This window comes from Cryptomeria japonica, chromosome 4 (assembly GCF_030272615.1).
Source record: "Cryptomeria japonica chromosome 4, Sugi_1.0, whole genome shotgun sequence".
NCBI lineage: Eukaryota > Viridiplantae > Streptophyta > Pinopsida > Cupressales > Cupressaceae > Cryptomeria > Cryptomeria japonica.
In genome coordinates, this window is record NC_081408.1 from 407,592,412 (window position 1) to 407,664,500 (window position 72,089).

At 35.0% G+C, this 72,089-nt stretch overlaps 1 protein-coding gene across 2 annotated transcripts; it reads left to right on the forward strand.

Moving 5' to 3' along the window:
• The first annotated feature begins 31,134 nt into the window (after positions 1-31,134).
• Positions 31,135-34,269, forward strand: LOC131050574 (uncharacterized). 2 transcript variants are annotated; one of them, XM_057984770.2, is made up of 5 exons: positions 31,135-31,496; positions 31,583-31,635; positions 31,719-31,811; positions 31,897-32,719; positions 32,942-34,269. In XM_057984770.2, exons 1-5 carry the CDS (start codon positions 31,353-31,355, stop codon positions 34,016-34,018), a joined length of 2,190 nt encoding a protein of 729 aa, XP_057840753.2. In that variant the 5' UTR covers positions 31,135-31,352; the 3' UTR covers positions 34,019-34,269. The 2 variants fall into 2 exon arrangements, with proteins under 2 accessions (XP_057840753.2, XP_057840754.2); XM_057984771.2 differs by having other exon boundaries at positions 31,725-31,811.
• The last annotated feature ends 37,820 nt before the right edge of the window (positions 34,270-72,089 follow it).

A 72,089-nucleotide genomic window follows, 5' to 3' on the forward strand; every position in this document is an offset into this window, starting at 1 on the left:
ACCCAATCATTCCTCAAGCAGAGTATGCATATAATGACAGTGTGAATAGGACCACTGGGAAGAGTCCTTTTGAGGTTGTCTATGGTAGACATCCAAGAGGAGTGTGTGAACTTAGGGAACTTGGTTCCATGGAGATGAAGAGTGGCCAAGCAGAGGACTTCACTCAAACCATCAAGCAAATCCAAGGGCAGGTCAAGAAAGCCATCCTTGAATCCACTCAAAAATTGAAGGCCAAAATGGATGAGAAGAGGAGAGAGGTTCAGTTCAAGGTGGGTGACTATGTGATGGTCCATTTGAGCAAAGCTAGGATGCAAAGTGGTAAGCCTACCAAACTGCAAATGAAGAGGGTAGGACCTTGTAGAATTCTGGCAAAATATAGTAAGAACGCCTATAAGGTTGAACTTCCTTCAGACTTAGCCATTTCACCAGTCTTCAAGGTTGTTGATCTGATCATGTACAAGGGTGAGATAGAAGGGCAAACTGAGAACCAAGCCAAGGTACTCCAAGACTTAGATGTGAATGCCTTACCTCAAGTGAAGTAGCCTATAGCAGAGGAGATTTTGGAGACAAGGGTGAAGAATTCTACTAGACAGCAGGTCTACATGGAGCACTTAGTGAAGTGGGCAGGTCAACCTGTGTTTGAAGCTACTTGGGTGGAGGAGAGCAAGTTCAAGAAGTTTGGCATTGATCCGGCTCTTCTCACTCCCCTAATTCCTTAGTTTGTTGTAGAGGGGGAGTATGGTGTAGGAGCACCCTTCAAAAGGCTCCCACCATTTGCTTTTGATTATGTTCTTGCTTCTTTATGAAGCCATTGTATATAAAATAAAGAGCCATGTGCTCATTGGTCCTAGTTAGGGTCCTAGTTGAGGTCTTAGGGTCATGAGTCAAATTTGAGGATTTCTTGGAAATAGAGGGTATGTCTGCATTTGAGGTGTTTAGGGGTCCTTCATAGCATGGTGGTGTCCTTAGGTTATCCCAATGTGGGCCTAGGAGTCAAGAAAAGCAACATTGAGAAAGTTGCTCAAAAGTTGCAAAAGTTGCATGACAACTTTTAAAAGTTGTCAAGCAACTTTTCCACCATGAGGTCAAAATATTTAATGTAGCATGGACAACCCTAATATGGGCACACAAACCAAGGAAAAGGTGCTATAAGTAATTGAAAACCCTAAGTTAATGGGTTGGATGTTAGATGTTGTACGACCCAAGCAAAGTGACTTGACTGTGACTGCAATTTTGTTGCCAGTCGGCACAAATGGAGTAAAGGAAGATTGTTAATGGATTGATTCTCTTGCAAAACTATGTGGAGTGTCTTGTATGGTGTATTCACTTTCATTTTAAGCATTTAGATAGGGTTTTGATTTGTAAGTGAGGTGTGTTTGTAAATACTTTGTAAATTGCCTTCTCACTGTCCAGTTTTGGACTGGTTTGAATAAATGGGCTCGTAACTCCATTCCCCATTGTGGAATCACCATGAAACCATGGGGAATGAGAGTAAAGACCCTATACTATACTTCATAGCAAGCAGGGCCCTTGAAAATGCAAGGAGGCCATTTGAAGACCCATTCCTAGGCGAGACTGGACAGTGCCCAACTAAGAAGGGTTAAGTTGCAGAGGTCTTAGAGAGCAAGGAAGGTCAGAGGAGGAGGCACCCTTTGGAGAAGTTGTAGAGGGGTGAGTGAAGCACCATTGGTGTGAAGGAGGAGCTTCCACCAATCCAAAAAAGGTGGTAAGAGCACCAAACCTACACTATGACCCTAGCAGGCCTAAAAACCCTTAAAAACCTTAAAATCCACCTAGGGCAGTGTACGGACACTTGGAGGCCTAAAACCTAAAAAATCCTTGAGTCCTTACCAAATGAATAGTAGATCATTTGGGAGGTTTCACAAGTAAGTGCATCATTTGCAAGAGGGATCCCTAAAGGACTGGGTAGGAGGCCTAATTGGTCACAATCCTTGTAGCCCTATTTTGTAGGCAAAACACAAAATAGTGAAATCGGTAAGGGGTTGAAAGCTTGAAACCTCTTGGGGGAACATGAATGGGTGGAAAAAACATGTTTTAGACCTAACCTATCCTTGCTAAGACCTAGGAAGGTGTGGAGCAAGCCAAACCCTTATTAGCCTAAGTAAGGGTTCTTGAATCTCATGAGTAGGTGAGACCTTAGGAGTAGTTTTTCAACTTGTTGGTGGGTGGATTGGGCAAGGTCAGGGGATTCCACAAGTAGGGGAAGTCCTAGAGACCCTAGGGTGCGGTTGGAACACCTGGTGATCCAAGGAAGGGATCCAAGAGCATAGACTAGGCTAGTCTATCCCATGCCATCCCATCAGTATGACAACTGAGTATGACCAATACTGAGATGGACTGATTTTGGACCAGGATAGACTAGTTTTGAATAGAATTTTCACTTAGGATGGACAAGTTCTGACACAGATAGAGTTTCAACTTAGGATGGACTAGTTCTGACACAGACAAAGTTTCAACTTAGGATGAACTAGTTCTGACACAGACAAAGTTTCAACTCAGGATGGACTATTTCTGACATAGATAGAGTTTTGACTTAGGATGGACTAGTTCTAACACGGACATAGTTTCTAATCACTGAGTTTATTTCTTGTCTTCTCTAATGTGGGTATTTCAGTTTGTTTGTTTCAAGGATGAAAACATAGAAAACACCTAGTATGAATAGTAACTCCAATCACAACATGCAAACCCTAAGGAATTTGGTGAGGAAAGAAAACCTTTGCTTGTAGACTCAGGTACACACCCAATAGACAACCAGAATATGGCCACTAAGTCTCACGCAATGGATTCTCAATGTCGTATTATCCAACTCCAAATACTAATGGGGGCACGAAATGACAAGTATCTTGGGAGAGTTACTATCTCTCTTGCACAAAGATTATCCCCCTTTCGGAGATGAACTGGGTAGCTTCTAATTTTAATTGGAACTAGTAAGGGATCCATTCAGCGCGTCGAGGTATAAACTCAATTAAGAGGTCTCCCAGCCTTGAAAACCAATGTTTAATATACCCGAAGGTACGGAGGAGAGATTTTTTCGAGCACTATCATTGACTTGATTTTCATCAAATCACGTTTATTTTATAGTGGGTTGGAGTACTTGGTGTTTATCCATTCCCACTTAGGTCATTCCCCTCACACTAGTCGTAACGGCTTTAAGAGTTTTTCAACCCCTCAGGAGGGCAAGCCTGCTAAAGATGTACAAATCTCAAACAAAGAAAAAGCCTCAAGGGTCTGGATTTCTGATTGTCTAGAAAAAGACAAGAGAATACTTTCCTACCTCTCAAAATCTTCTAAAAACATGAAAGACAGATTTGTTCATTAACCAGATAGCAAGTTAGGTGCCTAAAAATGAATTTAAAGAATACACGATGTTTGGTCGATTCTTTTAGGTAACCTGCAAAGAAAACGAATCAATAGTCATATTGTCTTTGTGCGACAAGCATATTCTTTGACAAGCATTCTGCAAAAAACTAATTAGGCTGTTAAAAGTTCTGAGATAGACAGATAAACAGTCAGGGTCAGTCGTCAGAATAATCAATTTGAATCAGAAAACCAAAATTATGAAATTTGCCTTTTAACCAGAAAATACAGAGTCATACGACAGAGGTTTAGCTTGTATGATACATGATTCCCTCTCGTATGATACCTGCAGTTTTTCATTTCAGCCTATAAATATTATCGTACGAGATGACACAGAGGTTGTACAACTGAAAATCTGAAAAGTTGAAAAACCTGAAAAAAAAATAAAAATAAAGAATCAATCTTGGAGTCCGAAAAAAATGTAGTCTTCGGCCCCACGGTGGGCCCAGAGATGTGTGTGTGAAAAAGGGTCTGTATCTATAAGCACAACACTTCAATTAAGTCATTACATGTATGGTTAGTAAATAAATAATCAATAAATAATAAACCATAACAAAGCGACTAAATGCCTTCTAAAAGATGCGAGTATAAGATTGCTCTTAGATTTTTATAAGCAATACCAGTGACTAGACTACACCAAGACGAAGGATTTAATCTATATGATATTAACTATATGGATGCAAAATGGATGAATAATTCAAGCAAATAAAGAATTCAAGCAATATGGATTCAAGCAATATGGATGAGTAAAACTAAATATGGATGCAAATAATCTAAAAAGCACAATGATCTTCAATGACTCCAGAGCGAAATTAGTGTGATAATAATCTCCAAGCATGTTCTCAAAAATCTCTGGGGTAAATTGGAATGAGAGTTTAAGGCTGAATTTATAGAGAATTACAAGAGAAAAGCTCAATTTAGGATTAATTGAAAATAATTGAGAAATCAGGTTCAGTTAACCTTGAGATAGATTCCAATTATAGTTTAATTGACATGCATTTAAATTAGAAGTCCAAGTTGCATTAGAAATAAGGTTAATTAATTCCATGCATTTGTGATAAAAATGGATAATTCCATGCATATATTTGATTTATTCAAGAAAAAGATCTTTTCAATGCAACTGAACTTTTTTTTCTGAAAAGCTTTGAGTTCTAATTTTAGAGAATAATTCAATAATTCAATTTAATTGCTTTTCTGATTTCAAGTTCTAAATTTAGAAAAAGAAATAATATCTCAAGTTTGATTTCTAATTCAATTCTTTTTGTTTAATTTCAATTCAACTCTTGCTTTGTGATTAATTCCTCTTTTGTAATAAATTAATTCCTTTTGCATGATTAAATGACAAATTTATTAATTAATTAAATATGCAAAGATATTTAATAAATTAAAATAGGATAATTGATCAAAATGATATTCTTGGAAATGATTCAATTAATTAAATGAATATTTAATTAATATTGAGTAATTGATTTGCCATGTGATATTTGATGATTAAAAAATTAATAATGTGCTCAAGGTTGGTTTAATTGCCTTTGGTTAGGACCTTGGTGACGTTGTCGAGATTAGGGGCCCATGGTTTAGATGACCATTTTTAGGGTATTACAGTTCCTATGTTGCTCGATGATGTCACTAAGTGAGTTAGAGTGGCCAGGATGGCTCATGGCCTTTTGTTTTTGTATTTTGTTTGTGTGATGTTTCATAACATTTCTAGGGCAAGCATGTCTTGGATGTTTGTGTTGGCACGTTCATGTTGTGGTTGTTGCACAAACCTTGACCTTTGACACACACAATTTCTTAGGATGATTGAACCATTCCTTGTCTACAACATGTATGTTTTACGCAAAATAGGTAGCATTATCACCCTATCTTTCCATACCATGGTGCACCACCTCCACTTTTACCATATCAAATAAAGGATCTCTACACTGAAGTGCATTTTTGAAAGCAAGGCTTCTTCACCACTAATTATTCTTCATCTAATTTTCTCTTACTAACATTTCTTTCGTCAATCCGTGCAGTCATCTTGGTCTAGTCCTGGCATTATTTTTGACAAATTGACCTAATTTCTAAATTTTTCACCCAATTTCTTGAGAGGGCACCCTTGTAACCCATCATTGTAGGGGTAATGCAATTTTTCTTTACTATTCCTTGAAACAACACTTAAAATTGCATTGTCTCAAAGAGGGGCAAAATGTAGACACTAAAAAATGGCCAACGCCTACGTCATTACATGTTAACATGTCTGTGTTATGTTCTTTTAGGTTTTCATGCTTACGAACACTTCCTCTATGTTGCACGTTTGGTCTTTATCATTTGTCAACATCGTGTCATTCTTCTGCTTTCTCTCCCTATTTGATCTTATTCGGTCGTTTCAATTTGGACCTTATCGATGTCAATCTCAATTATCATTTCATGATCATGGTTAGCTATCAATATCATTTAATCATCATTTTAACCCTAATCAATATTGATTAGCATCAACCTCAATCAATTTCAATCATTTCTCAATGTCTTGTCATCAATCATTATCAATCAATTGTCCTTTATCAATCATTTATCAATTTTCCATCAATCATTTATCTTTATCAATTGTCCTCGTCATTTCAATCATTATGATCGATCTTGAGTATTGATTTCAATCAATTTTAGTTAAGTTGTCAATCATTGTATCAATCAATCAATTCAATCATTAAATCCTTATCTTGATCATGTTTATTGTTTATCAATTTAATCAATTTAATGACATCATCTTGACTTATGTCTCTATCCTAGGGTTAGATAATTCTTTAATTATTAATCCTTTACTAATATTTCTCTTAAGATAAATGAATTTATTTACTTACCCTATGTCTTGTGTCACAATCAAATTATTTATTTATTTGGCTAATTGTCCTTTTGTGAGAGAAATTAATAAATTATAATTATTAATTTATCTCACCTTTTCTTTCTCCTAATGTTCCTCCCCACTTTTCTCTCCTTAAATTTTCTCCTAATTTTGTCATATTTTGTCATTCCTAATTTCATGCTTCCCTTTTCTTATAATTTTTCCCACCAATTTCTCCAATAGTTTGTCGCCACCAATTTCTCAAATCATGAAGCTATTTTTGTTCAAATTTGTCATAAATCAATAAGCTATAATTGAGGTCAATTTGTCATAAATCATGAAGCATAAATCTCTCTCCAATTTGTCATGAATTTTTCATATAAATTTGTCATATCAATTATGTCATTTTTGAATCAATTTGCTGCTTTTATTTGCCTTAATTTTCTCGTGGCATTTTGGTGACCATTTTCTCTATAAATTGACAACCACATTTTGAGCATCCTTACGCTGTCAAAATCACCTTGCTATCATTTTGTCTTGCTTTCAATACACTTGTGTTTGTAGGTGAGAGCCTCATATATTTGAAGAAGAAAGAAAAACAATGGGAGGGAATGGAAGAAGTGCTTGCATTGGTTTGCATTTTCTTTAATAATTTCATTTTCATACTTCTATTGATTGTGATTAGGGCTACTTTTCATAATATTTTGCTTTTGTGGTTGGCTTTATGATATCGTGATGTTTTTTCCTAATTCCCTGTCTATAGTAAGGAACCGATAAGCAACCTCAGAAAGAAGAGCAAACGGATTCTAAGCCAACCAAATTTACGCACTAGTGTTATTCCATTTTATCTTCCATGTCTTTATTGTGTTGGATGTTGCAAAAATATAAGAAAAGTTCTAAGTCTAGAAGTTTTTCATTATGTTCTACAATAAAAAACTTTTCTTGGACTATGAAACATTTCTTACTTATCCACTATCTATTTTTATCCTCTACTTCCACATAAAATCCGTACAAGGTTTGTTAGGCCCTTTCTCCCTTTCCACTTTATTCTATTCCCCTTATTATGAAATGCCATGGTGGTTTGGACCTCATCTACTCTATCCCATATTTGGATATCCCTTACTTTCTCATAAAATATTTTTCCTCTCCTCTTTTCCCATTTGTAGACTTTCAAAGTTTATTTGATTATTTTCCTTTTGCACTTCATCTACATCCATATCTTATTCCACATGTTTTCTCTACTCCTTCTCCCTACCTTCCTTGTATTATTTAATTATGTTTGTAGATAATTTTCTCTTTCACTTCCTCCATCCTTTGTCGAATTATTTTCCCACATTACCTTCTATCATTTTCATGCAAAATTTAAGTTAATTCTAGACCTAAACCTAAATTTCCAATTCACATATTCACTTCTACATTGAAATCGTGTAACGGTTCACTTAGCCTTTTAGGTTCATTCCCTCTTGTGTGGAGTTTAAGCTAATTTATGGACATCTTGTTGCCATTAATTGTATTAAATTATTTCCATAAACTTCATCCATTTAATAAATTCTCTCATTTCACCCCATCTGTAGAGTTTCAATTAACTTCAAGACTTTCATTGCTTCAATCTAGTTTTGATATCTAGTCTTGACCCAAAACCATACATGTATTGTTCCCACATCTTGCATCACTTCATATCTCTATATTTATAGATTTATTCATCCACTCCCTTTCACTTCCCAAGACACCACTAATTCTATATTTGACTCCTACGACTACTCCAATAAGTAATTCCCACTTAAAATGACATCGCTCATCTCTAGTGCATGGAATTAAATATAATTTCAACTATGGAGGATAAGTGTGATAATGCCAAAATTAATATAGGTGTTGAAGGTTTGGATGTTGATGGTCCTTATGCTTATTATTTATCATTATTCTCACACATTTCATTATATCACACTTGCACTACACTACATGTCCAATTCTTAATTAAATTATTGCAACTGCTTAGGCAATTGAATAAAGCACTACAAATATTAGTTTGTTCTCTAAAATAATGATTATTTATTTATGCTCCCCACATGAATACAAGTGCTATCAAGCTTCTAGGATATTTGATATTTTCTATATAATTCTAATTCATTACAAGCTTTGTAATCATCATCACCTTATTACATATGGAGTTATATTATTTGGGATGGATAACTAATTTTTTTTCAATTATTTGATAATATTATTATGGTGTATAGTTATGTATAACTCATATTTCTTTGTGATTTTAATATCTCATATTTCATAGTACAAGGTGACTCTAAAACCCAATGATATGCATTGGTCCTAGAGTCAATGATCTTCCATATACTCAAATGAAAATATCATTCACTAGTATCTTAGGAGAAGGCTAGTAGTTTGTGTGCATTTCATAAGTCGATACTATACCTACGTAAAATATTTTTAATGATCCTTAAAAGTTATCATATTTAGAGAGTCATATTTTCCATACCCACATATTTTTTTTATACAATGATGTTCTTATCAACTTAATAAGAAGTCTTATGATTCATAGGTTGGTCACAACTTTTGGCACCAAATGTACATTGTGTACTACTACAACCTTTCAAATTGTTCATCTTGAGTTGTAAGTAATCACATTAATGATACCTGTAGGGAAGCCACCCTAGTGTATAGTTGAGCACAAAGGAAAGGATAAATCACCCTCTCAGCAATTGGCTTATTTCTTTCCTACTTGATCATAAGTTAGAGGTTTATTGCTTTGGTTTTGATATCATTGACACTTGAACAAGATTTAGGGATTTGGAAACCTGCAACTTTGATCACCAATAAATTCATGACCAGGTGACTTAATGAAGGATTATTTAATCATGTCATGAAACTAAAAGCACTTAATCGCACAATTAAAACTCAATGAAATAATAGAATAAAGATATGAATTTTATTAAATATTAGTCATGAATGAATTATGACCTACAATAATGAGCCTCAAACATGCTAGGCCTCAACCAGTTTATTACAACTATAGAAATGATTCAAAATGTATATATTGTTGGAATCAAGGAATGCTAAGAGGGTGGGGTGAATCAGTGTTCTGCAATTTTTAACATTCTTAATATGATTCTTGAACCACTTAATGCAACTCAACAAAAAAAAGATGCAAACACATAAAGCAAATATCCACAACACCATAACACCAAGATTTATACGTGGAAAACCCTATTAAGGGAAAAACCACGGTGGGATTGAGACCCACAATAGTAATATACTCCATTAGAAGTATAGAAATATTGCATAAGGGGAACGTACATGCATTTAGGCACACTACCTATACCTCACTGCTCAAATTACAATAAGGGCTACAACCCGGAAGGCTCACTGCCTTACAAAATGATTACAAAGACTACAAGAATGTTTGAACTATTGAATAGAATCAACAAATTCCTAAGTATAGTTCCGATTAAGCACGAAGTACACAATCTTACACTGCTCTGCTATACTTCTCTACTCTGATGTTCTACTATATTTCGAAGCACAAAACCTTCACTTGTGCACGTGAAACTGCACACAAGCTCACAACAACTTTCCACACAACCACCGATACCAAAAATGATCATATCAATCGCTCTTATATATTCACAAAATCAAATTATGTCTTCTTCATGTCGGCCCAAAAACACATAACACACAAATGAAACGCGCTCTCCAAGTCAACTCAATCCAAACTCAAATGCATGTGCGGACCAAAAATAATTGTCCACACACTTCCCACATGATGGCTAATCATCCTCAAACACAAAAACAATAACCAAAATTGCTCTACATGATCCGCACAATGAATCTTCACAGAATACTGCAGATGAACATTGTTCTAACTAAAAACTTGTACACCGGACCTTCCAACTTACTCAAGAATCATCATCAAAGGGCACAAACTTGGAATAAAGTAGATTACACATCTATAATTATTTCCAGAGATTTGCAACACAAAATATCCAACCAATACATTGTACACTATCGGATGTCCTATTCAAACTCACAAGACCTCACCATAGCTCAATTTGTCTTCCGGTATGAACAAATTAAAAATTGCGGATGGAATATCTGACTCCAATTGCCATCAATGACAACATTTGATCATCTATGCACTATCTCTTGCCAACATATATTATAATGCAATTCTCAACAATGAATCACAACTCAAATCTCCCACCCTTTATTATGAGTGAATCTTAAGTAGTAGTTCCTCACCTGGGAATAATTTTAGTTGATTACCAGCATGGAATAAAACTCAGTGTCTTATAAATAAGTAATTAGATATACATTTAGGTGAACCTCCCAAATTGATTATGGTGATGATGGATTGATGAATTTCTTTTGTTTCCATAAACTATTAAAATCTACTAAAAGCCATGAATAGTAAAACCAAGTATAAGCCTTTTAATCTTAATAATCGTTCAAAAAATAAATTATTCCTTTATGGTGATCCAATAATTCTAAATTCTAAATATGACATTGAAGAAACAAAGAAAAAATATTCTCCAAATTACAAAGTGAGATGTGCAAAATGTACTGAAATTTTTTCATAAATAACTACTAGTTTGAATGTAATGAAAACCTACAAACAAAACAATCAAATAAAAGAAAATATTGATAGTTGATACAAAATTACTCTTACAACATAGGATGCTCTTGCATTAGACATATTGGGTTATTTAAAAAGTGAGTCCCTCACTTTCCATCAACTAGAAGAAAACCCAAATGGTCTACCTCGACAGTTAAAATTTAATTTGAATCTTCTTTATATGGCTTCCTTTCCACTTCAAATAAATATTCACACCTATCTATATATGGTGATTCTTGCAATCCCACTATCCAAAATCTTTTCAATCTCCTTCTTTTGTTGTTGTGCTATCTAACTCTTCCTTTTTTATTCTCTGTAACTCCCTTCTACCCTACCTTATAGTACTATTATAGATTTATAATGTTGAAAATTAGTGATATACCTAAACCTTTTTGTAGATCCGCCTCATATGTATTTATCGTATCAAATAACTTTACAATTCTACAAGGACCAAAATCCTTCATAGATTCGACTTTGACTTCATCTTCAACCACAAACTCTTCATGTCTTCTCCTCCCATTAATTTTATTCTTATATATATAACTCATTCTTTCTAAATGAATTCTTACTTCTATATGTACTACCTTCATCTATTAAACAATTTCTTTTACTTATACAACTCTTCTCTACATTCCTTATCTCACTCAACTTTAATACATTACTTGATTTATTGCCATATGCAACTACAAATTTTCCTTGAACTCTAATTAACTTAATTATTCTACTTGAAATTTTCCTACAATAAACCATATCATTTACTCTCTTCTCTCTAACTAAACATCTCAATAAAATATCTAAAAATCTAAAATCTTATGTACAACTTCTTTGTTAATCTATTTGTAGCTGATATTTTGAACTAAATTTCAAATCTATTCTTAACTTCTTCTATAATGTATTCGAGAAATATCTAACAACCTTTATGTCTCTATTTCAAATAATACTCTATTATAAATAATGGAACCTTACAACTTCCTTTAGAAGAGAAAGTATGGGTTAAATGTTGAATTAGTAATGAATATTAAATTTGTACCTAATATTAACAAAGCAACATATGGAGCTTGAGGTAAATTATGAACCTATTGCAGGCATAATCTATTGGGAAAGAATTTGGCTATAATGCAATCATCATTGACAATAATTTAATAAATTATATATAATTATCACACATATCAAATAGGATAGGTTCTCCATGTATATTTATACACTAGGAGAAGGGTATGTAAAGATCATATATAAAAGATGAGATAACAGCTATGAGGATATTGAATGAGAATGGACAAAATATTTTAGATCCTTCAATTAGATATCTATCTCATTAAGTTTATTATAGATAGAAGTTCATTCAAGAGTGGGAGAGGAATGGATATCATATTGAGGAGTTGCTTGACATTGTGCTAAGAAGAGTATGCTAGGAAATGTGTAAGGAGATGTAATGATAAAAGAGATAGAGGGAATAATTGGTTAATAATGAGTGGAAGAAAATAAATTTTGCAAGAAATAAGCTGTATGAATCAAAGATATTAGATTAAAAATTTATTATTCTAACATATGTAAACCTTTGATAAAGTATGAAATGGATATATTCTTGATAATTTTCATATTTTTATTGCTTTCTTGAATAATATATTTTTGTTCTATTCATTTTTTTTTGGAAATGGAGGATTAAGATCTATTTTATAGAAATTTTGGAAGGAAGTTAATTTGGATCCATGATATATTTAGAGAATGGGACTGATGGAAATCGATTTGTAATATAGGTGGAGATGACTAGATAGTCAACTCATTGATTGGTGCATTGATAATTATTTAATTTGTGATTTTGAGTTAGCCAAATTGTTTGGCTTGTCAATGAAAAGTTAACTAAATTAATATTTATTTAGATATTTTGACTAGTGAATTGACTAGATTGATTACTTAGTTGACTATTTTGATTGGATAGTTAATTCATAATGTGTACTTTGAGATTTAAATTAATTTAATATAGATAATCCAAAATTAGATTCAAATTAAACTAATCAAACTATGAATACTATTTAATGAATTTAACTATTATAAACTAGGGAACTATAGTAATATTAATTATTTTAATGAAATAAAAGATGGTAAATGATAAAATGAGTGTATATGCAATTTTAGTGTTTGTATTCTACTACTCTTTGAAATGGTGTTATGTTTAGAAGAAGCAATGTCATTTTGAAGGATATATATATATATATATATATATATATATATATATATATATATATATATATATATATATATATATATATATATATATATATATATATATATATATACAAGATGCATTGACATTGAAAAGATTAAATTAGATCAAAGGTTAATGGATAATTGGTTAGATTGATTAGATCAATTAAATTGATTAATTGATTGGATTATTGGATTTGAAGGATGCATTTATGCTTAGATAGATTTTAAATTCAAAATATCAATTTGTTAATTGTGATTCTATGAAATTACGAAATGATGATATAATGTAAGCATAAAAAATTGAATAAAATTAAGAATCAAAGATAATATCTAAAACTCATTATTCTAACACATAAATATTTGATAGAGCATGAAATAGTGTTTGTATGTTTGTTGCTCACTTGAACAATATCTTACTTGCTCTATTTTTTTTATGAAAATGGAGGATTAAGATTAAATTTATAAAATATTTGGGGCGAAAATCAATGATGGAAATTTAATCCTAGATCATGAGTTAGATCCATGATTGATGAATGTGATGGGACATGTGATAATCAATTTAAAAAATAGGTGGAGATAATTCAATAGACTACTCATTTGATTGGTGAGTTGATAAATATTTAATTTGTGATCTTGAGTTAGCCAAATCAATTGGCTTGCCAATGGTGAGTTAAATAAATTGATTATTTAGGTAAATATTTTGATTGCATAGTTAACTCATGAGGTGCAATGGATTTAAATTATTTAAGTATAGATAATTTAGATGTAAATTCAAATTAAATTAACTAAATCAATATCTACATTTTACCCCTCTTTAAAATAGTGTTGCAACTAGAAGAAGCAATATTGTTTCAAAAAAATAGATATGAATGTGTAGGGTGTATCGATGTCAATGAGACATAATGCCCTAAACATCAAAGGTTAAATGTCTAATTGGTTGCATTGTTCATATCGATTGAATTGATTGATCGAGTGATTAGATTTGAAGGATGTTTCAATTCTTGAATATATTTAAGATTCAAAGTGTTGATTTGATTTTTGGGATTGAATCAAATGTGGGATGGTGATGAAATGTAAGAATTGGAATTAAAAAATACATAAAGAATCAAAGACAATATTTAAAACTCATTATACTAACATATGCAAACCTTTGATAGAGTGTGAAATAGATATGCTTTAGAAAATGTTGATATGTTTGTTTCTCACTTGCACAATATCTATATGCTTAATTTTTTATGAAAATGAAGGATAAAAATTTAATTTATAGAAAATTTGGGAGGAGAGAACGATGGGGATTTAATCCTAGATCGTGACTTGGATCTACAATTGGCAATGTGATGGGGAGGTGTGACAATCACCTTGCAATTTATGAGTGGAGATGGCTAGGTATTCAGCTCATTTAATTGATGAGTTGATAAATGTTTGACTTTTTATTTAACCTATGATTTTGGATTAGCCAAATTGATTAGTTTGCTATGGTGAGTTAACTAAATTAATTAATTATTTTACAATTTTGATTAGATAATTAACTCATGGAATATAATTTAAAATAAAATTGATTTCATTAATTGAAACTATATTAATTAAATCATAAATATTATTTAATAAATTTAAGTTTAATAAAATAATATACTTAAGATAATATTAAATATTTTAATGAATTAAAGGATACTAAAAGAAAAAAAATTGCAATACATTAATGATTTCATCTACATACATTAATTGTAAGACTAATTAGAATCTTTTCCTAACCAAAAAAAATTAGAATCTTTCCCTTAATTATAACAAGACTAAATTTTAGTTAGAATATTTGAATTGATGCATTTGGGTTGGGGGTAGAAATCACCTCACCAACTTAAAAGAAAAATTGACACTTGTCAATCATATGAAGCTTTTAAGTTCCCACCAATTAATTTTATAACTCAATTTATAAAAATTATGAAAATGAAGGATGAAAACTCATTTTATTAAAAAAAAATTAAGAAGAAATTAAATGAAGAGATTTAATCTTGGATCATGGGTTGGATCCACATTGTAGATATGATGTGATGTGATGGGTAGATGTGACAATCACTTTGCAAAATAAGTGAAGATGACGAGGCACTCAACTCATTTAATTGGCGAGTCTAGAATTTTTTTTTTTTAATTCAATTTATAATCTTGAATTAGCCAAATTGATTGGTTGGCTATTATGAGTTAACTAAATTAATTATTTATTTCACTATTCTGATTAGATAATTAACTCAAGAGATATAATTCAAAATTAAAATTAATTTCACTATGCATAATATAGATTTAAATTGAATTAATTCAATTAAATCATAAATGATATTTAATAAATATAATTTTGATAAAATTATACACTTAAGATAATATTAATTATTTTAATGAATTAAAAGATGGTAAATGCAAAAAAATAAGTGTCATGTAGTGGCAAGCATTTGTCGTCATAGTTTTGTAATAAAAATATTTGTTCTAATTTTTAATTATTATAATTTTAAATTATAAAAAAAAATTGTTTTATTTTTTTATTATTAAAATTTTGAATCATTGTTATAATAAAATTATATTAGTATAATTTTATTTATATAATATTAGCTATAATGCTTACTTTAATAAAATAATAATTATAATATAACACAAATTTTATATTGCAAATATATATTTTTCTTAAGAGCATAATCTTTATTTTATTTTAAAAAACCTATATACTTATAATTATAATAATACTAAAATTAATCTCAAATTTGATGAGAATGAAATATAAATAATAGAGATTGACAACAAAAATTGTTAATATAGTGCTCTGCTACATGAGCAAAAATGTGAATTACAATGTTTCCCATGAAGGAACTTCCTTCCTCCAACCCATCTGCATGGAAGGGCTGGCAAGTTGTTCACTCTAGGAAAAGCCAAAAAGCATGGAAAAGGCAAGAAAATTTTGCACTTCATGCCTCAGGGCTCCCTATGAAAAAGAAGGTAAACTCCAGGAAGGGCAAGAGACACTAGCCTTCGCAGAATTCAGGATCTACTAGGGCATCAAGGCCACATCCAGCCTCGGGCGCGAATACTATACCTATTAATAATGACTAACAATTCCATATTCAGCAAGAATGGGCTCCTCTTGACCAAAAGGAGCAATTGATTGATAAGATTCCACTGAGTTTGGACCCTGAAACCTTTAATCCTATTTGGGAGTGCTTCAATAAAATCGGGGTTCTCACGATCTAGAGTGACAGCAACTAGCCTTTATAGAGTATTGTCCAGTGGTGGGAAAGGAGGTATCCCAACTAGGTAAGAATTTCTACAATGGACTATAATTTCCTCTCAATTTTGTGTAAAGATGAAGCCACCAAACAAGATATTATTGATGAAGAAATTAAATTTTTTAAGGGTTATTGTTTTCATTGCTTTAAATGGATTCCAAATTTCTTTCCTAATGCATATTGCCCGAGCCTCTTTCCCAAATGGATTGATCTCGGCAAATTACCTATAGAATATCAATTTCCAGCGATCCTAGAAGCCATATGTAACAAGATAGGAATGTTTCTAGGCTGTGAGGGTATTGCGCTTAGGGAGTGCTCCAAATCAATCAAAATTCTCCTAAATATGGATACCCACATCAAGTATCTAGAACATATTGAAATATTATCAAAGAAAGGAACCTAGATCATCAAACCCTCATTTTATTTAGGGTTCATAGATGAGAAGGATATTATCCTTAAAACAAGGAATCGACACATTAGCAGACCTTCACCCACAGTTTTCTCAAACCCTTTCCCAATAGTTAATATCAGTCTCAATTCCTCAGGTGGGGGCTTTTCGGTGGAAACTAAGGGAGTAGATTCCCAGGACAAATTTGGAGAGAATCCTTCTATATTTCAGACCCCCTCTAGGTCAATTTCACCAAATAAACCTTCAAGTTTCCTAAGAGAGATACTACAAGAGACAAAGGTTTTAAGAGACGAAGTAGTGGAACATATAGAGGCCTTAGAACATACAATAGGTGATACTTGTCACCTTCAAATCACTGAAGGGCAGAGCAATGAGGTAAAGACAATGCCAATAGTGGTGAATGGGAATGATAGTCAAGGGATCCAGAAGAATTATGACATCTCCCCTGAATTGGAGGCAACATATAATCTGGCTGGATTCAGTGATGAGGAGGATGGAGATCAAAAGGCCATTGCTGTTGAGAAACAAAAACTAATTAAGAAAATATTGAATATTATGGAGTCAGAAGGTCAAGATGGTTATGAAGAGGAGGAGCTTGAGGAGCTTTCCCTAGAGGTACGATTAGTATCCAAGAAGGGAGCCACCCTACAAGTTTCGGGTGATGGGATTGAAACTGCTATTAGTCACACTTTAGTAGCAAATGAGGAGGCAACTAAATCGGGCATTAAACAAGATTGCCAAAGGCTGGATAGCCCAGACTGTGCCAAAGAAACCAAGAGAAGAGGAAGAAAATCTATTAATGATATGAGAATCAAGGATGGCTTGGCTGAAGATCAAGCAAAATTAACTACTTTTTTCAATGCAGGGAAGGGGAAGGTCCTTCCCAATGAATCATGAAGATCATTTCTCGGAATGTTAGGGGCATGAATGCCCCTAACAAGCAACACATAGCTAATTAGTGCAATATATCTTCTTGTAAATCATAAGTCATTTTTATTCAAGCAACTACGCTGAATACAAATGAGGTAGATCTATTCAAGAAAAAGATAGGATTCTAGAATATGGAAGTTGAACATGCAGATGGAGCCTTTGATGGACTAGGGATCATATGGAATCCTAGGAAAGTCGACTTTTCTACGCTAAGCTCTAACAATGGATATCAGGGTTTATTCAGCCATCAGAGAAATTTAAGTGGAATTCTGATTAATATTTATGGGCCAATTCCATCAGATAAAATAAGAGAGCTATGGACAAAACAAGAAACCTTTTGTCTACAACACCAGGACAAGAATATTATACTTGGAGGAGACTTTAATGCCATCCCGACCTTAAGAGAAAAATATGGAGGTGTTAGGAGAGAACCTCAATCTCTCCAAGATTTTAGAGCCTGGGTCAATAGGAATAACATATTGGAGATAAAGGCCTCCAATGGCAATTTTACCTAGAATAATAGGAGAGCAGGATTCAGTCAGATAGTGGAAAAGTTAGATAGATTTTTCTTCAAACGAGACATGTTTCACTTTCCTTTCAAATTGTGTTCTAAAATCCTTCCAGTCTCAAGGTCTGATCACTTTCCAATATCTCTTTCCATCGAAGAGGATGTAGGCCCTAAAAAATGCCCCTTCACATTTGAAAGGATGTGGATGATGAATGAAGATTTCCTTTACAATATTGAAAAATGGTGGAATGAGGAGCAGTTTTTAGGCTCCAAACTCTTTTTTTTCAACTCTAAGCTCAAATCAGTTAAGAGAAAGCTTATGCAGTGGAACAAGGAACATTTTGGCAACATTTTTGAATCTAAGGAGAAAATAGAAAAGGATCTGGTGGACCTAAACGAGGCCGTAATAAAAGATGGAATGGATCAGACTAGATATCTCAAGGAGAAAGAACTATTAGGTCAATATGCAGACATCTTAGCCAACGAGGAAATCTTCTGGAAATAAAATTCTAGAGAAGCATGGCTGGAAGCTGGAGATAAAAATACTAAATTCTTCCATAACAGTACCAAGCAGAGAAGGATTATCAATAGGATCAATAGTATCAAGAATGAGATGAGACATATAATTGAGGACCTTAAGGATATATCTCTAGAGGCTGAGTTTTTCTTTAAAAATATCTTTAACAACTGGGACTCCTCAAATCTAGTAGCTCAAGCTGATATCCTATATAATATCCCCAGACTAGTCACCCCAGACCAGAACCGTATGTTAAATAGCAAATTCTCAATTGAAAAAATTAAGACAACTCTTAATCAGATGTACCCTGATAAAGATCCTGGGCCAGATGCTTTCCCAACATGGGTAAGTGCACCAAGATGGTGAACAAAAAGAGGGGTATAAGTGGCCACTTTTTTTTTTTTTTTGAAAATAGGTAAACCTGAACTTCAAAGAGATACTTGAAGGTCATGCACAAAAACTAGGAGTTGAGAAAAAAATAAGAATTTTAGTGCTCTGAATCTAGTTGAATCTAGTTTCTAAACTACTAAATTTTTTTAAAATCGGATAAGATTAAGAGGGTCAAACCTCTCGTGCACGAAAAACTGTTCCTGACTTTTTCAGAAAAACATAACATAGTTGTTTTCGTGCTCTACACAAAATATATAGCTAGATTTAGTATTTTGCAAAACCCTTTGGTAGGATGATAGGTAAGAGTGAGATATAGAAGTGTATTTTTTTGTAATTTTCTGTTGAGTGTATTTTTTTATTTTTTTTGAAGTGACCACATCTTGAAAATTTGGTACTTGTTCGTGCATTGGGCATAACTTGCATCAAAATAATCGAAAATGCAAACTTCTTTTTTTAAAAGTGTATAGAATCTAGTGTAGAACAATAATATGTAATTTATTTTGAATTTGGTCAAGTATATCAAAAGTTATTAAAAAAATGGTAGACGTGCCTGTGAGGACTGTCAAGGCACTGGTAAAGAAAATTAAAGTTTACTATGCTAATGTTGTCCAATAATAGAAAAATTTATATGGTCAAAAAACTGAGAAGACGTGTGAGATTATGGTGGTAATTTTAGAGATACCCACTTGATCATTTGTAAACCTGATGATGATGAAATCGAGAAATCATGTTGGAAGATGAAAAAACATGTAAAGGGACAAAAATGGGGGGAAAATGGGCTTGCAAGCCTTAGGGTCATTTTCCAACCCTCTTACCAAGCCAAATAGAACTAAAACCATTATTTTGTGTTTCACAAAACCCGTACGGGTTATGAAGACATATTAATGTATGGTTGTAAACTTAGCATTTACTACACATATGTATAGACAACATATATAATATGTGTTTATGTATATATATATATACATATCTATAGTTATATATATATATATATATATATTTATATAGATATATGTATATATGTTTGTATACATGCATATCTCTCTTCTTTTCCTCTCTCTCTCTCTCATCTTCCTTCCCCCATCACCGTCTCTGTCTATTCTGAGCCCTAATTATCTTCCTTGAGTTCTATCTCATCTCTCTCCCCCTCACACTTCTCTCTCTATCAAGTCTCTCACCCTTTTCTCCTTCTCGTTCTCTCTCTACCTCATGTCTCTCCTCCTTCTTCTACTCTCTCTCTCTCTCTCTCTCTCTCTCTCTCTCTCTCTCTCTCTCTCTCTCTCTCTCTCTCTCTCTCTCTCTCTCTCTCTCTCTCTCTCTCTCTCTCTCTCTCTCTCTCTCTCTCTCTCTCCACTTCCTATTTGGTTCCTAGTTCAACATAACCTGTACGGGTTATGCAAAACTAAGGCCAAAACTTCTAGTTCTGCATTTGAGAAACTTTTTGTTTTTTCATTTTTGAATTTATAGAACATGCACGGGTTATGAAAAACTTCATTTTTTTTTTGCTTGTGGCCACTTTTTTGTTCACCATCTTGGTGCACTTACCCATAGGCTTCTTCAAGAAATGTCAGCACATACTAGGAGAAGAACTAATGGAGGCCCTGGAAGCAGTTAGAAACTCAGGTAGATTTTTGAAAGAAATTAACAATACTTTCATTTCCTTAATACCAAAGGAGAAAATGAAATCATTTGATGACTTCAAACCAACCTCTCTCTACAACACCATCTATAAGGTCCTAACAAAAGCTCTAGCTAACATGTTAAAAAAAATCCCCCCTCACATTATAACTTAAGAAAAAATAGGTTTTGTTCCTGGGAGATCTATTTTTGATGGAATCATTATAGCCCAAGAAGTTATACACTCCATCCAACATAACCGTAATCCAGGTATGCTATTCAAGTTAGATATTAAAAAATCTTATGATAAAGTGGACTGGAGGTTTCTATGCAAATGTCTTGAGGCATTCGACTTCTCCAAACAATGGATCAATCTGATTTTTGAATGCATTTCTAGCCCTTGGATCTCAATCATAGTCAATGGATCCCCTGTTGGTTTCTTTGAAATCTCTAGAGGTCTCAGACAAGGAGATCCAATATCCCCTTTCTTGTTTATCATAATGGAAAAAGCCTTGGGAAAAACCATAGATAAAGCTCGAATAGATAATCGGATATAGAGAATTAAAGTGACTAATGGTATCGAATCAATCACTAATGAACAATTTACTGATGACACCATGCTAATGGGGGTTTCCATGAAATTAAAAGCAAGAAGTTTCAAGAGAATTCTGGTAAACTACTCCAAGGCCTCTGGACAAATGGTTAACCAAGACAAATCTAAGATCTTCTTTTTCAACACCCCCATGTTCGAAATAGAGATATGCAACATTTTTGGATATAGGAAAGGCAATCTTCCCTATAAATATTTAGGATTACCATTGGATAAAGGATAAAGGAATAAAAAGTTATGGGACAACATCTTGTCCAAGATAGACAAGAAGGTGATGTCTTGGAAAAAAAAGTGGCTCTCCCTGGTAGGGAAAGCAACTATGCTTAAAACACTATTATCTGCAATACCTATTTATCAAATGCCTTGTTTGCCTCTCCCAAAAGGAGTTAATGAAAAGCTAGAAAGGAAACTTAAGCACTTCTATTGGAATGGAGTTGCAAACCAAAAGAAGCTAGCTTTGATTGCCTGGGATAAAATTTGTAGAACCTATTAAGGAAGGGGGAATTGGGATTAAAAATTTAGCCAGGCAAAATCTAGCTTTAGGAGCCAAGCTCGTTTGGAAAATGTACTCGGAACTCAATCTTAAATGGGAGAAAATCCTCAAACTTAAATATCTCTCTGCTAATGATTTGTTAAGTATCTTTAGGACTGCTTCACCTCCCAAAGGGTCTAGGGCTTGAAATTTCCTTCCAGAGAGCAGGGACATTATTCTAGAAAAATTTTCATGGGATGTTGCTAAAGGCAATAAAGCTCTCTTATGGGAAGACTCTTGGGGAGGATATCGAACCTTAGAAGGGCTGATGGACAATGCTATTATAAAAGACTGACTGGCTACTCACTGGAGTAGGTATGTTAAAGATTATGTAGAATTCCCAAAAAATGACCCCCCACTGGGATGGAGATGGAAAACTTTAGACAACTTGAATCTTCCTAGGTAGGAAAAAGACGCTTTTTTGAAACTTTTAGACAAAAGGAAGATTTCTTTTAGAAGGGATGAGGAAAGATTGGTCTGGACAGGATTCAATACAAGATCTTATAATGTTAGAAAGGGTTATCAATTACTAAACAAGAAACTCCAACACCCCAAAACCTCCCTCCCAATTCATTTTTGCTGGAACAACCTCTGCCTCCTTAAAGCAGACATTTTTTCTTTGGTAGCCCTCCAAAATAGGATCTTAACAACAGATAGATTTACTAAAATGAGTTTTGAAGGCCCATCCAAGTGTCCCTTATGTGAGAAAGCATCACAATCGGCAGATCACCTATTACTAAATTGCCAATACAGCAACAAATGTTGGAATTGGTTATGTAATAGGTTAGAATGGTCAACGACAATACTTGATAAATTACTTGGTTGGCTCAAAAGTTGGCCAAACCAAAACAAGAAAGGGATCTATAGCATCTTATGGACAGTATCCCCATCCATTCTGATATGGGAGTTATGGAAAGAGAGAAACAAAAGAATTTTCAAAGGAAAAATATTTGAAGTGGACCATCTAATTTTGAAAATGGAGGCAACCATCGTAGAAATTGTTAATAATAGACTGCTCTCTCAACAAAAAAAGGAGGTAACTCTTATTAGATGGGATGAAAGAATGAGGAGCAAATGGCAAGGCCTGAAAATCCCCCTTATATTAGAAAGGGCAACAAGGATAATTCCAACCCAAGAGCCCATATCAAATGGACCCCTCCTAAAGAAGGATGGTTTAAATTAAACTTTGATGGAGCTTCAAGGGGTAATCCTGAAAAGGAAGGAATAGGACATGTCATCCACAAATGGGATGGCTCGGTAATTGCTAGCCTTTGCAAACCTATTAGGATAGAAACTAACAATATGGTTGAAATTCTCGCTCTTATTGAAGGTCTCTTATTAAGTAGAAAGTTGAATATTAGAAAATTGGAAATTGAAGGGGACTCAACTATAATCACAAACACTTTAATAAGTGATTCTACACCTAATTAGAAATTAAATGACCATCTAGGCAGGGCTTTAGACCTTCTCAAAGCTTGGTAAAGATGACACACAAGCTAACCAAGGGGTTGATGGGTTTTGGGCGGAAAATATAATAGAAGGATAGAAATAAGGTTAGAGAGTTAGTATAATATTAGGCTCATGAGAGATAGATTTTTTCTATATTGGATGATACTTAATTAAGACCTTGCCTTTTTGGAGAGTATCTTAAAAATTACTCTCGATTCTAGACTTTAGATGAGTAGCTGGTGACCCATGATTATTTAACAAGGCGATCGATTTAACTCCAATCCCCTCCACACATTCTAAGGTACTCCTCACTTAATGTACGAATTTATAATCATCATTTCGGATTATGATAACTCTATAAAACAATGTTGGAAGCTTTTCCCGTTGCAATTTTCTTTAGAGTTTATAGAGCTAGTTAGGAAATGGAGTCGCATATTGTGTTACTCCTTGATGAGAAATATAGGATGATGGATTTTAGAGGGAAGGTTAAACCAAATAGATGGTAGAGGATTTTAAATGATCTAGACGACCTGAGTATTAGGGTGGTGCAAGAAGTTATGGGGGAGGAGTCTATCAACTATGACCATAGGTTTAGGGTTAACCCATATATTCATGTGACTTTTGCTGCAATCTTCCTGAATCTAAAATTACTAAAGCTGGAAGTTATCCAACTCTACAAATAAATTTTCAGGGAAGACCTACTAAGAGGGTGGAAATTGTGGTGCAAAATGTCGACAAAAATCTAAGAATTCCCTTCCCAAAAGACTATGAGATGGAAGGAAGTATGGCTATTGAGAGCCAAAAGGAAGGTATTGTTTGTCGACCTGTTCTAGTGATAAAAGATAGGAAGCAATTCACGGAAAGAAATTCGATTATGGAACGCAATATTGACTTCCTCCAAAAATGGCTTCATCTGAAGCTAGTGGAGGGCATCAATTAGGGGGTAGAATACATGAAAGTAGAAGGTTTTGAGCCCCCTCCAGAATTTTCTGAAATAGAGATGGGTAACTTACAGGTTTTACCATCCGTTATCATCAAAGCATCCCACTTTTAGGGCATTAAAGAGAAGTCCAGAGAGGATTCCAAAAGAAAGACGAGGGATCCCAAGGCTGAAGCACAATCATTCTCGACTGTAGTCAACAAAGCAGCCTGATTGTATGATGAAAGAATAAGTATCTGGTAGATTACTGAGAGGGGGGGGTGAATCAGTATACTGAAAAACTGATTCAAACTTCCCAAACTCAAATTCAATCACACAAAGTAAACTTATCAATAAAATATCACTGTCAAGATCAATACTCATAAGAATACCGGTTGACTGTTATAGTAACTTAATTGTAAACAACTTTAATCTTGTAAACATCCAAATGCTTAATCATATATCAACACACTCCATCTCTCAATGCTTCCAGTTATCATGCCTTACCAGAATAGTTAAGTAATTAATCAAATCAACAAATAAGATCATAATTACAAAAACATTCACCAAATGACACAACTGTTTATACGTGGAAAACCCAAATAGGTAAAAACCACGGTGAGATAAGACTTACAAGATAGCTATCTGAACTCTTCTAAAGTTTGCCTTGTTAGGAGCCAAGCTTGTTAAAGCTTTTACAATAAGTCCTGTTAAGAACTGATCTTGTTAGGAATCACCCGGTTAAGGGATTTACAAATGCCTTGATAAAAAAAAAAATACCCTGTTAGGAGTAACCTCGGTAGAGGATTTGAGAATCCAAGTTAATGGACCATCTTGTTAGAGGATTTAAGAAGTAACCAAGCCTTGTTAGAGCTTACCCAGTTAAGGGATTTCAACTATGCTATAATTGTTAGAAGACAACGGTTTTTTCTTAATCTATCTGAATAGCACTACATTTGCTTGATCAGATCCTTTTAAGCTTCAATCTGCCTTTACACAAATTGCAGATCCATTCTTCGGTTAGGCAACCACACAATCAACTCATTTATGCCAACACCTTTACAAAACAACTTCATCGACCTTAAATATAAATCAATTAGGTCGGCAACACAACAAAAAAAACCTAATTCTCTCATAGAGATTACAAACAAATTGGTTCAAGTGTGACCGTTGGATTTACATAGCAATCTATACACATTCTTCAAGAAAATTCCAACCACTCCATGATCACCGCTTCATCAGACTTGTAACTCATCACACACTATGAATTAGATGCAATCCACTTTGCTCATTCCCTAGACAATCAAACAAACACACCAAAACAATCTGAACTTATCTTCATACAATGACCACACGTGTCACCATCATTACCACTCAACATTAGATAATAAACCAACATAACCATTTCAACAAACTTAATCGGTTAGGGTTTAACAAAAATAACTGGTAGGGTTTATCGATTACATAACATAGAAAGGGTTTAACCTTATATGTCGGTTATCGGTTCAACTCACATACTTATATACCGATTTACAACATCTTCCATAAAGCTCTTTCTACCGTTTACAAGACAATATCAATAATAACAACAATATCATAAATACCATTACCGGTTCAATTGACATCAATGAGAACATAACATATCATTAATGCAATCTTCATGCAAATGCCAACACAACCATGTGAGGAGCCCAGTGCCAATATGAAAATGCACCCTATTGATCTTCTCTCCCTAGGTGGAGTAGATGAACTTTTTTGATATCTTCTGACAATTACTATAGTCTATGGTGGATTAACCACATATCCGCAATACTCTATGTTTTAGTACTTAGTAGGAGAAGCGGGTGAGGGCAATGATAGTGGAGCCTGCCTAGTTTTGTCATCTTCTTTTTAGTATTTTAAACTGGGTCAAAGTTTGCAATTATGTATATGGACTCTAATCTAGATATTATGCTTTAGCTTCAGTAACGGTTTTAATTACAAAATTATATATTTACTAGACTTGGAAATCTTACTATATTATGTTCGAAAGAATGAGTTATTAGTATATGCTTCTACTATTCGCCCCCATGAATACTCCCCTGTTAGAAACTTTGGAATATGGGTTATCTTTTCTCTCGGTTTACATGAATGACAATTTGTTTCCTTATATGTTTATGGAAATATTACTTTAGAGGGCCTGTTGTAATGGGTTTTTTGGGCATTTGTGAATTTAAAGCTCATGTAATACATACATACATACATACATACATATACATATACATATATATGTATATATATATGTATGTATGTATATATATATGTATGTATGTATATGTATATACATACATGTATATAGATATATATATATATGTATGTATATATATATATATGTATATACATATACATACATACATACATACATACATACATACATACATACATACATACATACATACATACATACATATATACATATATATGTATATGTATATTATATATATATATATGTATATATATATATATATATATGTATATATATATGTGTATATATGTATGTATATATATATACATATGTATATATATATATATACATATACATATGTATATATATATACATATACATATGTATATATATATACATATACATATGTATACATATGTATACATATATATGTATATATATGTATACATATATATATGTATCTTGTCATATATATATATAGATATACAAAATGTTTTGTAGTTTCCATAAGGCAGATTAAGGTATAGAATTGACTATCTTTATTCTGAATTGAATGCATATACATTCCTTTTTGTCCTTTTTATTTTGCAAATAAATGTCTATCTTGGGTGGATGGTGAGTTCTAACAACAATAAGAATATATCACTGAAGTGTTCATCTTTACTTCGAGAAGAATGCAAATGAATAATTATATTTGACCTCCCTAGTACTTGGTTGATAAATCTCTGCTTAGGGTGGTTAGAGAGTTCTAACTGTAGTAGTCTTCATGCATCTTGGGAGCCCTTTCATGAATGTAGATTATCAACATGTTTTAGGTTAATTGATAATTTGTTGTTGATGAAGTGTCCATGGTTTAGCTAGCTCTAAGATTGATATCTCTCATTCGTTATTTCCACATGCATCAGTTCAAGATCTTGGTTTGTTCTTTTGACTGATCATGTTTCGATGGGATGAAGTTGTTTGTATTCTATGTGGCATATATTATCAAGCATGTTATTCTTGGGTTTAAGCTTCGATGGTGAAGGATCTTTGTACAAGCATAATACTCCAATATTTATTATTTATCCAAGTGTCTATTTACTCGCCAAAATCTTATTTTCTAATTATATCTAACAAGTGTTTTTTAGATGGTGGAGCATTTTAGTGCAGGCTTAAGTGTTGCTACTGAAGAAGATGCTTCTCCAACAAAGATTCCATCTATGGATTTCCGATTTTGTAGTACTTATATCTTATCACAGTTGGGGTGTGAGAAGCTACTCATATTTTCGTTTTTCGGCTAACAAATTTGTTAGAATGTTTATATCTTTTTCTCCCAAGCGGCAGGTTTCTGGAAGCTACATAGGTCTTATAATAGGTTGTATAACAGAGGCATGATTAGTAGGAATTTTTGCATTTAGATGTCTCCCGGTAACTAACTAGTTTGTCAAGAATTTGGAGGTTGTCAATGTGAGATGTACAGGTCAGGGCTAAAATAGGAACCAAGTAGAAGTCTAGGAAGTGACCTATTGGCTTCATTGCAAGGCAGATGAAGGCGTAGAATGAATGTAGCATATATCTTCTATTTGTAAAAGAAAATGGCTTTGTAATAAGCATGTTCTTGTAACTCTTTTACAGGTTGTCTATATAACATTGTAACAATGAAAGTGGATTCTTAAACTTTTGGGCAAGACTGGAGGTTTTCTTAAATATATCGGTCAAGGCTTATTACCTATCAAAAAATAAAAAATTTAAATTAATCTCAAATTTAATTATTAATGTGTAGTGTAATATTATATTATTTTAATTATATTCATGTACTATTAATTATAATTGATTTTAATAAAATAAATATTAATAATTATAAAAGTGAAAATAGACATTTTTGGAATGCCTCAATAAAAAATATTTAAATTAATCATTAAAAGTAATTAAATTATTTTGTATATATTAAAATGATTTAAAAATTGGCTTGTTAATGGGCTTACTCAGGCTAATTCGAAATTCAAGAAGGTGAAGGTTGTGGAGTGGTCCAAGCCGAGGGAAGGATAGTATAAAATTAACTTTGATGGGGCCTCAAAGGGTAACCCAGGACCGTTGAGAGCTAGATTTGTGGCATGAGATTGGGAGGGGCAATATTGTAACAATTGTCCAGCTTCAAAACTTGCAGAGGGAACAAAAAAAGAAGCTAAAGCTCAGGTGGCTATTGAAGCATTGAAAATGAAAAAAATGGGCTTCTTGAAAATACAACTTGAAGGAGATTCCTTGATTATTATTAATGCAATAAAAAAGGGTGAAATACATGTTTGGAATTTGAATAAATATATAACCATTGCCAAGAATTTATTAAAAACTTTTGAGGAATTTTTAGTTGGGCATATGATGAGATCAAGAAACGACATGGTGGATAGGCCATCCAAATGGATAGTGACTCTTGATGATGGTCGAAAAGTATGGTGAAAGAATTTCATAATCTTGAGCTCAGTCTCCGAGTTGGAATAGAACGCCACCATTTTCAGAAGCAATTAATGAAAGGGTGTGGTGGTGGGGTGATGTGACATGGGTAGCACTTAGTGCTCACGATTGAGAACGGGTGGTGACTGCATTTTAATATGGAAGCCACCTTTTCCTTGATTACACCAAGACAACAATTAGCATTTACGGGTAAAGTCACTGATAAAAGAATAAAAAATCTTTTCAAATTTGATAAAGATATTTTCATTCAAATCATGGAAATCCTTCTGGGTGAAGAGTTTTTGACGACCAAACACAAGTATAGGATGAATATAAACATTGTGTCAATGGTGGCAGTGTAGGAGTTGGAGGTTGGATAGAAAGAAGATGTTGAATGGGTGTTGATGGATTGTGTGGAAAATGATTGGTTGTATGGTCTACATTCAATATTGAAAAGAGAAATTTTGGGGGCAGGGATTATGCTTGCAGAGATGGCCAAGGGCACAGATGGGGAGAATGCTCAACAACTGATGTTGTTTATTCATTGGGCGTAGGGGACGAACAAGGATGAGTGTCGTGCAAAAGTGTATATCCATTGGGATTTGTTGATTCCTAAACCTATGTGCGAAGGAACAAGAGCAAGCCAAAGGAAAGAGCAAGGCGGGGCCTAAGGAAGAACCAGAAACAATATTCGAGATGAAAGACTAGTGGGTTAATGGGCCTTTGAAAGCAATAAGGAAGAAATGAAAAGAAAAGCACTATTTTTTGTTTAAAGCTTGTTTATGTAGTTACTTGATTGATTGTTATATGATTTAAAATGTTAAATTGTATAAATGGGTGTATAGAGCATAATACTGGTAGGTGGGGGTTGGGGTTTTGATTGATGTTTTGTCACACTATGGACATTGTTTTGGAGAAAATTTTGGCAATGTTTCTTTGTGATGTGGGATAGATGATACGACAACTTATGTACTTTGTTTTGAATATCAATAAAATACATATAATTATCGACCCAAAAATAATATGATTAAAAAAATTATGATTTTCAAAAAGTATTTAAAACTAGAATGATTTCAAAGTGATATATAAAATACAATTATAAATAATATATATAATAATTAGGTTTATTTTTTTAATATAAATATTTGTATTTAATTTAATTTAAACTGAATCAAATCTCTATACTTGTTTATATTATCTATATTTTGAGATAAAAAATAATTATTAAAAATTATATATTTATTTAGAAAATAGTTTTATTTACAGTATTATAAATAATAAAATATGAAAAAAATTAAAATTAAAATAGACATTTCTTTTTTTAAAATACAAAGAAATCCCAAAAAAAAAAGAAAAAATATATCATTCCTAAAAATTTGGTTTAAATTTTTAAAACCAATTATAGTGTAGATAAATTTCTACAATATTTTAAATTTAAAATATAAATCTCAACTTAAAAAAATAAGTTTATTTTGAAAGCAAAAATAATAATCACTTTTGATTGGTGCAAACTAATTGATTGATTGAAGTTTACTGAATGCAATAGTATTGCCTAATACATACATACATGATTTCATTATCTACTATAAAAAAATAATAATACATACATGATTTCATTATCTACTATAAATAAATATTATAAAATAATATATATGATAAGATTATTATACTCAAAGACATATTTACCAATGATTTCATTATCTACTATAAATAAATATTATAAAATAATATATATGATAAGATTATTATGCTCCAAGACATATTTACCAATGCATACATATCTACTATAAAAAAATAATTATGCATATTAAATAATAATACATAATATGCATAATAAGTTCTCCGCTACTACATATATTATCCCTTGCCCTCCTTTGGGTTTTGAACTTGTGACCTATCTTTCAAGAGCACAAGTTCTCCACCACTAAGCCAATTTAACTAAATAGAGATAAAAATTACCACACAAGCTTAGATTTTTTTTATTTTACCACTTATCATTCATATAAATTTTATAATTATTTTATAATTATTTTCTTTATGAAATTATATATACAAAATCCCTCCATACGACCCTACCCTTAAAAGTGCTCCAAAACTTCATTGTCAAGCCTTCTCGATAGTTAACGTGAAATTTAAAAGTTCTCGGGCAATTAGCAGAATCAAAAGCCGAACGAACAGGAAGGAAACGGTAATTACGGTGAACCAAAAAATAGAGTTGTTTAAACTTGAGTTTACGTTAACTCTGAGGTTTGGTTAAGGTACGAAGACAAATAATTGGAAAAATAGACTGGATTTTGAAAAGGAAAATGAACCTCAAAAACAAATGGATTTTCTTTAAGCGGAGAAATTGGGATGCTTGGATTTTTTCTTTGAAAGGAGAAATCGACTTGGTATACCTGCCTCATCTACATTAACTTACTTGTTTATGATTTTGATGAATGTTGATGACGATGGCGATGACGATGGTGATGAAAAATAGATGAAACAAACAGTTCGATCCGAGAGAGAAGGGACAGCACGATGGAGAGGGATAATAACAAGTGGGGGACTTGGGAAGAACTGCTTCTGGGAAGTGCAGTGAAAAGGCATGGAACAAACAATTGGGATTCCGTTGCAATGGAGGTTCAGGCCAGGAAGTTGTCACCATTTGCTTTCTCTTCACAGGTGAGGATTCATTCTTAGCGCCATGCTCGCCTTTCCTTCTTCATCTGATTATCACTCACCAGTTGCAAGGTCTTGTTTTTATGTAGGATTGTAAGGCCAAGTATCATGTCCTCCAAGGCAGATTCAATAATAGTTGCAGGTGGGTGGGCTTCCATTTGGGCTTTTTCTTGTCTCACTGGGGTGGGTTTGTTGAGATTTGATTTGGGTGGTTAAAATTTGCAGCAACAGCAATGGCATGCCTTTGTTGGAGGAGCTCAGGAAGCTGAGGGTTTCTCATCTCAAGAGAGAGCTTCAACGCTATGATGATTCTATTGTGTATGCCCCCTTGTGACCACCATTGGATATTAGTTTCTGTTTAGTAGTGGGATTGGGTACCTTATGACTTTTGCTTGTGTTGCAGCTCTCTGGAGTCGAAGCTGAAAAGGCTCAAGGCCGAACGGGAGCAGGGTCGGGTGAAACAGGAAGAGGATCTGCGTTTGGGCAAGGCAGATCTGCAGTCGGGGTTGCATGAGAAACAAGATCCGCCACAACTAGGTGTTGTCCCTTGCGTTGAAGCTTCTCTCCCCACGCCCACATCCATTCCCCTTAAGTCTGGGGTTGAAGGTTGTGCGCCAGCCTCCCCTTTGGATTCCTATTATGGAAGCTCTGAGACAACAGCCAAGGACCAATCTCACAGGACGAAAGAGGACTTGCCAGAATCTACGGATGTGCAATCACAAAGACTGACAAGGCCATCAGGTGGCTTCCAAGAGGGCAGCGCTGAATCCAGAGAAATTGGAGAGGACCAACTAGAGGAGGAAGCTGGAAAAGGAATCTCCGAAAGTGGGGTTAACAGGAAAGAAGGACAGCTCGATTCGAGTGATGTTTTGAGCTCTGCAGAATATTCGACCAGAAGAAGAAGAGAGGGGGATGGTGATGGGGAAGGGGATGGGGAAGGGGATGGCAGCAGCCATGCAGATGAAGACGAAGATGAAGGTGAAGATGTTGAAGGGCGGGAGAAGGATTCTGTTGGGGGTTGCCAATGGAATCATCAGCAGCAGCAGCAACACCAAAAGTGTTCAGGCGAAAGCCAAGGTGCGGAAACAGATGAAATGTCCAGCATGAGCCAGAGAAGCCGAAGGGAGGCCAAGGTACCTGGCAAACTGCTCCCTCTCCTCGAGTGTTTGAGGACTATCAGTGCCCACAAGTTTGGCCCCATCTTCAAACATAGGCTACAATCACAGGTTTGATCACTATGCCCTCTCTTTATGACTGCTTTTTCAAACCCAAATTTCACAACTGGACATTTAGGCCTCTGCCTAAAACTTTTCGTAACTTCACCGATAGCTGCTGCTTCGTACTTTCAGGCTTTTCATGCCCGGATCCGGGCTTTGTAATTTGCTTTTTGAGTATAAATTGATCTGCTGACGAGCATCAATCGCACCATTAATTTATATTTTTTGCAGGGTGAGGTCTACCGAAGCATGATTCGAAGACACATGGACTTAGCTATGGTGAGATCAAAGCTCGAGGAAGGCTCCTACTCTGGCAGTCTGGAATTCTTCAGAGATGTGCTTCTGGTGTTTAACAATGCGCTTGTGTATTATCCAAAGTCTTCTCAGGAGTTTGGAGCCGCATATGTGCTTCGTGAACTAGCCACCAAGGAAATGGTAAATATTTTCCAAACAGAGGCTCTGTTGAAACAGGAAGGCCCATCCACCAGAAAGAGGGAGCCCAGAAAGGGTCCGGAGCTGAAACCCATTATTGTTTGCAGAAAGAGAAGTGCAAGCGGTGAAAGCCACGTGGACCGTCCTAAAAGCACACAACAATCATCAACATCTGCTCTTGCTGCCACACAGATGCAACAATCTGATAGTGGTAAACAAGTTGAGATGAAGGATGCAGAGGTCAATGAAATCAAGGCTGCAAAAGGAAAAGTGGAGGAGGGCTCAAAAATCCCTGCACAGTCACCTCTTAACAACACTCCTGACTCACAATCACAACAGAAAACTCCAGATACCATGTTGGCTGGTTCAAATTCAATCAAACGCAATGCCAACCAGCAGAGTAAGTCACAACTGTTGACAGTGGGCACGAACAAAAGTGTCATGGATACACACAATCCTGATCGTCCCATTAAAAAAAACACAAAGAAAACTTTCAACACCGACTCTAGACGGGATAGCAGCAGCAGCATCCATGATCTGGGTGAGTTTGTTGCATCGAACAAGATCTCCGAAAGTGCTATTAGACCAAAGAAGAGCGGTGGCATAAAGATTGAACCTTCTAAAACTAGTAGCCCAATTATGGAAACCAAGAACATTAGCAGCAACCATAGACAAGACAGGAAGAAAGATCAAGAGTTGAATATGCCTAACAAGCAATCAGTAACAGCCAATGCTACTAGTCACGTACATTCTCCTCTGAAGAGAGGAGTGGGAAGGCCACCAAAGCATGCTCAACAAAAACAACACCAGCAGCAGCAAGAAGCAGAAGAATCCGAACTTTTAGTTAGCAAACCAAGGAAAAAGGCTAGAAGATGATTATGTTTTTGATGCCACATATATCAACTGATCTAGGTACCTGCTTCCTCGTTGGAGCCAAAAGCTAGAAATTATGTTCATTTACCATTTGTAACTAGTAATGGTGATTGGAGTTCTAAGTATTGATGTCCTGTAATTTACTCTTGCCTTCTCAACATGGAAAAATCCTTGTTTCTGTGTATTTTTGGGAGGGTCTATCTCAAACTCACATAACTGCTGTTTAGCTACTTGATATTAGAGTGCAATTCCAATTTCATTCTTTATGGTTTTGGGGTCTTGCATTCAACAATCAACAAGATTTAATTTCTGGTGATTATTGAAAACTATTTAACTTCAACAACAAAACTCTTATTTTATAAGACAATGTAGTTCAATTAATTAATAGAATTAAAAATTCAAGCCCCGATTCTATGGGGTCAACAAATTCAATAGCTTTGTTATGAATATTTATAATTGTGCCAAATACCATTGTTTCAATATAGCAATTTATTTTTTAATTATATATGTTATTGGTTTGTGGTTTATGCTTTGTTAAATATGGCTCATTTATTGTTTTTTATAAATTTTATTTAGTATCTTTATATTTATTAACATGCATTTGATTTTATCCTATCCATATACAATTCCATGAAGAAGTTATTGTTAGTCATTTATTGCATTCATATCTTACATATCTATACATTTAATCCCTACCTTTAAGATGGATTCTTATTTCAGACCAATCTCAAAACATCCAAGTTTAATCTTGAGAGGTTTGAGATTCACTCTAAAATTTCAAAATTCAAAATTCTAGATCATAACCTTTTCTTACTAATTGTTGAGAGCCAACTTAATACACATTAGTGTGACATTATTATGTCTTCTTGCTAGTAAACTCTTGAGAATTATGTCACACTTGTATAAAAAAATGACCAACACAATCAAATTTTCAATTTGGACGACTTAACAAAGCTACATTTATATTTTAAATTTTAAAATGATGTAAAATAATGAAATATCAAAATTTTCATGCAGTTTATGTTTAGAATTTTTTTTTTATGTTTATTAGATTTTACTTTATTTTTAAATTTAAAAGAAAAAATTGAATTGGTGAAAATATTTTTTAAAAGTGAGATTGATAGATGTTGGAAAAGAAAATAAAGTATAATTCTACAATAGCAACTTAAAAAATCTAGTGACTATTCTATGCTTTATTGTTAAAGGGTTTCAGATACCTTCAAAACCTGTTATTACCTTAATAAAAAACTTTAAAAATCTTGTATATGAAAAAAATAAAAAATAAAAAAAATTGATAAATTTTTTTAATATTTTTTAAATTAAATTAATCAAAAAAATTTAGTTTTAATGTGATATCAACTTTTGTCTTAATTTTATATAATTAGAAAAAGTTCATCCTTTTGGAGAAGATTGTCATCTAATGTATCATATATTTTTAAAAAGTTTTACAAAAAGGTAATTTTAGATTTTCATGGAATTACTCTTGGTGTGAGAAATATGAAGTTGAAGTTGTGTTTTGTTGGATTTGCTCCAAAAGAGAGGTTAAGATGTTGCATAGGCTACCACATAAATAATTTAAGGGGAAAGGTTTTCGTTTAAAGTCCTTTGGCCCAAAACATTGCATTCTAACTCAATAAGTCATGCATTTTATAATTAAAAAATGTTCATTTAGTGGTTTCAAGAAAAAATGTTTCACCCAAAACTCATTTTGCCTTTGTGGCACATAGTTTTGGGCGAACTTGTATAGTTTAAAATCATTTAGGAGGAAACATCTTAGCTCAAAACTATTTTGCTAGCCAAAAGTCTAACACAAGTCTCAATTCATAAATTATTACAAGAAGGAATCACTCAAAGAACATTTCAATTTAGAGTCTAAAAATGATCAATTTGTATTGAAATCTACAAATAGATCATTTAAATGCTTAAGAATATTGTATTTGAAAATTTTTCCACGACCATAAAGTTAACCCATTCAAGGGGTGCCTTAGGAGGACTTGACCCTAGAGAATAAGCAACTTCTATAAAGGTATTTATATATCAAAGATAAGGGTAAAGCTACTTTTAGAGGTCTATTGTTTGTCAAACCAATCCTACACAACATATCATTTCCATGATGCTCCAATTTGACCCATGGATATTTTTTGGTATTGTATAGAGCTGGAGACTCATTACATTGCATGCATTCATTTAATGTATCTAGATGATTAAAATTTGCGACATTAACATTTATTCTTCAGCATTGTTCCCAAAGCCAAGTGCCATATCCCTTAGTATTTAATTTTTAATCAACATTTCAATTTATCCTTTCCCAGCTTTTATTGATTTTATTGCTTTAATATAACTCATGTAAAATAGACTTTATTCCCTTACATTTTGGTGAACCAAATGTGAATTGGACACATATCCACCTCATTCAAACAAGGCTTGATGCTCATCTATATCTCAACAATTAAATGCTAGACCATAAGTCATGACCAACCCCTTGACTCTAGCGAGATAGAAATCACATCAATCAATTATAAGTACTTACACTGATGGGATGCTTTGTTAAGAATAGGAACACTATAGGGGACATTGTCCCCCAATTGGGAGGCACATGATCCTCCATAATCCTCAAGTATAATTATAATGACGTAGTTACTAATGCTAAGGGTCTTGGTTAGGGGATACTCAATCTCACAACCCATGGACACATACCCATATTCACATACACAATTTATGGAAACAAGAAATAAAATACAATGGATAAATAATTATTTTCCTTTATAAACCTTTGGAGGATAAATTGGTTAATTGTCGGGTACCATGCCCTATTACACACACACACACACACACACACACACACACACACACACACCTATTTTATGTTCAACTTGTACATGGCCATTTGCCTCACCATTTTCTACCTACTTATCACCTTTTGAAAGTCTAAATCCTTCGACCTTCACTTTGCACCTTGTGAGGTTTCTCTTGGCTTATATCTCCTGCCAACATAGTTGTTCAACTAGGTATATGCCCTAGTAGATCAAGTCCTAGTTCACTACTTCCTCATGGAACCCTCCAATAGTTGCAACTATCTCTTTATCAACCTAAATGTCTTTTTGATTGGCCTTCTCTATTTGGCCCTTCTACATGTCTTCGCTAAAGACAATCTTTCTCCCAACATAAGGCTCTTCTTTTATCCCTTAATTCTTGTTTTCTAGTCATTGCTCATGGGATCTTAGGATATAATTTCGGCATAAAATATCTTGACCATTAAACTGATATAGCCCATGCCTTCCCTATCATAGCAACTCATTATACCTTCGATGTTATCTAGTGCCTATTAATAAATCCTTGGGTTATTCAAATCTTTGATGTTTTTAATCTATTTGTTATGATTGAGGTACTTATCCACTCGTGCATTCATCCTTGTTATATACCATTCACTTATATGCATTCCTACTTGTTGGCTTCTTCCAACACATCCATACCATGTTGCTTTCACTCATCCCCTTGGCCTCCTTTTTTTACTTCATATGCTTTTGTGCATGGCTTGTGGTATTCTTCTTTCATAACATATCTCTTTCCCTTCCTAGTGATGTCCTTTAATCTCACACTTTTACTTCATCTTGGTGCTTATGACCTTCTTACATGCTTTCCTTCTTGTGTTGCTTCTTCTCATGCCCTTTTCTCTTTGTTCAACAATCTACTTGATTAGCTTTAGTTTGGAACATCCATTTGACTACATCATGATCAACACTTCAATCAAATTGTCGTAGTTTGGTGATTTGTCAAGTTAACTTTGTGTTTGATATTTTTTATTGTTGGTCCGTACACTCAACGATTTGTGTCCCTATCCCATGCTACCTCTCACTCTTGTGTATGGCCTTCATGCACTTCTTTCTTAGCCATTTTTCTCTTTGGTTGCTTCAACGATCTACCTTAACACTTGAATCTTTTTCTAGCACCTTCTTTTCCTTACACCTTTGTTCCTGGTTGATGATTGTATACAATCTTATTTTCCTCAAAAATGTCCTTGCATAATACTCCCTAGAAAATATAGGAAATGAATCCTCTGTGTAGTGTTGTAAATTGCATCCCTATGCAATTTCTTGCTCAGCTAGGCTCCATTTTAGAATTCCTCAACCTCCATGTTTGATATGCTTGATCCAACTACAATTTTGCATCTCTTTCCGACATCTCCTTCCCAAATTGGGGTCACATTGGGGGGATTGGGTAAATCAGATTGACCTAGTCCCTAATGTTTGGCCCCAAATTCAAATCACATGATGCTTAGGATGGTTGAGCATGAAATCTTTTCCCATGTTGGTCTGCTCTGAGTTTTGCACCCTGAAATGTTTGAGAGATGTATATAAACAAGGTATGTTAGACAATTTAGATAACCGGAAGACAACTGAGAGGGGGGGGGGGGGTGAATCAGTTGTCACAGATTACCAGAAGCATTAGCAATTTAAACTTTAATACCGGAACCCAAAACAATAATACCAGAATAGCAATTAATCCAATTAAGCATAAACAATAATCATAGAATAAAAGCCACCCACACAACACCAAGATTTGTATGTGGAAAACCCGGTAAAGGGAAAAACCACAGTGGGAAGCCTACCCACAGTTAGATAATACTTCTACAGTAAGTATGTGAACTACAATGAAGGGGCTTGCACTTGAAGGGAGGCCAACAACCTAGAGCACGTCGCTCATCACAAAAGGAGCCTCACTGACTACATATAGATCCATACTACAATCCAGAGAAGTGTTGAACTGCAAAAGATAGCATCTCCTATGCCTGAGTACAGTTCCGGTTAAGCTCAATACCGGAGGACTAAATCCTCTTACAAAAACCCAATTCGATCTCCAATGATCAACCAACTCCTCTGCCTGAATGATATTACATTATTCACACATTACATTCCTTGACCATGACCTCTTACATTAACCATGATGATCTACAATGAGATCTTACATCTATTTATACAAATCCTCGACCATAAACAATCAGGTCAGCCACCAGACAATAAGTCGATTACATAATTACAAACCATGTCGGCCTTAGACCAAACAAGTAATAACAACACATAAGACATCCCAAAAATACAACAATAAGTCCTATTCACACCTTACATTAATGTCGATCCATAACCTAGATCAACTGGGACCAAGTATAGGTCCACACGCTTCAGCAATGATCTCCAAATGCCAAGTCTCGAACATGATTACCAACAACATCCTGAAACTCCATCATAAGCTACACCAACACCACTTATGTAATTCATCAAAGATCTCCACCAAAAGCTCTGTCGGTGAAACCCTCGTCAGAACCAGAAACCAAGCTTCTAAGCAAGCAGGATAGCATCCAATCTCCAGACCAAAACCAACTAATCAAGTATGAGTATAAGCATTATGAACAAACCAATTCCATTACTAGATTATACCAGAGCCTGTTGGATCATGCCAGATCCAAGTTAACTAGAAACCACTCAGCCTACTAGAACCAGAAGGGTGCTAGTAAAGCATCCAAACAGATAGTGTTGACATCAATGACAAAAAATCAATGCAACACATAATCAATTCCACCAAATGGCCAACAATCTCCCCCTTTGGCATTGATGGCAACACTAGATGTGAAAAACATCTAAGTACCAAGAAATGCCAAACAAGTCTCCCCCTATGGAAGACATCCAACAATCTCCTGCATATAGCTATAAATATCAATATCTCTCCCCCTTAACATTTGTCATTTTCTTCCTTTACCTTTTTCACATCACTATCTCTCCCCCTTTGACATCAATGCTTGAAATCTGACAGAAATATCAAAGCAAAAACATAAGCCTCTGAATCTCAAAGCTGACTACTCCCCCTGAGCAGTAGCATCCCACATCAATGCCGGAATGAATAGTATCTCTGATAATGCATGTCGGACTGATGCCAAACCGCATCAATCAAGTCTCTATCGGAGGGGCAGAAACCTATTAGGAACTGGAAGGGAAACTGAGAGGGGGGAGTGAATTAGTTGTCAATGAATTTCAACTCAATTATAACTTAATCAAACTTGATACTTAATACCGATAAACCAAAATTAATGTCGGTTAACAGATTAGCAGTTAATATCAATACCGGTGAAACTTAATGCATGAATCAGAAAGAGAAACAAAATCCACAACACATAACACAGAGATTTTGACGTGGAAACCCTGTAAGGGGAAAAACCACAATGGGAAACCTTACCCACAATCAGATGATACTACAACATATAGTATGTGTATACAAATGGGGTCTGCACATGCAGAAAGGCCAACCGCCTAGAGCACACTGCTCAAATGGGAGTCGCAATGACTATAGTAGGATGGTTAAATCCTAGAATAATGTACTGCTCAAAATAGCATCTCCAATGCTGGATTCAGTACCGGTTAAGCTCTGATAAACACCTTCAAACCTTCCTTGAACCATCTCTATGGTCTGCTCATATGATCTTCAATATTCACACATACCATGTTACAATACCATACCATAACCATATCCATGTTTGTCATCTCACAAATGAGATCTTACATATATACAAAACCTAAGACCAAATGTGTAGGTCGGCTCATTAAGAATATTACAATTAAATAAATTACAAATAAGTCTTGATGTGATGCATCATGTTGGCTCCATACATTTACAACAATATCCAATCAATAAATAATCTCCATAATGTGTCGTGCTGATTTGGAATAGATAATGCATACTGGTCCATAACCTAGACCAATCTACCGATAACAATAAATATGTCAACCCGATTAGACCAATAACCAAAACACCAAAACCAAGTATCCAAACCATGTCTTCGACATAATCAAGTGATTTCCAGATGATAACAAGTCATCATCAGTGTCAATGAACAATATAACCTGCCAGTGAACATATACCAGTGACTGTGCATAAGTCATTGACCTTGCTAGTGAACACAATGTGTCGGTTCAATAGTAAACCATTATAACCATAATGCTAAATCAACAATGTAGATCTCCAGAAGGATAAGTGTTGACATCAATGACAAAACTAATGCAACACATCCATAATACCAACAATCTCCCCCTTTAGCATTGATGGCAACACTAGATGGAAAAACATCTAAGTGCCAAAGCAAAATGCCAAAAACCAAAAACCAACAATCTCCAAAATAGATCAATACCAGAAATCAAAATCAAAATACAAAGAGTATATATCTCTCCCCCAATGAATAATGTCTCATATATCTCTCTCCCAAGAATTTTTTTCCATAGATTTCTCTCCCCCTTTGACATCAAATGCCAAAGCAATAAAAAATACCAGAACATACAACCAACTACTCCCCCTGAGAAGTAGCTCTCCTCCATCAAAGCCGGAAAAAATATTTCTCTGTTAGTTTCTGTCGGTTTGATGTCAATCTTCAATTATCTAAGTCTCTGCCGATGAGGGTATTACCCCAAGCTGCTCTCTGAGATATTCAAAGGTTTCCTTAGGCAAAGGCTTTGTAAAGATATCTGCAATCTTCTCTTTAGTATTCACATAAACCATTCTTACTTCTTTTGCTTCAACATTCTCTTTCAGAAAGTTATATTTGATAGAAACATGCTTAGTCTTAGAGTGAAATATCGGATTCTTTGATATATCAATTGTTGTTGAATTATCACAATAAATGGTTATAGGTTCTTTGCATTTTACCTTTATGTCCTTCAACATTTGCTTAATCCATAATACTTGAGTACAATTAGTTGTTGTTGCAACATATTCTAATTCTGTTGTTGATAATGATGTACAACTCTGCTTCTTGCTTATCCATGAAATCAATCTGCTACCAAGAAAGAATGCTCTTCCAGTGGTACTCTTTCTATCATCTACATCTCCTGCCCAATTTGCATCGGTGTATCCACATAAATCAAAAATTTCATCTTTAGGATACCATAAACCAATATTTGTTGTGCCTTGTAGATACCGGAAAATCTTTTTTACTGCTGATTCATGATTTTATTTAGTATTACCCTGAAATCTTGAAATAATACATACTGCATTCATTATATTAGGTCTGGTTTGTGTCAAATACAATAAACCTCCAATCATAGATTTGTATCTTGTCAGATTAACAGGAGCTGAATCGTCCTTCAATGTCAATTTATCAGTTGTAGTCATAGGAGTACTTATCGGTTTAGAGTTTTCCATACCAAATTTCTTCATTAGTTCCTTTAAGTATTTTGTTTGACATATGAATATACCTCTATCAGTTTGTGAAATCTGCAATCCTAAAAAGAATTTTATCTCCCCGCATCTTGTTAGCAAAGTCCTTACACAATCCACCTTCTCCTCCCAAAATGATATCATAAAAAAAAACTTCAATAACCAAGATGTCATCATTAGTCACTTTGAAATATACCAATTGTTAGGAGCCGGAAGGGCAACTGAGAGGGGAGTGGGGGGGGGGGGGGGGGGGTGAATCAGTTGTCAATGAATTTCAACTCAATTATAACTTAATCAAACTTGATACTTAATACCGGTAAACCAAGCTTAATGCTAGTTAACGGATTGGCAGTTAATATCAATATCGATGAAACTTAATGCATGAATCAGAAAGAGAAACAACATCCACAACACATAACACAGAGATTTTGACATGGAAACCCTGTAAGGGGAAAAACCATGGTGGGAAACCTTGCCCACAATCAAATGATACTACTACAGATAGTATGTATATACAAATGGGGTCTGCACATGCAGAAAGGCCAACCGCCTAGAGCACACTGCTCAAATGGGAGTTGCAATGACTATAGTAGGATGGTTAAATCCTGGAATAATGTACTGCTCAAAATAGCATCTCCAATGCTGCATTCAATACTGGTTAAGCTCTGATAAACACCTTCAAACTTTCCTTGAACCTTCTCTATGGTCTGCTCATATGATCTTCAATATTCACACATACCATGTTACAATACCATACCATAACCATATCCTTGTCTGTCATCTCACAAATGAGATCTTACATATATACAAAACCTAAGACCAAATGTGTAGGTCGGCTCACTAAGAATATTACAATTAAATCCATTACAAATAAGTCTTGATGCGATGCATCATGTTGGCTCAATACATTTACAACAATATCCAATCAATAAATCATCTCCATAATGTGTCATGCTGATCTGGAATAGATAACGCATACCAGTCCATAACCTAGACCAATCTGCCAGTAACAACAAATATGTCAACCCGATTAGACCAATAACCAAAACACCAAAACCAAGTATCCAAACCATGTCTTCAACATAATCAAGTGATTTTCAGATGATAACAAGTCACCATTAGTGCCGGTGAACCATATAACCTGTTGGTGAACATATACCAGTGATTGTGTATAAGTCACTGACCTTGCCGATGAACACAATGTGTCGGTTCAACAGTAAACCAATATAACCATAATGCTAAATCAACAATGTAGATCTCCAAAAGGATAACCAGAAGACAACTAAGAGGGGGGGGGGGGTGAATTAGTTGTCACAGATTACCAGAAGCATTAGCAATTTAAACTTTAATATCAAAACCCAAAACAATAATACCGGAATAGCAGTTAATCCAATTAAGCATAAACAATAATCACATAATAAAAGCCACCCACACAACACCAAGATTTGTATGTGGAAAACCCGGTAAAGGGAAAAACCATGGTGGGAAGCCTACCCACAGTTAGATAATACTTCTACAGTAAGTATGTGAACTACAATGAAGGCTTTCACTTGAAGGAAGGCCAATAGCCTAGAGCACACTGCTAATCACAAAGGAGCCTCACTGACTGCATATAAATCCAGAGAAGTGTTGAACTGCAAAAGATAGCATCTCCTATGCCCAAGTACAGTTTCGGTTAAGCTCAATACCAGAGGACTAAATCCTCTTACACAAACCCAATTCGATCTCCAATGATCGACCAACTCCTCTGCCTGAATGATATTACATTATTCACACATTACATTCCTTGACCATGACCTCTTACATTAACCATGATGATCTATAGTGAGATCTTACATCTATTTATACAAACCCTCGACCATAAACAATCAAGTCGGTCACTAGACAATAAGTCAATTACATAATTACAAACCATGTCGGCCTTAGACCAAACAAGTAATAACAACACATAAGACATCCCAAAAATACAACAATAAGTCCTATTCACACGTTACATTAATGTTGGTCCATAACCTAGATCAACCGGGACCAAGTATAGGTCCACATGCTTCAGCAATGATCTCCAAATGCCAAGTCTTGAACATGATTACCAACAACATCCTGAAACTCCACCAGAAGCTGTACCAACACCACTTATGCAATTCATCAAATATCTCCACCAAAAGCTCTGTCGATGAAACCCTTACCGGAACCAGAAACCAAGCTTCTAAGCAAGCGAGATAGCATCCAATATCCAGACCAAAACCAGCTGATCAAGTATGAGTATAAGCATTATGAACAAACCAATTCCATTACTAGATTATACCGGAGCCTGCCAGATCATACCAGATCCAAGTTAACCAAAAACCACTCAACCTACCGGAACCAGAAGGGTGCCGGTAAAGCATCCAAACAGATAGTGTTGACATCAATGACAAAACATCAATGCAACACATAATCAATTCCACCAAATGGCAAACAAGGTATCCTCCTCAATTTGGGAAATAAATCAGTAACTCGACCAAAGGCTACTCAATTCAATTCAAGAGCAAGAGATCAAGCATCAAGGCACTGAAGACTAGGAGTGTTTGGAAGATCTATGCATTTGTGATGGCCTCCATCATCTTCTATTCCTAAGTTCAACTACATTCAAGACAACATCATATCTTCATGAGCATTTCAATATCAAGGAAGGTTTTGTAAAGGTATAAGCATTTCATTCTCAATTCAAGCCTCTGTTATACATCAACATGCTTTTTTTTCATGTTCAATTCAATTCAATTTCAAGGTTGATTCCAAAACCAGGGTTTGACCTAAGCAAACCCCTTTCTACCCAACATTTCCTCTCTTTTGTGTGTGCAGGAACAAGTGGCAAACCCACGGAAAGAGGTACCGACTAATTAGAAGGAGAGTTATAGTCTGCAATTCATCGAAGCCAAAACTATCAGGACTCTGTTGATTAGATCAATCCAATCTCAGGACTTTGTCAATCAGATTGACCTAGTCCTCCCATTTCTGCCTCAAATTTGGACTGCAGGTTAGTCTCAATCTACTCTATTGTCTCCTTTTCTGGAACTGGTTTTCTATTTTACTGTTTCCCTATGCATGCTGAAAGTTGTTCATCTTAGCTTATTTTCATTTATTAACAATTGTATAGTCATCTTTCAAATACCCTAGAGCGAAGGATCATTGCATCCACTTTGTGCTTGAGTCTTCTTGACCCTAGTGGATCATCTTCCTTCCAATGGTAAGGTAGGGCATTGAAATAGTTTCCTTGTTTGCATGCATAAACTTGAGATCCCTATTTTCCCCACCTTACACTCTCATTATCTTGTAGTATTCTTACTCTCAACCTATTCATCAAGGCTTCTTTACTTTTAGTGCAACTCATTTTGCTAATATTTTTGTCTTCTCCTAGATTGGGATTGCTAGTTCTTCCCTCTTTTGTCTCTTTTCTTGGTGTGATTGCTTCATATTAGAATTTATACCACCAACCTCTTTTTTTGACCATATTTTTCTTTCTATTAGTCTGCCTTCAAGATTTGACATATTTATTTGGCTACCTCTAGTTTGATGCTCTATTAAACTATATCATTGGCTGGAATATCTACTCAATTGACTTTACTTTGGCGAGTCTACCAAATCAACTCATGTCAATGAATATATCGATGTGATTGGATCCCCCTTTCCCTACTCTAACTTTCCATCTTAAGATATGTGTGCTTTCCTCATCATTGATTGAGTGATAGACTCTTATAGCTTTCTTTATTATCATGCCTCCTAAGTTCTACAAATCTTCTCTCCACTCTTTTATTGTTAAAAGGAAAATTTTAAGATCCGGATGTTGAGCATCCTTTATGATGCAACTTGTCAACTTGATGAAGGGATAACAAAATCAGTTAATCCTAATTAATGATTTACATATGCTATGAGTTGGGTTGCTTCGGCTTTCAACCCTTCTTAGGTATTTTCATGCTTTTGCATTCTCTTGAAAATTGTAGCCATTGCCTATTGTAAAGACTTATTTTCTTCTGGGCTTGTCCATACTCTTGAGTCCATTTCTTGAACTTGGTAATCATTGGCTCGCATATATACTTCAAGTTTGTCTACAAAAGGAATTTCTACTTGGGCAATCCTATAAACCTACTAGTCAACAATTATTGTAGATAATCTCCTTGTTCTCTTTCTATTGCCAGTAAGAGTCTTGAAGGCTTCCTCCAAGACTAAAAAATCTTTCTCTTTTAGTTGAACATACCTTCTCTATCTCTTTTTGTACAAATTGGTTAAGCCATGTAAGAAGGCCTAAAACCTCATTTATAATTTTTGAATGAGAAGGAGAATTGATATTAGCTCCTTCTAAATATGTATCATGTTCTTCATATTGTTGTTAGCCCAAAGAAAGATGTTTCTCATCCTTCACAATATCTTGAGGATTCATTACATTTTTCTTGTTCTTGTTATGACGTTTTATCCCAAGCTCCATCCTTCTTTGTCCCTTCCTTCTGTGGAGACCTAGTTGTATTTTGTTTTTTATTTCTCAGGAGGGGCCTTCTTGCCTTGTACACATTTTCCCCTTTATTCTCTTATATCTTCTCTACTTCATCCTTCACATTCATTGCTATAGGTACCTCCTCATCTTTAGATACCCCTCTTGTGTTTGATTAGAGTGAGAGGAGATGTTAGAATCTCTTGGTGGAGAAGGTGGAGTAGTAGAAGCTTTTGGTGGTAGTGATAGAGACTTGTGTGGAGTAGTAGAAGCTTTTGGTGGTTGGAGATCGACGATCCCCTTTTCACCATTTCCTTTCAAACAACATAAGCATGAAGCCGATCGTGGATTTACACCCGATGAGCAAAATAGATTATGAAAAAGCTTCGAGATTCGGGGTGCTCAAGTCAGATATATCTCTTTCACATCTCAACATTCAAATCCTTGACGTTTGATGGTCTTGGACTCTTGGCTTTTGGAATGTGATTGACCGAGTGGAGGATCAGGTTTTGGTGATATCCGTTATATAAAATGAAACCAATAAGGGAAAAACCAATAAATGTGGTTGTCACTTATGAAAGCTCGAAGACAAAAGTTCGACCAGTTAGCCAAATATGGGTGCTTTTACACCACTTGTTTCCCTTTCGGAATGTGATTGACCGAGTCGAGGATCAGGTTTTGGTTGCAGAGCTCAGGTTATCAAGAAGGCAAGTGTGTTAGTATGAAAAATGATGAGTTGAATTTACACCACTTGTTCCCCTTCAACTTGTCATCAACCCTCTTAAATGCATGATCGGTTGACATTAAGTGCAAAAATGGATCAGCAATGCAAAAATGGATCAGCACTATTTTAGATGCAATTTATAAAGGAGAGTTTTGAAAAAAAAAAGAAGGTTTAGTGTATCTTTAGTTGGCTAGATAGACATTTCCAAGAGTAAATAGGATGGAAGATCAAGGCTAAGACTTTTGAGATTCCATAAAACACATCTTCGATAAACATAAAAATACAAAGGAAATAGGAAATAGGAAAATAGGACAAAAGAAATGAGAGGACAGAAGATGAAGAAGAAAAGAAAGAAAGAAAGGGGACCTTATTTTGTCAAGCGATGAAAGAGGGTATGAGTGAGAAGCGCAACCCGTACCTTGGAAGCCAAATCTCTACACTACTTTCAATAAAAAGTCCTAAGATACTTTTTCATATTCTTTAAATACATCTAGTTTAAGGGCCAAGCATTCCTTCCTATTCTTATCCATTGAATTGTAAAAATCATGTACTAAAATGACAACATCTAAAATCTACATTTCTGGAACAAAACCATTTTGACTATTATTGATGATTTTATCTAGGAAAGGCTGAATTCCGAACCAAGCGTTTAGATAAAATTTTGTAGATTATGTTTCATAGGCTTAGGGTGGAAGTTCTTCAGTTTATCCACACCAATCTTCATGGGGAGGAGGACTAATGAAATTTATTAACCTCCAAAATACTTCTAATTATGGATGTTAATAAAACATACTCATTTGTCCATCTTGATTGTAACTTTCTATGCTTTGATGATCATCTCTAGCCTATATTACTTGCCTATGAAATCTATTACATATGTGGAAACATTAAATGATTATTATTATTTAATTGTCACATGCTTGATACATTATTACACTTCCCTATTACATATATTACATGTGTAGTAAACCTACATGATTATTATTATTTAATTATCACACATAGTACATGATTGATGTACTTTAATGATTATTTTTCCATACCTACTACATAATTTTTACATGATGTTACTTATGACATGCCTCTACATGCTACACAATCTATGCAGTTACCTACATATTTTTTTACACTAATTGTTTGATTATTAGGTAATTTTATCATGATGATTAGTACATCCTTTTTATGCTATATGTGCTTATATGATTATCTATGATATGATTAACTTCACTTCTCTTGCATCATTTTTCCTTTACTCAAATTCCTTACATTTGATGGATATAACCAATTAAAAGGGATATACATTCTAACACTCTAATGTTAATATTTTAAACAAGGAGATGTGGCTATATAGAGACTCATCACCATACCTAGATGGGTCTTGATAGCATTTGTGTTCCCATGTATGAGTAAAGATTTATCATATTACTATCATTTGGGAAACCATATTATTGTCATTAAGCATACCCCACTATTGTATTTGAGTAGACCACATTGCTACCATCAAGTAGAAAACATAACCACTACCAACTAAATCACATTATTACCATTGAATATACCATAACAATTAATTGAGCATAACATATTTATCACCCAAAAGAAAACAACATTAATGCCACAATACCTAGTGTAGTAATATCTTTTTGTACAAGCCTAATTGTTAGCCCTTCACTCTCTACTTCTATTTTTCATACACAATTGAATTAACTTGTGATTGTGTGTAGTTTTTCTCTCTTGTAAAAGTTACTCATTGCATATATTTTTTCTATTTGTTAGGTTCGTATGAAGTGTTCATGCCTAAAAGAGAAACACATGAAGAATTCAATATTGGCCTATTATTTTACATGGAACTGATGAATACTAAGAGGGGGGGGTGAATTAGTATGCCAAAAATCTTTACACTAAAACACTTACACAGTCTAAAGATAAACCGGTAAAGCAGTCTGACAATCAAACCGGTTATCACACATACAAACCAAAATGCGAATAAAACATTCACCCACAAAAGCAATACAACCATAACACAAGATATTTGATGTGGAAACCCAACTGGGAAAAACCACGGTGAGATGGAACTCACAAGTCACTATCTGTAGAATAGAAACCAGACTGGTTAAGGTCTTACAATGTTCTTCACTAGAACAGATCCTGTTAGGAATCTCAATCTCTGTTAGGAGATAAGTCCGATTAAAGACTACCTTGTTAGAGGATTTTAGATTCACATGTGTGAACCACCTTGTTAGAGGATTTTACAAAGGCTTTGAGGCCTACCCAGTTAAGGGCTACAAACTTGTCAAAGATGTGAGTAATCAACAAGTGTTTGATCTATCCTGCTAGCACAAATTGCTTGATTAGATCCAGTATTGCTCACAGCTAATGCATTCCAGCATTACTTCAGTCTCCTCTCTCTCTCTCTCAGTTATAACTCGATCTTCTCTAATAAGATCGCTCTACACTTCCACCTTAAACCCTAGCTCAACATAAACCCTATTCGCAACTTCTTCAACAACTTAAAAAAAACCTAGACATGATGTCCTTTTAAGGAATCTAATTTCATGTCGGTCCAATAGGATTACATTACAATTTCCTAGGTTCAGTGAATCTAGACATACTCAGTAACACAACACAAGAATCACCGTCAATGTGTCAGCACCGTCAAACAATCGGTGGATTGGTAACTCATCACAAAATGCCGATTGGTCACTCATCACAGAGCGTTACCGGTTCATACAAAATGCCAGTTGCCGGTTTGACAAAAATGAAGACTGGTAAGAATGTGTTGTGTTGCTTTGCTTCCTCGTACTGCTTGTGATCTGCGAACCGCTTGGGGTTGACATACCGCTTTAGACCGGGAAACACATTCTGCAAAATCACCACTAGTCTAAAGACTAGAATACAACATACCGGTTGGAACAAATACCGGTTGAGCATGAGCTCATACATATAAAGGGGATCTCAATACAAGTGTGTGTCCATCAATGACAATCACAACATAAACTTCAAAAATGCCAACAATCTCCCCCTTTGGCATTGATGGCAACACTTAGGAAAATAAAATTTTGACATCTAAGTGTTTTACAACAAAAACTTGCCATTAACAAAATTGCTCTCCCTAAGCATATACACTATCCCTTAATCAACAGAGTGTATAGCAATTTTGCATTCAGAGCATAATCATCAGAGCATATAGCATATATCACAGCATATATCAAAATTTCAAAACAGATACTTCTCCCTCTGATATACTTCTCCCCCTGATATATCAAAATTTCAAAATTTTAAGACCATCAAAATTTCAAAATTTTAAGACCATCAAAATTTTAAAACCATATACTTCTCCCCCTTTGCCAACAATGACAAAGTACCGCTGCAAAAACTTGTTTCCATATATATATGGAAGTAATACCAGTTGAAGTTCCTGCAAATCCCTAGACCTTGTGCTGATCTCTTGCTTTATCTTGGCTGACTGGATCTGGAACCAGTGAACGGTTTGCCCATATGTTGCAAAGGAGTCGTAAGGATTCTTGAATGTGCTTAAGTAGGACTGTAAGTCTGTTTGAAGCTGTTGCTTCTTGGCTAGCACATCATCACAGAACAGATGAGGTTGACAGATTTTGTTGAGTAGCAAGTTTCCCTCATCCAAAGCACTCCTTATGTCCTTTTGATCCTTTGACAATTCAGTCCTAAGCTCATTCAGTTTCTTCACTAGAGCAACATTAAGAGCCTTTTGGTGCTAGTGATGAATCAGTGTCAGGAAGATTAGTACCGGGGATTAAACCGGTAAGTGTGTCTACAACTGCCTGAATGATGTCTTGTTCCTTTTTCCTGCGAATGATCTCAAGGCACTCTTGAGCAACCTTGATGCTTTGAATAAGCTCCGACTCGCTTGCAGATTGGAGATTGATAGGACTAGAAAGATCAACCGGTGAGGGTTGACTTCCGGTTGCCTTCGGAGTCTCCAACTGAGAGTTTTTTGCCGCTTCATGTTCCTTGGCTTCTTCAGCTTTCTTCTTTTCCGCTTCTCTTCTCTTCTCTTCTTTCTTGTCTTCTTCTGCCTTTTTCTTTTCCTTTGCTCTCCTCTTCTGCTCTTCCTTTTCTTCTTCTTCCCTCTTCTTCTTCTCTTCCTCTTCCTTTTTCTTCTTTTCTTCCTCTTCCTTCTTCCTCTTTTCTTCTTCTTCCTTCTTCCTCTTTTCTTCTTCTCCCTTCTTCTTCTTTTTGTCCATGTCCTCTTCTTCTTTCTTTTTCCTTTCTTCTTCTTGCTTCTTCTTTTCTTCATCTTTTCTTTTCTCCTCTTCCTCTTTCTTTTTCTCTTCCTCCTTTCTCTGTTTCTCATCTTCATCCTTCTTCTTTTTCTCTTCTTCCTTGTCTTTTGCCGCTTGCTGTGTGTCCACAGCTTGTTCACCACCCTGATCGCCCTATTGCCCCTGTTCAGTTCCCTCAGAAGGTATGTCTTGAGTGACATCTTCTAAATCCAGGGCATCGACATCTATGGTGTCGATTGGTTCCTCCACCAGGTTTCCTTCCTCATCAAAAACTTCATCCGGTTTGGAAATAACCGGTTCCTTTTCCACTTAGAGGTTGGCCATTCGAGCTTTGTGTGAGCTGATAGCATGGGCCATGTGTTGATGTGTATCCTTTTCTACATCATCAACTCTCCCTTCCAACAACCAGAGTCTTCTTCTCCTTCTGAAGAAGAGACCTTTATTTTGATCTAACACATCAAATAATTCTGAATTTGAGAGTTTGGGGAAGTAATGTGCAAAAACTTTCTCCCTAATCTCTTGTTCCTTTTCAATGGCAATGCGCCATTTGTTATCCAATGCTTAAAACATTGAATCCAATGTCTGAGATTTAATCTCTGATGGTGACCGGTCATTTTTGCATAAATAAAGAATGATTTCCTGCAGTACTTCATCTTTTTCTTCACTATAGAAATCATCATAATAATCAATTAAATCATGAAGTAACTTTCTCCTAATATTCTTTACTGTTCTTTGACAATGTGTCAAAGGTTTGTAAGAGGAGATATCTATATTTACCGGTGCAGATGTTGTCGGTTCATTCTTCTTCACCTTCTTGGTCTGTCTAGCCTTCTTTGGCTGTTCATCGGACTCAATTTCTTCGGAGTCCAATTCATTTGCCTTAGTCTTCCTCTTTCTTTCAAAGACTTTTGCCGGTGTTACCTCCGGTTTCTTCTTTGCCGGTGACCGCTTGGTCACTCTTGGAGTCTCAGTGGTAGCTGGTGCTGATGCCACAGGCACTGCCTTAGCTTTCTTGGTTGCCGGTTCTTTTCCCTTTTTCACTGATGGTTCTTCAACCGGTGCGATCCTCTCCAAGTAGGTTCCGGTTCGCTTTGCCTTTGGATCAAGAGGCGAGGCAATAAGGGTTGAAGCATACCCTTCCAGCATGTCAAACATGACCTCATAGCCCATAGGCTCCACTTCCTCCATTCTAGGCTCAACAGCCTCAATTAGACATTTGTCCACCTGAATAGTGAAACAGATGTCATCTTCATACTTCTTCACTATGTCACCTGAGATTCGCATCCTCTGACTCATCTTTCTTCTGAACTCATCAAAGTATTTGTTCAATATCTCAGGGTAGCCGGTTCCAATGGCTTGCACACTTTCCTTTATCTGCTTGGTTACCGGTTGGTTAGGGGACCACTGGACATCTCCTACACCTAGAAAGTAGCCTTGGAAATAGAAAAACAACCCTACCAGTAGTTGTCCAAATTTAAATCTCAGTGAATTGTCCTTTTTGATTGCCTTGAGATTTAACAGGAGTTGCCTTTGCATACCGGTGCATAAGTCAAATGATTTATCCTCTATAATCATCCGGTAAGCGGCATTTACTGTTGCAGCAGATACAAAATTAATCCTGCTGGCCGAGAATGTCTTGTAGCCTATCACCATGCAAATGTATTTTACCAGTTCATCCTTGATAGGATTAACTATCATACCTCATGAATCACTTGTCGAACCAGTGAGCTTGGTCATTTCCGTTTTGCTTACCGTTCTCAAGGCTAGCACTTCCCCTGTGTTGCAGAAACCGGTGACTGCATGAATTGCCTTAGGTGTGATATCATGCATTCTCTCTAGGTACATCTTGTCACCATGGACTCTGCTCAAGATGATTCTGATGTGATCCTTTGTGAAATCTTCCAGAAAATACACCGCATTATGGAGTTTCTTCTTCTCTAAGATACTGAACTCTGGTTTGATCCTTTTGTCCTTTCCACAAAATAGACCTAATTGAGTATGAATGGCCAAGGACCCTAGGTCTTCTATCTTGCAATCAATATAGTCTGAGATTCCTTCTTCGACTATGACTCCAGCTGGAACTTGTGACAAAGCATTATACTTGGACTTCCTCTGAATGAAATTTTCTGACTCAATGGATGTGCTTGAACTGGTATGAGATGCGGAAGCCATTAAAGAGTATTTCAAGAACACGAAAAATACCTTTCAAATGCGAATTTAGGGCTTCCTGATTCTGCTTTACTTCGCTCTTCGTCGGATGCCAAATCACTGCTTTGAGTTCTCCACTGCCACTTGCAAACTATATTTGAATCTCTTTCAAATCTCTCCAATTCCTCGAAATCTAAGCTCAAATCGCCTTTCTTCGCTCTGCACTTGAAAACTTTTCTTCGCTCGAAAAATAGAAAGTGAGAAATGATTTGAAAATTGCATTTATACATGTCTCTCACCTACCATCATTAATGCTCCTATATTAGGGCGTAAACCCTAATTTGCCTCTTTACCGTTTCTGGTCTTCTGCCAAGCGACAGGTGTAGTATACCGGTTAAGGTCTTTTACCGGTGTTAACCGGGGGTTTGAAAGCATTTTGCCGTTTGCTCCCCCTAAGCCTTTGAGGCTTAGTTTGCCAGTTCAGATATTTCCACACTGGGTGCAGAAACCGGTTCCTCCTCCAATAATACTGGTTTCTTCTTCCATATTTTCTTCATGTCTTCTTGAACTTTTTCAACCTCTATTTCTCCTTCCTGAGTGACTGGTATATCATTAGATATACTTTTTCTACTTCTGCAGAATCTTGCAATGTGACCCAGTTTGTTGTAGTGATAGCAAACAAGTCCAAGTGCTTTCCAAGGTCCATTGTACATGTTTCCATTCTTCCTTCTACATGTTGCAGTAGTGTGACCATGACCATGATAGATCATACAACTTTCTCTCCATCCGGTTGCCGCTTGATGACCACCGCTTCTTAACTGATGATTGAAGACATTAAACCGGTTGTGGTTCCGGTTCATAAAAGATTCAGGACCAGTTCCTTTGGTCCTCTAAGGATATCTTCCAGTGTTATCCATTACAGACCTACATTCAAATGCTCTATGCCCAAAAATGTTGCATGCATAACAATGACCATTGAACTTATTGGATCTAGGTACATTGTTGATAAAATAAGGAAAATTATTGTAGGCTTTTCTCCTACATACATTGGCAGTGTGTGTCCTCCTTTAAGATAGTTAAAGCAACGGGTTTGAATTTTTGCTTACCTTTTCCTTTGAGTGCCAGTTTCTTCTTTGATGCTTCAACATTTGTTCCCGAGGATTCTCCTTCCTCATGTCCAGAAAAACCAAGACCATTGGTATTCTTTGCCAGTCTAGATGACTCAAGCTTTTGCTCTAGCTTGACTGTACTTTTGCCAAACTTAGCTAGTATTTCCTTTGATTCAAAGAGTTCTTTGGAAATAGCAGTGTTTGTCTCCATAAGACTTGCATTTTCAGAGATGGCAATGTTTAGTTCTCCTAGCATGTCTTCTTTCTCCATTCTGCTCTCATGAAGGCGAGCAGTTAGTGCACTAATCTCATGTTTCAACTTGGAGATCTCATGATCTCTGTCTTTTACTAGATCTTCATCTTTTCTCCGGTTCTCAAGCTCTTGGCTAAACCGAATAGTCAGTTCTTCCAACTCCTTTCTCAAATTGGAGTTTGAATCATTCAGCTTATTCACTTCAGCAATCATAGCTTCCATGTTAGCTTCATCTTCAAAACTACTTTCAGATAGTTCCATCAGCCTCTCTGCATGTTCTCTTCTTTTTGCTTGAGATGCCTTGTATTTGACCATAAGATCATCATAGGCTTGCTCAGACTTAGTGAGCCGTTGAGTAAGTTCCCTCAATGTGTATTCCCCCATATCTCTTTCCAAGTGGTTAAACTTATAGAAAGGTTGGCTCTGATACCAATTAATGAATACTAAGAGGGGGGGGTGAATTAGTATGCCAAAAATCTTTGCACTAAAACACTTACACAGTCTAAAAATAAACCGGTAAACCAATCTAACAATCAAACCGATTATCACACATACAAACCAAAATGCGAATAAAACATTCACCCACAAAAGCAATACAACCATAACACAAGATATTTGACATGGAAACCCAACTGGGAAAAACCACGGTGAGATGGAACTCAGAAGTCACTATCTGTAGAATAGAAACCAAACCGGTTAAGGTCTTACAATGTTCTTCACCAGAACAGATCTAGTTAGGAATCTCAATCTCTGTTAGGAGATAAGTCCGATTAAAGACTACCTTGTTAGAGGATTTTAGATTCACATGTGTGAACCACCTTGTTAGAGGATTTTACAAAGGCTTTGAGGCCTACCCGGTTAAGGGCTACAAACTTGTCAAAGATGTGAGTAATCAACAAGTGTTTGATCTATCTGCTAGCACAAATTGCTTGATTAGATCCAGTATTTCTCACAGCTAATGCATTCCAGCATTACTTCAGTTTCCTCTCTCTCTCTCTCAGTTACAACTCGATCTTCTCTAATAAGATCGCTCTACGCTTCCACCTTAAACCCTAGCTCAACATAAACCCTATTCGCAACTTCTTCAACAACTTAAAAAAAACCTAGACATGACGTCCTTTTAAGGAATCTGATTTCATGTCAGTCCAATAGGATTACATTACAATTTCCTAGGTTCAGTGAATCTAATCATACTCAGTAACACGGCACAAGAATCACCGTCAATGTGTCAGCACCGTCAAACAATCGGTGGATTGGTAACTCATCACAAAATGTCGGTTGGTCACTCATCACAGAGTGTTACCGATTCATACAAAATGCCAGTTGCCGGTTTGACAAAAATGAAGACTGGTAAGAATGTGTTGTGTCCCTTTGCTTCCTCGTACCGCTTGTGATCTGCGAACCGCTTGGGGTCGACATGTCACTTCAGACCGGGAAACACATTCTGCAAAATCACCACTAGTCTAAAGACTAGAATACAACATACCGGTTGGAACAAATACCGGTTGAGCATGAGCTCATACATATAAAGGGGATCTCAATACAAGTGTGTGTCAATCAATGACAATCACAACATAAACATCAAAAATGCCAACAGGAACCTCTATGCTTTTCATGTCACTAAAAATGTTCATATTCTTTAATATGCATGTCCATGTTGTATGTAACCTCTCTGGTTTATGTTATAAAGTTAAAGTTTGGTTCCTTTAACTACTAATCTATGTTAACATTTTGCATGGAAACAGGTAATCAAAAGTTTTATTGGTTGTGAAAAAATTGTAAATAGGCTTTCAATTGCTAATTTATATTAGCATATTTTACAAAAATTTCTATCTTTTGTGTTCTATAATACATTTATTACTCTTGATATCTCATGCCTAATAATGTATATCTATTGTTTAAAACTTGATTAGGTTTTCTTACATCTAAATTTATCCTTGGGTTTATATTGTTCTTGTTTGACCCAAGGTTCATAATTTTACCATTCATGGTTCACACTTGTAATTGACATTAGATTTCATATCTCTCATGGGCATACAATCAAGTAAAATTTAGAATTGTTTTCTTTCATGGCCATATACCCTTAAATTGACTCCAATGTTTCCAATATTGTCATTCGTGGTTTAGAAATTATGTTAATTTAAGCTTGGAATTTTAATATTTATGATTTACTTTGAGATTCAATACATTGAACTTTTTTAATTCCATATTTGGCCCATTATAGAATAATTATGACACTTAACCTAGATGTTAGGTTTGATTATAATAGACATAGACATATGCAAGTTTTACTATCTAAAACTCTGGCTAAGTTGCAATCACCTTCTCTTGTGCATGTGAAGATGATAGCAGTTTAACATTATAATCACCAATGGTATTCAAAATAAAAATATGCATTGTTTGTGGGTGAAATTTGATGGTAGTTACAATCAAATACCTTCTATATTTACAATTGTATGAGCACAAGAGACATCAAATCCCAAGCTTAAACTAACATAAATTATTAATATTCCTTGTTGATATGTTTTGGGTTTATGAGAAGTAGGGTTTTATATCTAAAATACAGATCTAGGGTTTGGGATTAAGTGTTAGGATGTAGGATTAACATCTACTAAGTAGTTTTCTCAAATTATGGTTTTATGGACATTAGTAGAAATAGGGTTAGCATAAATAATATTATGTTATGTGAAATTTAAAACCTAATTAATGTTGGGATTTAGGGTTTACAATTTATTGTGTTTATGGTGTTTAATTATTATTATTAGGTTTGAATTTTGATAAGGGTTTTGGTTACTTTGTTTCATGATCTAGGGGCTTGGGTTTTCATTACATTTAGTGAACTAGGGGTTTCTATTATGTAGGATTTGTGGAACACTAAGTGAAAAAGGGTCTACATAAATCATGTTTTGTGATGTAGGGTTTCTAGAGTTTAAATAGGTTTGAATTTAGAGTATAAAACCTCTAGCTAAATGACAATCACTTAAACTCATGCACATGAACATAATAACAATCAAAGTTTATAAAACCAAAAAATGTTATTCAAACTCAAAATCATAATAACTATTCTAGATAAATACAATTGTATAAACAAGATAAATATTTCATTACAAGTAAAAACTAATATACACATTCCATGTTGAAAATATTTTAAACTCATATTCTAATATTGATTCCATATATGAAAAATAAACACTATAATTTTCCTAGATGCATGACACTTTAAAAATAAAAAACATATTAATTCTTCTAGCTATAGATGCAGTGACCACCCAAAATAAATTCTTATTTTTCTAGTATAAAGTCATTTATAAAATAAATGCATTGCTAAGTGCCCAATCGAATAAATAGATATATTTCATATCCCTCATCAAATTATCTCTATCAAATGGTCTTTGCCCAACCATCAATCTATTTCTCCATGAATACATGCAAGCACCACACTAAAAGGTGTTAGTCTTCAATCAAACCCTCAAAATAGAACATAAATTGAACTCAAATATATAAAAATGATTACCAAATTCTTATTTTTAACATCCACAAAATCCATTTGTTTGTCTCAAAAGAATCAATCCACACAATTCAATTCCAATTACAAACCAAACAAAAAAATTAAGACTTCAAACCAAACAAGCATTCAACCAAATCAATTACAATTTTTATGTTGATTGTATGTCAATAAGTTTTATGTTGACCATTCTAGATTTATAGTTGCCTTACATTGTTATCAAATTACAAAAAGCCTTTCATTGACAAATAGAATTGATAGATTTGAAATGCTATTGATTGGACATATTAACATATTTCATTATCAAATGGGAGACATAAATCTAAAATACAAAATTGATGTTAGATATAGTTCTACCAAAATAAAAAATGTATACAAAATTCCTCTTAGACTAAAATATCAAACTTGTTTGTGTACAATGGTTGCAGTAAAAAACCTCAAACCAAGGGTGAAAATACATTAGACAACTTTTTATGCCAAACCAAATGATATTTCCAAAAAAAGAGGGTCGTTAGTGAAGTGACATTAGAATATTAATGTTATAGTGCATAGCATTCAAGGGCTTATACCACTTAAAGTTAATAAGACAAGTTGGTAGTCAAGTGTATGGATAAATATTACAATTAATAGATGAAATGTGTCCATATATTTTCTAATCTTGAGACATGGTATTCACAAACTAGGGTGACCAATAATTGCCTCTAGGGATCCTCATGATCCACCTTTGATCAACATTTAGAATGATAAGAAATTATGGAGTTTCCTCTTCTCATTGTCCTCCACATGGGAACTCACTTAAACACCCCTAAAAAGAATGTTTTTAACTTTACCACGTCAATCTTAGAGGATTCGGTTAAAACTGAGAGGGGGGGGCGAATCAATATTAAAAACAATATCAAAATTAAAACTTGAACTTACAAAACTTCACCAAATCAATTATAAACCAGTAATAAACTCTTTACCATTATTGGCAATCACTGATAACTGATTGTTAAACCGGTTTATCAGAACTGCCCATTAAGTGTTCATCAACATGCATAAATTGAAAGTAAAATATAACAACACATAAAAACATTCACCATATGAGCACCATGTTTTTCATGTGGAAACCCAAATAGGGAAAAACCACGGTGGGGATTACTACCCACAAAAATTGTGCACTCTTTCGGAATGCGCCCTATTAGGAGCCTAGCCCGGTTAGGAGCTTACAAAGATGCCCTATTAGGAGTAGACCCTGTTAGGAGTCACCCGGTTAAGGGATTTAGATGATGAGCCCTGTTAGGAGCTTTGACTTGTTAGGATCAACCTCGTAAGAGGATTTAACACTCAGATGTTGAGCTACCCAGTTAAGGGATTTACAATGAAAGGCTTGTTAGGACCTACCCGGTTAAGGGATTTTGCTGCTATAACTGTTAGGATAACAATAGTGAATGATCTGGATATATCACTTAACTTCTTTCTTGATCAGATCCAATTCTTACTCCAAATCTACTACACTCTTGCAAATCTCATACTCTGGTTAGGCTTCACACTCTTCTCAAAACCACTGACACAACAAACATCAATTGTACCGACCTAAATAACCTTTACAACCTAGTCGATTACAAAACCCTAAGACTTACAACATAGATCATCACAGATCTTTACAACTCATTATAAATCATAATTGATCATCATATGGATCATTACAATCAATTACAGATCAATTACAGTCGTTGAATGATCACCGCATCTTAATCTGATACAAAGTTAAACCCTTAGAACACTCTTCAAAGCGCTTCATTTTTTCCCAAGAAATTCCATCTTCATACGCGGCAAAACATCATTCAAATACTTCACACAGTTTGTGCCACGTCATGTTCAACATTTGAACTTGATGGAGATCACTGCCAAACCAAAAATCATTACCGATTAAGATAATTCTTTACTGGTCCTTAAACCCTTCTTAAACCCTAGCAAAAATACAATAGAAATCATAAACATGATTTCCAATTACCAAAACATGATGTGGTTCCGGTCAGATACATATTACAATGATACAAAGTCACATTCCAAACCACAACACTTCAATCATCACCAATCGCCAGATCTAATCAAAACATTTCCTCGTTTACCGGTTAAGGTCCTAATTCCCAGTTTACTATCTTCAATACCGTTAAGGTATTTTCGGTAGACCAAAAAGACTTATATGACAAAATACAACATAGTAAACATCAGTTGCCATCAATGACAACACAAATAATTGATCAAAGTCATCCACTCATGCAATCTCAATCTCTTCATCACAATGTCATCACAAACAGTCCTTTACCGGTTCAATCATCATTCTTCATCTGCATCAGTTATGCCAATCATGCCAACAAGCAATACAAAAAATATACTTCCCTAGGCTACTATATCAAACTTGTTTGTATACAGTTTTTACAATAAAAAATAGCCAGCCCTTTTCACTCAAACTTGGGAGAAAATGTGTGGACTTGATGTGACTAAGCTTGATATTGTTTGGCTACTTGAAAAATTTATGCCACCCATGTTCTCCTTCCTTATTGGTAAAATAAGAGTGCTAGTTATATGAGAAAGGGTTGGACCTAGAATTAGCATCCTAGCTACATGAGATGAGGTTAGGCCTATACAATTCATTGCACCAAAATAGTGAGGTGCCTAGATGTCCATCTTATCCCTATACAATGCATGATGTTCAACTAAAGGGTTTAATAAATTTATTAAATGCCTTCATCTATCTAGATACCTACTTGCCAAATCAATTTATTCTTTCCTTCTCTTTTAGTCCCTCAGGATCCTCTCTTGCACCATTTTCTATTCCTTTTCACACCTTTCTAATATTTTATGTTGTTCTATTGCTTGTTGTCTAAGGTCTCTATCTAAATTTTTAAATTAATTTCTCCTTCAATCCTTATGTAACCATTCATGATGTTTTTCTCTTCTTTATTTGTTCTATCTTTCTCACTTTCATCTCTTGAATTTATTTCTTCATTTTCTCTTTCTCCATCAAAAGGTTGTGTAATCATCTACTATTAGGAGTTGAGATTTTTTACTCAAATGAATTCTTTTGCACTCTACATTCTTTGATCTTTCCATGACAGTATGAACAAGAATTTTGAGGTATTTGTTGATTTGGTTTGTGAAAAAAATAATTGATTCAACTTTGCATCAATGATATGTTGTCTTTCATTGATAACTAGCTCATCTTGTGTTTCTTCCAACTCTATAACATTATCTTCATCATATCAACCTCCATAATCAACATAGTAGTCAATAGTAGTGTACCATTTCAAACTCACTCAATGTGGGTGGCGGAGTTGGGAAGGAAAGTGATGCAGGAGCATCCCAGGTCGATGAGCAATCTTGCATCAACCAAAAATGTTTCCTTTCAGTTTTGTTCTTGTCTAGTTCTTTTTGCAGTTTTCTGTGTTCTTACTAGTTAGCACTGGTAGTTCCTTATTTTTCGTGGTAGATCTTATTTTTCAGTTTCTAGGCTAGTTCATGTGCTTAATTTCAGTTCATTTGGGTTCTTCTTCGGTCAATTATTGCTTTCGATTGACTCTTTCTGGGTTCCGAGATAATTCTTGTGCTTACCAATTGGTTTTCCTTCATTACCGGTGTGATTCTTGGTGTGTGGATCTATTTCATGTCTTGTCCGATGTTCTTTGGCATGTGGTTGACCTTCCTTGCTGAACCACATCTCTTGGTTGTTATTTTCCGAAAAGATTTCTTTAATTCTTAGGGCCGACCTAATTACACGTTTCATTTTCCTGCATTGGTAAATGTAATCTTATGAGGCCGACCTAGATATGTTCTAGTGGGTATAAATATGATATTATGTAATCATTTGTAGGGGGCAGAGGAAGTAGAATGAAGAATAAGGATTGAGATTCACATTTTGTGATCCGGTTGATTCTTAGAGTCATGGATTGGATTGTATATGGCTGATAGCCTGCATGTACCGATTAACTACCAGATGTTCTTTGATGATTATATGATGATAGTCGAATGATTGTTGGAGGTTCTAAAGAAATATTATGATTTGTTTATATAATCTTGTTGTGTTTGCTTGATGCTTTCATTGTGTTACTCTTGCTGCATAAGCCGGTTGATTCTCTTTGAGGGTTTTACCAGTTATGGCTGCACCAAGTGGTATCAGTGCTGGTTATGGATTGGCTAGTGGAAGAATTATTTGTGAACATTGAGGCATTCCTTTGGGTGGACAGATCGCCGATTGGAGGCAGGTTGCACGTGTGTTCAATAGATCGTCGAGGGGAGGCAATTGAAACCGATAGCTAGATTGTCGAGTTGAGGTAGTTCATCGGAGTGGAAGAGGAGATGCCACCTAAAAGGACAAACCCCCAAAGGGTAGAGAAAATGATGGAAGACTTCAAGAATGAAGTGAGGAATGAAATCCGAAATACTTTGGCCGGTTTGCGAAGAAACCCTGATTTTGAGGATGAATATAAAAAAGCCAATGAAGAGCTTGAAGAAGTTGAAGGACCGAAAGATGAAAGAGAGGAAAGATTCCTGAGAGCAGTGGTGCAAGCGAGTAAAGTTCATAAAGTTAAAGTTTCCAACTTTTCTGGAACGTTGAACCCGAAGGATCTGATCGATTGGATCAAAGAGTTGGAGGATTACTTTGAGTTTGAGGATGTCAAGGACCCGCATAGAGTCCAGTTGGCACAGACTAAGTTGAAAGGGCATGCTGCCTTATGGTGGAAATAATTGTAGAAAGTTGGAGTGGAGAATGGTGAATTGAAGATCACCCAGTGGGGACAAATGGTTGCAAGATTGAAGGCCAAGTTCATACCGAGAGACTATGAATTAGAGTTGTTCAAGAAGTTGCAGAACTTGAAATAGAGAAACATGACTGTGAAGGAATATAATGAGGAATTCTACAAGGTGGTGATTAGATCTGGACATAGAGAGATGGACAGAGAAAAGGTGGCAAGGTATATAAATGGACTTGCATTTAACATTAAGGATGAGATGAGTATATTGAGGGTTTCCACAGTTGAGGAAGCTTACTAGTATGCTTTGAAGGCTGAGGAGAAGATGAGAAGAAGACAACCGAATAGAGGGAAGGAGAAATTAAAAGGACAAATGAGTGACAATGTAAAGAAACCGATTGAGGAAGATGAACCAAAACCTAAGTGGAGTAAAAAACCGAAGCAAAAATCTCATAGGAAAGATAGTAGTAGTACCAGTAGAGAATTTCCTGGCAAATGTTACAAGTGTGCAGAAACCGGACATAGATTCTATGAATGTAAGCAGGGAAGGGCAAGAAGTTGTGTGTCAAGTGAGGAACCGAAAGGTGAAGGTACTAGATATGACTGTCCACCGGAGCAAGGAGAATCCCTTATGTTCAGAAGAAAGGATATCGGATCTACTCAGAGGAAGAGTATTTTTCAAACTGTGTGTAAATTAGGAGGTAAGTGTTGCAAGGTTATTGTAGATAGTGGAAGTACTGACAATTTGGTATCTGAGGAGATGGTTGTGAAGCTTGGATTGAGGAGGCATGATAATCCTTGTCCTTATGAGATGAGTTGGTTACAAGATGATCAAAATATAGAGATAAAGGAACAATTTTTGGTGAATTTTAATATTGGGCCTTTTAGAGATGAGGTCTTGTGTGATGTTGTATCTATGAGTGCTTGTCATGTCTTGTTGGGAAAACCTTAGCAGTTTGATAGAGGAGCTATTTATTACTGTAGAAGAAACCTAGTCACTATTGAGAAGGATGGGCAAAAGTTCACATTGATTTCTTTGAAGGAGAAAGAGAAGGAGGTGAAGAATCTGAACCTTGAGAAATCGGTTGCTGAGGTTATAGTAGAGGTTGACTTGAGTTTGCAGAAATATCTGATAGAACCAGTTGTAGAGGTTATACCAGAGGGTGACATGAGTTTGCAGAAGGATCTGACAGATGAACCTGATGGACAGATAGAACCGGATGATAAAGATTATGGTGACAAACCGGATGAAGTCTTGTGGCAGAAACAAATCAGAGTTGCAAAAGAAAGAGAGCAGTAAATAGAGAAAATGTACAAATCTGAAGAAAAGGAAGAGAAACAAAGAGAGTCAGGGGTTAGAGAAGTCGGTTGACGCACCAGAGGAGCTAAAGCAAAGGTTGGCAGATAAAGAAGATTTTTGGATAAAAAATGAGCATGGGGTCCTTATTTCGAATCCTTTTAGATGTTCATAAAATTCCTCTCATGGAACATCTTTTTCTACCTAGGTTGTCTGATGCAGGAGCATCCCCGGTCGATGAGCAATCTTGAATCAACCAAAAATATTTCCTTTTAGTTTTGTTCTTGTCTAGTTCTTTTTGCAGTTTTCTGCTTTCTTACAGGTTGGCACTGGTAGTTGCTTGTTTTTCATGGCAGATCTTATTTTCGATTTCCAGGTTGGTTCATGTGCTTAATCCCACATTTTCAGTTCATTTGGGTTCTTCTCCAGTCAGTTATCACTTTCGGTTGACTATTTCTGGGTTCTGGGACAATTCTTGTGCTTACCGATTGGTTTTCCCATTACCGACGCGATTCTTGGCGTATGGATCTATTTCGGGTCTTGTCCCATATTCTTTGGTGTGTGGCCAACCTTTTTGTTGAACCGCATCTCTTGGTTGTTATTTTTTGAAAAGATTTCTTTAATTCTTAGGGCCGACCTAATTACACGTTTCATTTTCTTGCATTGGTAAATGTAATCTTATGAGGTCGACCCAGATATGTTCCGATGGGTATAAATATGATATTATGTAATCATTTGTAGGGGGCAAAGGAAGTAGAATGAAGAATAAGGATTGAGATTCACATTTTGTGATCCTATTGATTCTTGGAGTCCCAGATTGGATTGTATCTGGCTGATAGCCTGCATGTACTAGTTAACTACCAGATGATCTTTGATGATTATATGATGATAGCCGGATGATTGCCGAAACTTCTAAAGTAATATTATGATCTGTTTATGTAATCTTGTTATGTTTTCTTGTTGTTTTTGTTGTGTTACTCTTGCTGCATAAGCCAGTTGATTCTCTTTGAGGGTTTTACCGATTATGGCTGCATCAGAAAGTGTGTCTTCTTCTTGTTGAGAATGTAAGTTAATTTCCAAATCCATAGCTCCCTTCAATAACCATGATGGTTTGCTTTGCTAAGATGGAAGACTAAGTCCATATTCTTATTGATCATGTTGTCTCTTCCATTTTAACATAAACTTCACCCTCTAAAGAAGTACTTCTAGGTGCATCATTTCATATCTTTACCACTGGTTCAAGTGTTGTAGGAAGTAATTCCTCTATTGCAAGCAAGTTGTTTACCACTTATACTTCTAAAATACCAATCCTAAAAGAATTAGAATATTTTGCAATGTAGAAAAATTGTCATGTATATTAAACTCAAATGTATCACTTTGATGCATGTCCTCAACAAGTGTATTAGGATTAAGTGGCCATACATCTAACCTCTTTAATCCTATTACATGTTTGCAATAGTCAATATTTTTAAGTGATTTATTTCCATGTACTACCAAATTTTCCCTCTCAATGTCAATATTAGGAAACTTGGGTAGTCATGTTACTCTTTTAGATTTGAGATACGATTTGAATGCAATAAACACTAGCATCTTGTGGTTGTAGCTTGTGTGAAATGTGATTTTTCAATGTTAACAAGTCCATTCCTCTAAATCTTGCCTCTTGAATTATCATTTCAACAACATGGCTTCCATAGCCATAAAAAACAATAATTGTTGATAATTCAAGGTGAGACACCTATTGGAACTAATCTTGCAAAGTGACAGAACTGATTTAGATATAATGTTTTAGTTATCCATGCATGAGATTGGACATCCATGGAAGAACCTGGTTCACGACTAGCAATATACTCTTTAGTTATTTTTTTACCTTCAAACAAGTAGAAACTTGGTATGCTTTTTCAACAACATTGACACAACGCAAAATGGTAATCCATGCTCCACTCATTGGTATGATGTAGGAAAGAATTTAGATATCACTTTTGGCCAACACTTTCATTGCTCCATTTATACTTGAATGCCAATTTAATCAAAATTTCATATTCTTTGAGGACCACATATATTAGCATCATAAGTTTTTTATTATGTTGTAAACAATGCAAACTCCACTATAGGCCTAGGGTTTAGTTCTCTATCTCTACAAAGGCCTTCTATTGCCCTTAATATGAGTTCAAACTGATGCATTTTAAATCTAGTCCATTGTGATTTACCAAACAACCAATCCTCAAATGGGTTGGGTCATGTTTGGAAAATTTACAAAAAAATCTCGAGATTGATAATATCAAGCTTGTGGCCAATTTAAACTATATATTTACACCATTCAACAATTAATGCACATTCTTCTACATTTAGGACTATAGGAGGACCTTTATTTGAAGTTGAAGTAATACTACCTAACTGGTTGTTGATTTTGGTGTTAGGGATTCCCCTTTTCTTTGTTGCATTCCTTATTGAACTCTCATTCTCTCAACATCTTTTCAAGAGTTGAATCTATGTCATCTTTGTTCCACTCATATCACACTACAATATTCTTGGTTCTAGTAGTTGCATTGACATAAACAACTACTTCTACTAGTTGAAGAATGACCTCATTAACATCTTGAGTTTCTTCATTTGGTGGGAAGCATACTCCTTTTTTATGTGGAGACAATGTTGTCCTTAGTCTCTTTGTGTCATTCCAAGTCCACTTATGGGTTTTATTCTCCATCTTAAAAGATATAAAAGCCCCACATTAAGTGTTAGAAAATAAAAATAACTCATGTTTTTTATTAAGGAAAAAGCAGGTTTTGAAGGGGCCCCGAAACCCTTTACAAGCAGAACTTAAACATCAAAGCTACGAGAAACAGAAAAGAACAAAATCCACAAAAAACTAGCGAAAAACCGAAGAAAACCCAAAAAAGCCCCATAAAGTTAGCAAGCCTTCTAGCATTCAGATTTTTTCCAGGGCTTTAGCCAGGGTGTTGCTGATTTCATACAGCTCTTTGATGTTGTCTTTGAAGTTAGGGGGATCCTTTGCTAAAGCAACCACAACTTTCTTGATACTGGCCCTAGTTCTCTTCGCAGTACCGCCCACCGGAGTAGCATCACCGCTTCCAGTCTGGATGGTCTCTTCCTCCAGGTCAAGATCCATGACTGGTTTAGGAGTGCAAGTATGATCAATGACCTTGGCGATGTCCTCCAGGTTTTTAGTGACAACAGAGAGGATACTTGGGATAACTCCCATCAGATTTTTCATCGCTTCTTTTCCCTCTTCCAACGATTTTACCTTATTCTCCATTTCCTGCTTCCAATTAATCTACTCTTTGTTTTCATCCTCTCTCTTTTCATCCGTTTTTATCCCTTTCTTATCTAGGTTTTTCAGGGTCTCGTAGGTCCATCTATCAAAATCCATTCTAGCCTCAGAGAGCTTCTTGAGGTTATCTAGGATAAGCCCTTTACTAGCACTTTCCTTGTCCTCGCTATCCCTATCCTCAGTCAAGTCCTTCTCAGAGTCTTTGTTCATTTCCTTCTCAGAATTCACTCTGGTTTCCTCGTTATCCTTGGGTTCCGCTTCTTCCATTAGATGGTTGTTGTTCTTACCAGGGCATTTGTTGTGGTCGAGGAAACTCATGTTGAGTACCACTACAAAAATCAAATTGTTGCAACAAACACCCTTTAATATCAATTTTCGAGATTTAAAATCTTTAGAATCTTTATAATATAAAGTTAATGAAATAAAGAGACTTAAAAGAATTCAATTGCATATTGCATTTGACTAGACATTCTACCAACCATTACTATGGCTTTGAAGATAATCACTTTTGAAACAATAAAGGGGCACGCAAAGTGTTGTAACCTAAATTTCAAGGTCCAAGTGGGATGTACATGACAAAGAGACAAATTTTGTTTACTCGACCACAACTAAAATGAAGTAGAAGTTAAAAATATTTGTTCAAGGAAACAACAAAGAGTTATATTCAATTTAAATGGTTTGAACATAACCACTTATGAAAATAAATTTATAATGTCTTTCATAAATAATAAAAAAATTCTTATACCATTTCGATTACCATTGAAGTTCTAGTTTGTAACTATAGTTTGGTAGTTCACAATCATGGTTGAATAAAATATTAATTTGTAATCTAATTTTCACAATTTGTGTTTGAGAGTTTTACTTTGATAGTTTGATGTATACTAGAAAATAAGAAGGTGAATTAAAATATTAGTTACCATTCATCTTGTATTAGATTTTCTCTATCAAATCTTATGAGAAGAATATAATAAATATCTCAATAACATTGTTCAAATATGAAGCCCTAATCTTATTAGAATTTAAGATTTTTTCCTTATCCTTGGGTAGGTTTTTGAAAATAAGAGATAAAGCATTGAAATTCAATTCTTGATAAGGGTACAAATGTATCCATATACTTGGTCTAGTCAACTAGACTACATCTTTCTTTTTTACTATTGTTTTGTAGATGCTTCCAATGTTGGCATGTTATGTTTGATCTTTGTGATTATTAAATCACGTGCCAAGATCTTCTCTTACTATAGATTGTACGGACAATGTTTTGAAGGTGTTCTTCCTTCTATAGTGTAGTTGTAGCTTCATACTTTCTTTGATGATGGATAGTTTTCTAGTAGGCACGAGCTTTCTAATCCATGAATACATTATTTAATCAATCTATTTAGCAATACAGAAAGTAATGTATGAAATAGCATGCATCCATAAGAAACACATGAGATAAAATATTTCATCTAGAACACCAAATTTATGACTATATAAATAGATTTCCTCGATCGTAAACTAAAAAAAAGATTGCAATAGACACAACATTTCTGATATACAAAACATATAAAGCTAATAAGTATTTACAATATAGTCTAAACTTATAGTTGATTGAGTAGATAACAATGTGCAATTTGAACTTTGTAAGAACTTTTTGAAGGGCTGTAGAAAAATGGACTAGAAAAAATTGGACGTATTTGTAGCAAAATGTGAGAGAGTCTATTTATATGTGCCCTTACACTTGATTGCTTGATTTTCAATTCTGCGGATCGATTCAGTTGAGAAAAATGGATGAGTTTGATGGATCTTTAAAATTTTGAATTTGATAACAAGTTTGGTGGTTGATTTATTTGGCTGAATGCTTGTTTGGTCCAAGTCTTAAATTTATTTCCTCTTGTTTTGACAAGCTGATTTGTGAGTCTTACAAACCTTTGATTGTGGTACTTATAGGAATTCATTGAAGAAGTGCTCGGTAGTTGGGCAAATATCACTTAATAAAATTAAGTTGATGAGGAGATATGAGACATATTTGTTTATTAATGGAATAGTTGGCAATTTATTTCATGTGTAGTTGGGACAATTAATATGTTTCTGTTTTGAAGTGTCACGTGTATTTGCAACAATTAAAATGTGTCTTTTTCATAAGTAAACTAATATAAAAAATAGATTTAAGATATTTTCACAAAGTAATGTGTACAATGTACGTCATTTAAAATATTGACAAATAGATTTGAATGTACCATATCTCCACACCTTTTTTTGAATAAATAATAACTAAATAGTGAAAAAAAAAGCACTCACAATATTGATTGAATCCTTTGTATCTTTTTTGATGCAATAAAGTGTAGGTTTAAAAGAATATTTAAATTATTTTATTGAGTAAATAAGATCTCAAAGCTGACCCCATTTTGTTCTTCTACTGTACCCAGCGTAGAATTCCACCCCATTATCAAACCCTTTCACCTAACAGATGTGAAGCTCAACTCAATCCCCATGGTGAGTCTGCTTTCAGCATGTTTTCGGTTTTAGGAGATCTGCAACTAGCCCTGTGCATTCATAATTACATCATCAAAAGTGGGTTTGAGTCAAATGATCTGTGGGGGCTACTGTAACAGATCTGTATAGTAAATGTGGGGTATAGAGATTGCTCTAATCGTTTTTGATACCCTGTGTGGAAAAAATGTAATCTCTTGGACTCCTATGATTGCAGGGTATACACAGAACAGACATACAAAAGAGCTTTTATATTGTTTCATAAAATGCAATTTGTAGATGTCACACCCAATTCAGTTACTTTCACAAGCCTGCTTCCAGCACCGGCCAACTTAGAAGATTTGGAACAAGGTATTAACATCCAAGAATGCATTATTACAAGTGGGTTTAATTCCGATCCTTCCATGCAAACTACACTTCTGGTTATGCAGGCTAAATGTCAGAATACAGAAGCTGCAGACCAAATGTTTGACAAAATGTCTACGAGAGATGTGGTTTCCTGGAATGCTATGATTACTGATTATGCTGACAGTATACATGCAACCAAGGACGTGACACTTTTTGGTGAAATGAAACTGGCAAATGTCTAAACCGATTCTATCACAATCACATGCGTTTTTCAAACATGTGCTCATCTAGCAGCTTTAGAGTAGGGAAAATGGATCCATAGTGACATAATCAGGAAGATATTTGATTCAGAAATTTATGTGGTCACTGCCCTTATTGATATTTATTCCAAGTGTGGAGCTTTTATATTTTGCATGTAAACTATTTAACAAAATGGTGGAAAAGGATGTAATCTTATGGAATATGATTATTGGAGTATATGGAATGAATGGACATTCAAAGGACACTCTTCAACTTTTAGCAAAATGCCATCAATGTGTATTAAACCTGATCACATTACCTTTGTCTGTGTTTTGCCTAAATGCAGTCGTGCACACCTGGTGATTGAGGGTTGGCAATATTTTAAATGCATGTTTTAAGACTATCACCTTAAACCTAGTATGGAGAATCATGCTTTCATGATTGATCTTCTTGGTCATGTTGCTCAATTGGACGAGACACACATCTTTATCAAAAATATGCCATATGAACCTAACCCAAGAATATAAGGAGCATTGGATGGTGCTTTTTCTAGTTATAAGAAATTGTTTCTGGATTCAATTGTGTAAAATTTATATGCATCAACGTTTCAAATTGAACTTCTGAAACTTCTTGATCATGTTGGTCAATTGGACGATTGGACGAGGTACACATCTTTATAAAAAATATGCCATAAGAACCTGATCCAAGAATATGGGAAGCATTGGTTGGCGCTTGCTACATCTACTGCAACATCCAAATAGGAGAACACCTTACATATTACTCTCAGACACCTATGTTGCAGTTGGCAGGTGGGATGACATTGAAAGAGCGAGGAGAAGGATGAAAGGAAGCAGGGTACAAGTGAATTGAGGTAAACTGCAAGCGCAGGGTTCATGTGTTCCATGTAGAAGACCGATGACATTGTGAAGCCAAGAGTATTTATGCCATTTGGGATTGAATGAGCAGATGGAGGTAGGTGTTTGCCTAGCCCAGTATTTGAGCTGTGGTGAACATAAGATTGAAGCTCACAAGG

Coding starts and splice junctions, on each gene's coding strand:
- LOC131050574 (XM_057984770.2), top strand. CDS start 31,353: ATGGAGAGGGATAATAACAAGTGGGGGACTTGGGAAGAACTGCTTCTG. Junction 31,636..31,718: donor AGATTCAATAATAGTTGCAG/GTGGGTGGGCTT, acceptor TAAAATTTGCAG/CAACAGCAATGGCATGCCTT. Junction 31,812..31,896: donor CGCTATGATGATTCTATTGT/GTATGCCCCCTT, acceptor CTTGTGTTGCAG/CTCTCTGGAGTCGAAGCTGA.